This window comes from Marmota marmota, unplaced genomic scaffold (genome assembly GCF_001458135.2).
Source record: "Marmota marmota marmota unplaced genomic scaffold, marMar, whole genome shotgun sequence".
Lineage (NCBI taxonomy): Eukaryota > Metazoa > Chordata > Mammalia > Rodentia > Sciuridae > Marmota > Marmota marmota.
Window position 1 is genome coordinate 7,653,564 of NW_025999925.1, and position 64,060 is coordinate 7,717,623.

Consider the following 64,060-nt stretch of genomic DNA (forward strand, 5'->3'; position numbering starts at 1 on the left):
TGGTGGCCTCAGAGCTCGTGACTCTACCTATAAAATCCAGGCTTCACTTGGTTCAGTTCCCACTCCTATTCTAGGAGGCATCAAAATAGGAAAACAGGGCTTCTTGGAGGCCCAAACCGGTTTCCAAAGTAGGTCAGTTCATGGTTAGCAGGACCCGTAACCCTGAGTCTACCATAATATGGAGCAAGTGAAAGTGGCCTCTCAGCGCCAGTTTCCTTATCTGTAAAATGAAAGTGATATTAGGAAACACCTCTGGGGACTATTGTGAAAATAGAATAAATCCAATGTGTTAATAAAAGAGAATAAAATAATAAAAAAGAAACATCTTTGTAAATTACAAAATATTAATTCAAAATGTCTTATGTAACAATTATTTTATTCATATCCTGTGAAACTACTTGGGGGACAAGAATGGATAGGTCTAAGATCAGGGAGGAGTGCCTTAGAGGTGCCTATTGCTGTTTCTGGAGCCCTGGAACATTTATTCTGGGCATTACCAAGTTAAAAGGACTATCCAAAGCATTAGAAATCATTTTTAATTGTCTGATTTTCTTAATTTTAGAATAGTCAATTCATCCTGAAAAGCCTTCAAATAATATAGAATAATGATTATTATGTAAGTAATATAACAGTACAATGTTGAAATGTATTCAGGATGAAGTAAAATAGTCCCCATTGTCCACTCTCATCCCCACCCTGAAAAACCCCAGCAAAAACCTTGTTACAGTGTGGCACTTACCGTGGAGGGGGTTTTTAAGCAATCGCACATACCTACATGGATTCAGGGTTGTGGTTTTTTTCCTACAAAATAGAGTCAGACAATACACACTCTTTGAACTTTCTTCTTATTACTTCTTTCCGTGTCTGTATATATATAGGAACTAGTAGTCTACGACCACTACTCAATATTCATTTGCACGACTGTACCCCAAAGTATCTATGGTTAGACAGACATATTGTTATCTAGATAGATACTGCTAGAGAATATTGAAGTCAGAACCAAAATTCGTTCTTACTTTTTTATCTTTTTCTTTCTTTTCTCAGAACATTCCAAAAGCCTTTAGAAAAGAGAGAAGTGGTGGCAAACCCATGCAGAGGCAAAGGCAAAAATAAACTCAGTCCCCCACCTTGTAGGTGGCTGAGCCACGCATCACAGGATGTCCAGCCCATTGCAGTACTGGCTGACCCATTAGAACCCCAGGCCTCAATGAATTCGTGTCGAATATATAAGGGCTTTAACTTTAACTTCAGAAGTAAGAACCCAGAATAGTATCAAGATGTGATTAGAAACACAGTTCAAATGTCCAGCCTATAGGCTTCCATACATTGTGATATCTTTATTCTGATACCCACAAATCCACTCTAAATTCATCCTCCAAATCAGACAGGCTATAAAGAGACAGCTTTGCACTGGTGGCAGAATGGAGCGTCTTTCCTGTCAGTCTGCTCTAGAAGCAGAGAATTTACTGGATTTCCTTCTGGCGCCTTCTCCTTATTAAGCCAAGATAACAGAAGAGGTCTTTGGTAAGATGGAGAAAAGTGACAGTGAGCCTGATGTAAATGGGAAGATGCATCCTAATCTGTCCACTCCTCTACCCAGGGTGTGTTGAGTGTCTGTCTGCCTTATTTCAAGCCCTGTTCTAAGCAGACGGGATTCAGACCCTCAGCTCTCGGGCTTGCATTCTATAGAGGGATACAGACCAAAGCTAAAGAAATAAATTATATAGTGTATTAAAAAGATGAACGTTATGAATAAAATAGGAAAAGCTGGTGGGGAATACTGAGGTTGGGTTATTTTCTGTTTTTGACAGATAGGGTGTTCACTTCCTAGGGTTGCCTTAAAATAGAACAAACCAGGTGGCTTAAAACAACAGAAATGTATGCTCTCACGGTTCTGAAAGTTAGAAATTAGAAATCAAGGTTTCAGAAGAGCCATGCTCTCTCCAAAAATTCTAGGAGAGAATTCTTCTGTGCTGCTTCTAGTTCCTGGTGTACAGCAGTCCCAACTAGTCCTTGGCTTGTGACAGTGTAACTCCAGTCTCTGCCTCCATTATCACATGTCCTTCTCCCTATGTGTCTGTGTCTAAATTTCCCCCCTTTTATAAGGATACCAGTCAATGGATTTAGGGTTCATCCTAATCCAGCACAACCTTACATTAACTTGACTGCAAAGACCCTATTTCAAAATAAGGTCACATCCATAGGTAACCGGTGTTAGGACTTCAACGTATCTTTTGGAGGGACACATTTATTTCATAATAGTAGGTAGGACCATCTCATCAAGAGAGTGACATCTGAACAATGTCAAGGAAAGTGAAGGAACAAGTGATGCAGATATCTGGAAGAAAAGAATTCCAGGAAGAGGGATTCGCAAGTACAAAGGTTTAGAGGTGATGACAACCGGAATGTTCCAGGAGTAGCAAGCTGGCCACTGGGGCTCAGACAGTGGACAAGTGGTAGGTTGGAGAGGAAACCAGAGATACTAGGTCATATTGAGTAGGGTTTTGAGCTTAGTGACAGGATCTATGTGACTTATGTTGTCAACGGCTGCTGTGTTAAAAATAATTGAAGGGGCTGACAGTGGAAGCTGGGAGGCCCTTAACAGCGGAAAGATTTGTCTGCCTTTGGTTGTTTTTTGGAGGCACCTGGAGAAGCTGTATCTCAGTGTTCCCCTCCACTGAGGGGGAAAAACAATCAGAATGGTTCCTGAGAACTGCCGTGCTGGTCTACCCAACAGACTACAGACAAGAAGGACTGGAGAGGAAGGCCCCGGATGTCTCTCCAAAAATAGTTGACATCAATTCACTGAGATGGGAGAGAAATACAGAGCTACAATTTAAGTTCCACCAGGGTAGGATCTTTGATTCTTGTGTGTCCCAAACTCAGAGCCAAGTACCTAACACATAGTAGGCATTCAACAAATATTTGTTGACTAAGTGCCTACCTGAATGAATGAAAAGTAAAACAAACAAACAAACAAAAATCCTCTTTTTCCCTTCCTATTCCTACATTACATACTTCATACAAGTATTTTAATAGTAAGATTTTGTTTTTTGGAATGGACAATTGAACATAACTAAGACCTTACAAAGACGGATGTGTACGACAATAAATAATTCTAAAATCCATCCAAAAGCCTCCTTATTTCCAAAAAGAGTTGATTTCTCATAATGACTGAGCAAGGGAAGAATTGGTCCTGGTCATCATAGTTGGCTTCAGAGACATGTCCTTGGGGAGTGACCAGCCCAATCTTCCCAAGACTTCATGGTATGTGCCCCCGATGATTAGCAAGAGGGAGCAGGTGCAAGAATGTTGAGACAAGAAAGACAAAAATAGGAACATTAACAAATATTTTTAAGCCAATAGAAAGTAATACTTAGAGGAAATAATAGATACACTTGACTCCATTAAAAAAAATTTTTCCATGGCACAAAAGATGCCACTCGTAGAGTTGGAAAGGCAAAGCCTAAAGAGAAATCCTCACAATACAACTAAGAATTATTACTTAGATTATTTAAAGAATCTCTACAAACCTCCCCCCCCAAAAAAAAAAGAGAAGTGGAAAAAATAGACAATTTACTTAAAAGAATATACAAATTCATTTAAGAAAATATGCTCAATCTCACTGATGGTCAGAGAATGTCTAAACAAGTATTATACATACCCATCAGATGGCAACCACTAAAAAAATTTGATGCTATTTGGATTTGACCAGGGTTTGAGGAAACAGATATACTTGTAAAATCCCAGTGGAAACATAAATTAGCTCTACCATTTGTTTTAGATCTACTAAAACAAATTAAAATTCACATACCATCTGACCTAGAAACTTTGTTCCTCAGTAATCGCTCTCAAGCAGCTCTCATCCTCATACACCAGAAGGTGTGCTCTAGAAGGTCCCTGCTGGTAATGATAAAAGGCAGAAAACAATCTGAACATCCAGTAATCAGGAAAATAATGGGGATCTACTACCTACACTTTAAAATATGATGTAACATTTTAAAAGAAAAGAATTGCGAATGGGTGGATCTTCAAGATGTAAAACTGAACCAAAAAAGGAAATTTCAAAGACTGAAAATAGGGTACTAGTTATGGAGCCAAGATAGAAAGCAAAACAGGACTTTCTGGCCCCTTTGGGTGCATAGGAATATGTGCATAACAAAGATCTGGAAGAAACACACTGGCTGATAGTAGTGATTTAACTTTGGAGAGGGAGGGAGGTGACCAGACAGAATTTTACTTTTATAAGAATTTAATCACATTACTTGAATGCTCAAAAAATAAAATACTCAAAAGTACTAAATTATCAAAATTGTAAGAGATCAATACAAGAATATGAGAAAGTTTCTGTGCTTTATGAGAAGGAGTAAGTCAGTCAGAGGGTTGTCAGGTGCTCTGTGGAAGGTGGGGCCCGAGGCATGGAGGTTACTGGGAGCAAGAAGGATCAGAACTAGGGGTAGTCTGCCTCAGGATGTGTTTGGAGAACATATAAGGACCCTCCTCATTGGACTTTTCAAAAAGTGGTCACATGATTTTTCTGTGCTTATGTTTCCAAAAATACCACTGGTACATAAAACTATGAGAAAGAAAGAATAACACCTACTACTCCACTCCCAGAGACAACTGTCGTAGATATTTGAGTACACGTATGCCATGGCTGCTCCTTAGGGCCCAAGCACAGTGATGCCTCATTGTACACACTCCTAGGAACAAAATGAGCAGCCCCAGGGCTCACCTCAGCTGGGGTGCAAGCAAAGCATGTCTTCATTCCTACCCAATTAGGCTATGTCCAGAAGGAGTAGTCTGAAAATTCACAAGACTGAAGATAAAAGGGAAATGGGTACAGCTATCTTACAGACAAGGATGAAGGTTCTTTCTTTCTTTCTTTCTTCTCTTTTTTTTAAGTAGAAGAGATACCTAATTCTCAAAAGTGTACTTTACCCCATCAAAATGTGCAGCTCACATACACAGTCAGCAAAAGGCCAATCTTTAGAGCTGTTTCTCAGGAAGGAAAGAGGACAGCTTTGTGAGTGCCAGAGCATGGGATGGACCTCCTGGGCTTATTTTCAAAGTCAGTCCAAGGCTCTTGGCCAGTATGACAAGGGAGGCTGAGTTTGAAATGCTTGGATGGAAAAGCACTTTTTTTTTTCATTCCCATGAATAACTCCTGAGCTCTTTTTGGACAGATGCTTGTTAACAAGAGAGGAATTCGTGCAGTACCTTAGGAGGAGGGCTGGGCAGTTGCTGGGTACTCAGAATTGGGGCACGAACTAGAGCTGCCCGGCCAGCCTAGAGTCAGGGAAAATGTCGGCCTCACTTTCTTCCTTAGAAAGATAGAGGAATACCTGAATGGTTGTGGACCCAAGTCAGCGTGCTCAGATACGGCCACATTTCTGAGGCCTGGGTGATTGGGGTCAGGTAAGGAAGTGGCCATAGTTCACCTCATGGGTTCTATGTCAGCATAGGTGGAGAACACTGTGCCTTTTGTAAGTATCCCCATGTCCATTCTGCTTTCCATCCGACACAACCATAATGACGACTTCCAACAGTGTGGATAGGGTTGTGCCTGATTCTAGAAAGGCCAATATGAATGAGAGGCCATCCTTGGCCCCGAGAAACTTAAAAATCTAATGGCTCAAATATGAAAGGCACTGACACTAATACAAATGAAAGACACAAATGAATTATAATTCAATGTCAGGAGGGAAATAAAGGAGAAGTCTCATAGTGAACCCACCAGTTCACAAAGTGCTTTCACGTAAATATACTTACTTGGCAGAACTAGTATGGGGTACCATTAGCAGTCCGAGACTCTTGCTCCCAACCAGCCAAGCTGTTTCTTGATTTATTTCAGGGCAAATTCACTGTGTCCGTGGTGTTAACCCAACCTTCTCTACCTTCTTTCTGCTTCTTTCCTCTGCACCATGTTTTAAGTCCCACTGTTTGATTCTCTCTAAGGTACTGCACAGATTTCTGTCTTGTTAACAAGCATCTGTCCAAGAAGAGCTCAGGAGCTATTAATAGAAATGAAGAAAAGTGCTTTTCCATCCTGACTGACCACAGAGTTCCCAATGACCTTCCTTGAATGTTGGGTTAAATTATAGTGTCTGTTGATCAAGTTGGATCATATGGAAGGCAAATATACACAGAGGATTATGCATTGAGTACAGAGATATTCTACCCCTTTCCTGAGGAAGAGAACTTGCAAATGAGCCTTTTCACCATGGAGACAACTCATGACAGCTCCTCATTTTTCCCCTGCAGGTGAGAGAATGGTCAAGGGTGAGTAATTCCTGCTTGCCTCCTTCCTGGCTACATTTGGAGTCACTATACCCTGCCTGCCCCCAGCTCACCTATATTTCCCAATTTGTGTCTTCAAGTTTCAGTGGCCCTAGATAGTGCATATCCTTCAGACACCACCCCCCCCAAACAATTGCTGGGACTCAGATTATGGTGCCGTTCTGCCTCATGACCTTGGAACTGTGGCCCCAGATCAAGTGACACTTGGTGATTAAAATGACCCTTTCCATGTCTCCAGCCATGCCTGGCACCAGAAACTACATTTCAGTTCTGAGCTTCAGTCGTCTCTGTAAACCCCCAAGGACCCTCCCCTTCACTGTGAATAATTCCTGATTTCATGGTTGTCCTCACGAGAACTCAGCTTCCAATTGTCTGTGTCATAGGCTCCAATTTTAGTTTTTTTTTTTTTAATTATTTCTTCCAGAATTTGAAAACACTTTCTGGGGGATCCTCCTCCAGAGTCATATGAAATTATTAGCTGCTTGGCCCCCTTAGCCCATCAAGTCTAGTTCAGGCTGTCAGACGCAGGGACTCCACTGAAATGTTTTGGAATCACTTCCAGCCTTCTGACCTCCGAAGAAGAGCATCCAGTAGGCCATTGCACAATTGCATCCAGGGAGGCTGCAGTCCTTGATTAAAGAAAGGTGCCCTCAGACAATTAAGAATGAATAAATAAATAAATGAGTGGAAGGAAGACCAATGGAGTAGAGGAAGGGAAATAGGAGGAGGGAGGAGGAAGGAGGGGAGGGAAAAGGGGGGTCACCAGGGACTGAAATGGAGTAAATTAAATTTTATGCATGTGTGATATGTCAGAATGAACTTAATTATATATAATTATAATGCACTAATAAAAGCATTAAATAAAAGAAAGATGCCTTCAGTAGGCAAGGAAGAGTCCCCAGAACTCCTGGAGTGGTGATCATTCCTCCTTTATCCTCTCCTGCCAGCCAGTGGATAGAGACCCACTCCTGCTCACTCCTCGCCCCCCACTATCCTTTGGCACCCCTGGAGAGAGGGAAGAGTCTGCAGCCTACTTTTCGGAGATTCCACTCATGCCCCATGTCCCACTGCACATTAGAGATTATTGAACTTTAGAATTCCCTGGAAACTTGAAAGCATTTTAATTCCTTGAACTTGAAAGTATTTTAGCTAGTTGGAATCCATTTTATCTTATTGGGGGTTACAATACCCCAATTTCTTTGGGGAAACACCTTTTACCCATAGTATGTGGCTTTGGAGATGTACTCTCATCATCTTTCCTCAAGGGTGGGCATGTGGTCTAAGCCAGGCTGGTTAAAATTTGAATATTAACATGAATGAGGCAAGATGGGAGGTGAATGTAGGAGCTCCTCCCCTCTAGAGGCCTCCTCCAGCACCCTGCCCCCAAAGACCACTAGTTAAATCCTGTTAAGGATGGTGACTTCAGGCAAAAAAATTCACTCCTGCCTTCAATTTTCTCCTTGAGTAAAGGAGTGGAATTAGATCATTTGCCAGCATGCTTGGATTATAAGCAGAAAAAATTGAGTTTGGTAAGCAGAAAACTTGGTAAGTTTTGGTAAGCAGAAAACTCCTAGAACTAATAAATTAATTCAGCAAAGTAGCAGGATATAAAACACCCATAAATCAAAAGCACTTCTATATATCAATGACAAATCCTCTGAAAGGGAAACAAGGAAAACTACCCCATTTACAATAATATATATATACATACACACACACACACACACACACACACTCACACACACACATACTTAGGAATCAATTAATGAAGAGGTGAAAGACCTCTACAACAAATGCTTCAGAATGCTAAAGGAAGAAATTAAAGAAGACCTTAGAAGATGGAAAGATCTATCTTGTTCTTGGATAGGCAGAATTAATATTATCAAAATGACTATACAGCACTATATACCACTATACAGATTTAATGCAATTCCAATAAAATGACATTCCTCATAGAAATAGAAAAAGAAGTCATGAAATTTATCTGGAAAAATAAGAGACCCAGAATAACTAAAGAAATCCTTAGCAAGAAGAGTGAAGCAGGTGGCATCACTATACCAGACCTGAAACTATACTACAGAGCAACAGTAACAAAAACAGCATGGTTTTGGCACCAAAATAGACTTGTAGACCAGTGGCACAGAAAAGAGGACACAGAGACAAACCCACATAACTGAAGTTATCTTATATTAGACAAAGGTGCCAAAAGCATACATTGGAGAAAAGATAGCCTCTTCAACAAATGGTGCTGGGAAAAATGGAAATCCATATGCAAAAAAAATAAAATTAAACCCCTATCTCTCACCATGCACAAAACTTAACTCAAAGTGGATCAAGAACCTTGGAATTAAACCAGAGACACTGCGCCTAATGGAAGAAAAAGTAGGCCGAAATCTCCATCATGTTGGATTAGACCCCGACTTCCTTAATAAGTCTCCTGTAGCACAAGAATTAAAATCAAGAATCAATAAATGGGATAGATTTAAACTAAAAAGCTTCTTCTCAGCAAAAGAAACAATCAGTGAGGTGAATAGAAAGCCAACATTTTGGGAGCAAATTTTTACCACACACACATCAGGTAGAACACTAATCTCTAGGATATATAAAGAAATAAAAAATTTTAACACCAAAAAAAAAATAACTTAATAAATAGGCCAAGGAACTGAACACACACTTCTCACAAGATGATATACAATCAGTCAACAAATATATATAAAAAAGGTTCAACATCTCTAGCAATTAGAGAAATGCAAATCAAAACTACTCTAAGATTTCATCTCACTCCAGTCAGAATGGCAGCTATCAAGAATACAAACAACAATAAGTGTTGGCAAGGATGTGGGGAAAAGGGCACACTCTTACATTGCTGGTGGGACTGAAAATTGGTGCAGCCAATCTGGAAAGCAATATGGAGATTCCTTGGAAAACTTGGAATGGAACCACCATTTGACCCAGCTATCCCACTCCTTGGTCTATACTCAAAGGACTTAAAAACAGCATACTACAGGGACACAGCCATATCAATGTTTATAGCAGCACAATTCACAATAGCTAAACTGTGGAACTAACCTAGATGCCCTTCAGTTGATGAAAGGATAACGAAAATGTGGCATATATACACAATGGAATACTATTCAGCATTAAAAGAGAATAAAATAATGGCATTTGCAGGTAAATGGATGGAGTTGGAGAATATGATGCTAAGTGAAGTTAGCCAATCCCAAATAACCAAGTGCCGAATGTTTTCTTTGATATAAGGATGCTGATTCATAATGGAGTTGCAGGGGGGAGCAAGGGAGGATTAGACAAACTCTAGATAGAGGAAAGGGAAGGGAGGGGAAGGGAGGGGGCAGGGGGGTAGGAAAGAGAGTGGAATGAGACGGGCATCATTACCCTAAGTACTTACGAAGAGACGAATGGTGTGACTCTACTTTGTGTACAACTAGAGATATGAAAAATTGTGCTCTATATGTGTAATATGACTTGTAATGCATTCTGCTGCCATACATAACAAATTAGAATTTTAAAAGTGTTCAGAAAAAAATTGACTTTGGTAAGAAAAAAATATACATATATATTTTTTGGTAAATGTAAGGAAAAAAAAAAAATATATATATATATATATACTGGAGATATATATCTCCAGTAGTTCACCCTGGAAAATTAGGTGCTATGGTTGGAATGTGTTCCCAAAATTCATATGTTAATTGTATTTGGAGGAGAGACCTTTGGGAGGTGAGTATGCCTTGAGAACTCTGTCCTCAGTAATACATTAACCCATTCATGGACTGAGGGTTATCAAGGGAGTAGAGTGGCTTTGCTACAAAAGCAAGCTCCCTCTGGCATGCTTGCTCTCCCTTGGCGTGTGGTTCCCTCCCCATGTCGTGACCCAGCAGGAAAGCCCTCAGCAGAGGCTGAGAAGATGCCTGCGCCATGCTTTTAGATCTCACAGCCTCCAAAACCATGAGCCAAACAAACTTCTATTCTCTATGAATTACCCAGTCTCAAGTATTTTGTTATAGCAACCCAAAATGGACTTAGACACCAGGTTTGAAATTCAAGGGAAGACTGGACAATCCCTAATTAAGTCTTGTCAACTGGATCATCCCTGAAGCTGCCTGGTTCCTGTCCTTTTCCAAACCTGGTTCTCCAGTCTGCCCTTCAATTCTGGAGAACTGAGTCTTATCATCTCCATATCCCTCCAATTGTTCCTATCACGAATGGTCAATAAATATGTGATGAATTTGTCCTCTCAACAAACATGTGTTGCATATAAAACAGTGAACAAGTCAGCCTAATTATATGCTGGCTCCCACCCTTGTCTTGTCCCTTAAAATTGATTTTTCTTGTTTTCTACCAAGAAACTCTGGTTCCCATCTACCCCCAACTTCCTTCTGCCTCTACTCTTACACATTGCTGGCTTCCAATTTCATCAAATCACATTTTGTCAGACTTGTTTCCTATGCTTTAAAGAACTGAAGCACAGGTACACTTGTAACCTGCTAGGATGCCTTCTTGATTCCTTTCTTTTCTTTTCCTTCTCAGAAGCAATGACTTTCCTAAATTTGGTATTGATGTATTTTATGTGCAATTATTCTAGACATGGCTCAGCCCACTGAAATGACACCTTGAAGAAGCCTGATGCCTCAGCAAATAAATAAAATGTAGGCATTTATAACTGTGGTGTGGCAAGAAATTCCTGCATGACAGGCAGCACATTGGCCTCCAGCCTAAAATGGTATTAAGAGAGTGGGCCCATGGTTAAGGGGTCCTGTTGCCCATGGTTTGTTTACTCTGAGGGCTGTTGAGACCACAGAGCTTTGGGCATGTGTTCTTGAGGAGCAGTGTCCTGGGGAAAAGGCTCATTCCTCACTTCCATGCAGCTTTGGAGGTACACCAACATGGGAGTCGTCTCTGTGCTCTCTCCATCCACCAGTCTCTATAGTGGGGTCTAGTTCATGATGTCTCCTTACTCCACAACACAGCACAGTGAGTTTGCATTTCTCAAGTTTTATGTAAATAATGTTCTATTACTGTCTGTATCATTTGGCAACTTTCTTTTTTAAAAATTTTTGCTCTTTATGTTTTGAAAGTTGATAACCATTTGTCGATATATAGAAAAATGTCTGTCTTTTTTTCCCTACTGAGAATTACTCACATTTAAAATTCTGATAAACAATACTGCAGTGAATATTCTTGTCCATGTCTTTGTTAATCCATGTGTTTTTTACTCTTCTCAAACTTTCTGCTCTGTGTCCATCGGATAGGAATGTGCAATGGTGTCTCCTTGTGATTATGCATTTTTTTTTTCTAGAAAGGATCAAGCCATTGAGGTAGGAGGGTGACAGATGTTTGCTTTCAGGGATCAAATAGTAAATATTTAAGGCATATAGCCTATACTTGACCCTATCTGAGTACCAGAGAAACCAGCCAACACCCATGCATAAGCTAATGGCCATGTTCCAATAAAATGTGATTTATGAAGGGAGGCAGCAGGCTGGCAGGCCATAGTTTTCTAACCCTAATTCTAGATGGACTATCTGAAACACAAACCAACAGAAAAATAGGCAATATCCAAAGAAACAATGTACAGAAGGCATTGTCCAAATGGCCAATAAATACACACTGTACATAAAAACAGTGGTTACAGCACCTTGAGGCTGCTTTCTCCCCTTAGAATGAAGGAGATAGGCCCTCTCTGTTCTTATTTACACTGCAAATATCTAGAAACCTCCCGAGTACCCTCAGATGCCTGTGAAAAATGCTTCTCTTGCCACGAAGTAAGTGAAGGAGACAACAGCATCTGGTGAAGCCATTGATAAGGGACAGAGAAAATTTCCAGACCATTTTTCTTGAAGGTTAAATTCTGTCTTTGTGAGAGGGGAATGGGACAATGTGATAAGAGAGCAGATGTGAAGGTTTCTTTCTGCTTGGTCAGCTGTAATACGTTTCCTCTGAACACTGCTGATATCATACATTTTAAATGAGTCTGACTTCAGGAGAGTTTACCATTAGAAGAACATTCCACTGCCCCGAAGGGTGATCAGTGGGGAAACTAATAGCTGCAGAGTTTGCAAAACAATCCATCTTCCTGGGGTTAAGTTTGCAACCTGGGAAAACTCTAGGAACAGATGGTTCAGGATCTGGGTTTAACAACCTGAGAGGAACTAAATTGCTAACTGCCACAAACTAATAGAGGCTGTGGAAGAGTCCTGATTACATTGGTGCTAAAGTCAGGAAGGGACCCCAAGCACCAGGGCTCTAGCACACAGGAATATTTCACCAGTTAAGACAGTATTAATCTTGCTCTAAGCTGTCCAGAATGATTTGTAAGGTCAAACAGCTCTTAGCTGGATGACATGGTAGGTTGCCTTGGTCATATCAGACTTAGACACCTAAGATTTGAATACAGGCCATTCTCCTTCACCCAAGGAATATAATCATACATAGTCCAGAAGTCACCACTGTGGGATAGTCCCCCATCCCCTTCTGCAAGAGAGCAAACTGCTAGAAAACATCCATCTGCGAACACTGCAGCAGAAGCTAGCCTAGTGCTTCATTTCTCTTCGGATTCTTTAATTAGTCACTGTGGTCAAAATGCCCCCCGTATACATTTTCAATAAGACACCAATTAAATTCCCTGAGAAAGGTGATCGGGGGAGAACTCTAGCTCTGTCAGTGATCACTCAACAAATGTCTTCCTTAGAAAGATGTTTTGTTTTGTTTTTTTTCAAGGTGATGTGATCCAAGTTGCACCTCAACTCTCATCAGAACACCAGAATAAAGGAAGTTAAAGTGCTAGTACTAACTTGGCTCACACAGGCCCCTATCCACTCTTGACAGGTTGACAATTAGGCAACCTGAAACCAGCACTGGCATTCCCTAGAGGCGGCTAGTCATGCCTGAACAACTCCTTTCTCACTACTCACATGACTCCATGTCTGCCAGGAACCCTGCATCCCACACTGGGCAGCAATGGCCACCACACCCACCAGTGGTCTACTCGCCAAGGGATAGAGTGGTCCACTAGACCATTGGGCATCAGGGGTCCCCTGTTGACAGAGTGGGGGATGCACACCCTTACAGGTCCAGCCTGCACCCTTCCTAGTAGGCTCCTGACTCTCTGTCTCACTTTGCCGTTTGTACTAAGGTGGCACCACTTACACCCCATGTCTCACTGAGCCTTTCATGAAACAACTCAGCTTCTGTCTACAGCCTTTTTCTCTGTAAGATACGACTGCTGATACCATGGGGTTAAGACATCACATGGCCGTCTGCACTCTTTCTCCCTCATCTCCCATCTGTTCTTGAACCTACCCAGGGGCCATGTCAGAAGTTCTCCTGCAAACTACCTCATAAAAGGTGATGCCACCAGGGCTGCTACCCAGCTCAGGAGGCATTCCCAAATGTGCTGGAACATCAATTTGATCCCAAGATTAAATACCCACACCATGGAAGAAAATCAAAATAGCAAAAGCTCACTGGACTCTAGGGAAAGGTGGTCTGAAATACTAAGATGCCTAAATTTCATAATTGTAAAGAAATATGTTTCCTCATTTATTCACCAACAAATATTTATTGTGTATTTACCCTTCCAGGAAAACAGAAACATAATGATCATGCTCTTACTTCCCATGAGAAGACATGGCAGACATTACAAGTCCATCAGATTCTTGTCTGGTATCTTTCTCAAAACACTGTTTCAGGCAACAACTACCAATCGATAGAAACTGGCCTGTGAAATAAACCCAATTTGCTACTCCTGATCAATGGCACATTGATCATATTAGATCCTACAGCTCTCAAGATGATTACAGATAAGGTGCCTGTCTTTGAGCATCAGCTGAATAGCCACACATGGCACCTAACCGTCCACACAGAGTTTGAGGGAGGAGAGCCATGGTGTTCAGGGGAGACTTCACCAAGGAAGTGATATTTGCATTAAAAAATAGGAAAATATCACAGTGGGAAGGAAGAAATTAGGTGGTCCAGGCAGACAGCAACATAATCAAAGGCAAGTGAACAAGTATCCATGGTGTGTTGGGAGAGGGTTTCATGGGGGAAAGACTGAAGCACCCAAGGGAAGGTGAGAAAGGCAGGCTGGAGCCATATTTGAAAGGCTTAAGAGATGGAATGTTAATCAGAAGTCAAGGAGGAGACAACTGAAAGTTCTGAAAAGGATAGTGACTGGATTGGATCTCAGTTTCAGAAAATTGATTCTGCCATCATGATGGATAGCAGATTGTAAAGACATGTGACTAGAACCCAGGGGCCCAAATGGGAAATGAAGTTGACAGATTAGGCCAGTGGTTTTCAATGAATATTTATTGAATGAATGAATGAAGATGGCAGGGGTGAGCCAGCAAGGATTGGGCTGACCTCACCCTGCTCCAACAAAAGTGATCCTCCCTTATTTATAAACTGGATTTTCATTTAGATTTTGTTCAAAGGAAATATTCTTTTTTTAAAAAAAATTAATTATTTATTTGTTTTAAAAATAGATGATAGCAGAATACATTACAATTCTTATTACACATATACAGCATGATTTTTCATATCTCTGTTTTTATAAAAAAGTATGTTGACACCAATTCATGACTTCATACATGTACTTTGGATAATGATGTCCATCACATTCCACCATCCTTGCTAACCCCCTGCCCCCTCTCTTTCCCTCCCACCCCTCTGTCCTATCTAGAGTTCATCTATTCCTCCCATGCTCCCCCTCCCTACCCCACTATGAGTCAGCCTCCTTATATCAGAGAAAACATTCGGGATTTGTTTTTTTGGAATTGGCTAACTTCACTTAGCATTATCTTCTCCAATGCCATCCATTTACCTGCAAATGCCATTATTTTGTTCTTTTTTATTGCTGAGTATTCTTTAACAAGAAGTCTGACAGTTACACATTGGGCAGGAGGCATGAGGGCCTGAACTAAGGCAGCAAGCCTGAGACAAGAGGGACCCAAGGCAGGTTGAGAATTCCAGAGCAGAGAGCAGGTGGCAACCAACAGCAAGGGAGGAGGGGTTTGTATTGTTTTTTTTAAATTTTCACTTTCAAGAACAGAATAACACAAAGATTACCAAACAAGCTCTCCCCAATCTGTCTCAAAAACATTTGCATTTTAAATGCAAATTAATATTTAGATATTATTTTTAAAATCATATTGCTAGGTAGATTAAGGATTTCCCTATAAATTTGGTAGGAGTTTTGATTTGCTTAGTCACCCCCCCACCACAGTACACATCCCCATCCTGACTGAATTATTAGTCTCTATCTGAAATATAATACATTTCTAATTAATCCCAATTAATAAAGTTCATAAAGGGTACCCTGGGCTCACCCACTATTTGTCTCTTAAGCCATAGAAAAAAATAACAATCCAAATCAGCCCCTCCTTTGGGACATTTAAATCATCAGTCAGTGAGCCATGTGCTTTAATGCAACAATGGTCAAAGACTACTATTCTAGACTAAATGTTTGTGCTCCACCAAAAAAAATCCTTATGTTGAAAACCCAATGTGATGGTATTGGGAGGTGAGGCCTTTGGAAGATATGTGAGTCCGCTTTCTGTTACAGTCATAAAATACTTGAGACAATCAGTTTAAACAGAGAAATGGTTTCTTTTGGCTCACAGTTTCGGAGTTTTGGTCCATGGTTAGTTGATTCTGTTGCTTTGGGCCCTGTGTCAAGAAAGTACATAATGGGAGGAACACAGGGTGGAGGGAGCCCATTCACCTCATTGTCAGGAATGAAAGTGAGAGGAAGAGGAGGAGCTGGGTCCCTTTCCTTCAAGGACACACACACCCAATACCTAATTTCTTTCTATTAGACTCCACCTCTTAAATGACCCACCTCCTCCCAATAGTGCTATGGCCTAGGGACAAAGCCTTTAACACATGAGTCTCTGGGGGGATTCCAGATCCAAACTATACCAGGTAGTGATTAGGTCATGAGGGTGGAGCCCTCATGCACAGGATTAGCGCCCTTGTAAAAGGGATCCCCACAAAGCAACTGAACAGACACTTCACAGAAGAAGAAATACAATTGGTCAACAAATATATGAAAAAAAAATGTTCAACATCTCTAGCAATTAGAGAAATGCAAATTAAGACTACACTGAGATTTCATCTCACTCCATCAGAATGGAAATTATCAAGAATACAATAAATACAAGTAACAATAAATGTTATCAAGGATGTGGGGGGAAATGTACATTCATACATTGCTGGTGGGATTGCAAATTGGTGCAACCACTCTGGAAAGCAGTATGGAGATTCCTCAGAAAACTTGGAATGGAACCACCATTTGATCCAGTTATCCCACTCCTTGGCATATACCCAAAGGACTTAAAATCAGCATACTACGTGGCACAACTATATCAATGTCTATAGAAGCTCAATTCACAATAGCTAAACTGTGGAACCAACATAGGTGCCCTTCAACAGATGAATGGATAAATAAAATATGGTATACATATACAATGGAATATAACTCAGCCATAAAAAGAATGAAATTATGGCATTTGCTGGTAAATGAATGGAAATTGAGTCTATCGTGCTAAGTGAAATAATCCAGTCCTGAAAACCCAAATGCTGAATGTTCTCTCTGACATGTGGATGCTAACACACAATAGGGGGTAGGGGATAGAAGTTCATTGGATTAGACAAAGGGAAATGAAAGGAATGGAAAGGGGATGGGAATAGGAAAGACGGTAGAATGAATCTGATATAACTTTCCTCTGTTCAGCAGCAAAAAGCAAGAAAGGCATCTCCAGAGTAGATAAATCACATACATTTTGCTTTGTGTAAAATTTTCTGCACTAGAATTAAATGATCTACTTCAATTTAAACCAGTGAGACCACTGCCAGTGACCAGCACAGCCAAGGACAGAGTGTGACAGCCCCCAGAGAACACTGTTAGCAAATTCTCTGACCCTGGGGGAGAGCTCTTGCTTATTCCCTAGACCTCAAGACCCAAGCATCCAGGTAACCACAATGGAAACTGCTGTTACTCAAACAAGAGGAAGCTATGCAGTTGCCATATGAGCTGGAACTTGGAATTTGCTTTTCTAGAATAAAATAGTTCAAAATGGTGGCTTGTTACAGTTGGAACGTTCAATAGTCAGGCAATGTTGTATGTTAAACTTCTCTAAATTGACCTGGGAATTTAATCACCACTTATATCATTGTTTCTCTCTGAAGTATAATGGAATATCCAAACAGATGACTTGGAAATGAATTCTGGAGCACAGTCTGATCATATGTGGAAGGCTGCCTATACTCCTGGTCTCTTTAGGATCAACCTTCAGGGTCATCATCATTCCTAATACCAGATGCAAATATTGACCAGTGATTAAGAGGCATCTTTTCACTAATGGACTTAGAGCACTTTCTGAAAATGTGTGCTCTTGCACATGGACCTCTCCCTGGATGGTGGAAAGGGTTCAGCCGGGAGTTGGAGCCATGGGTTCTAGTTGTGAGTCTGTTGTGTGTAGCTTTGAGTCTTTGACCAGTGGGAGGTGATGTGCTACCCTTTTGAGTTCCTTCCACGGCCAGCATTCTGTGAGTCAGGATTTTATGATGAGTCGGTCTTAGATAGTGACAAGATCTTTCCATAGCTCTCTTTTCTGGTCAGAATGCAGTAAGAAGAGTCCAACTACTTTACTAGGACATCTTTATTTTTATGACTTTTCCTACCGAATGCATTGCTTTCTTTAGTTGGCTTGGGGTGAGGGGAACACAGACTTGGCTACTACGTCCACAAATGCTCTTGACAACAGGCAACGGAGGAGGTAGGAGCCAGAAGCTTGAAAGTTTCATAATTTACAGTTCCCACCAGGATTTTGACTTGATGGACCTGTCTCACCTTAATAAATTACTGAGGCTTCTCTTTCCTCTGAACCTTTCCTGGTGTCTTTGTTCCAAAACAGTACAAAGAATATGCTCTAGAAATTGGCCATCTCCCTGTTTTGAAGGTGAAAGATGGCTGGGTGTCACCCTGAAAAGGAGATCTCTCTATTAGGTGTTTCTGCGGTTCTAAGCCCACTGTGAGCTGCGCCTTTGACTTGGCAGAGGATTTCAGTGTTTGAAAAGTTATTTCTAGCCCAGCACAGCTGTTTGCCGCTGAAGTTCAACAAATGCCATCATTTCTGCAGACTCAGTCCCTAGCGCCCAGGGAAATTATGGCAACCCCATGTGTGTGACTTTGATAAGTGAACAGAGTGACCACTTGCCCGAGGTCTCACAGAAGTCACTCAATGGACATTTGGTTGTCCTCTCTCTTCTCATCTGGCATAAAGGAGACTCTGAAAGAAAAATATCCCAAACAGGCTTTTAGCCCTAGGTTCCTGCTCTGATCTTTCACTGGTGAAATCAAGGAGTCAGATGCTAATAACAACGTCCAGTTTTGGCGTTTATGGTATACCACATACTTTAAAAAACTATTATGCTCATTTACAGGTGAGAGAAAAGAGGCTTTGTAAGATCATGTAATTTGTGAACTTCATGGAAAGTAATAGGTCTAGAATATAAACCCAGGTCCACCTGGGCAAAAGGTTCATCTTATTCCACAATGGTGCACGGACTAAAACACTGAGGCAAAGAAACAAATGTGACATGGAGTTTTGTACCTGTCTTTCTTCTGAACCTCTATAAACATCCATGTGGGTGTCGGTAGCAGAAAGTGGCTGCCCATATAACTCACGTGACTGCTTGCACTTTTCCCATCCCTCTCTGCTGTCCTTGAGCAGCCATGTGATGTGATTGTAGCTTCCACAGACCTGCAGAAGTTTCTGTGTGGCATTAAGCTACTTGTGACCTCTACTAGATCTTGGGCCACCTCTCTTCCTTCTCCAGATGCTTAAAGGCTCTTGATGTCCCTAATCACCACAAGTCTCTGGCTGGAGGGGAAAGAACTCTGCCCTGTTCTTTTGTGTGTCGTTTGGCCTGGGTTTGGCAGGGGTGGGTGGGTAAGAGATGCAGAACAGTCGCGCTTCACCTGGGTCCCCTCTGGGGTTACAGTTCATGCCATTCTCCCCACTCAGCACAGGTAACCACAGATGGGACTGGACCCAAATAATTCACATGGTGGCCTGCTACACTCCGACACATGACTCTGTTTTGGTCCTGTGGCTAAGTTGACTTGTCCAGGGCTCTTTTCTCGGTTAAGGGGATATTTGTCTCCCAGGGTTACAGCTCTTCCCTGTAATTCGATGTCTTTGTATGGGAACCCACAGGCTTCTGGGCCTACAGAAATCAGGAAATGCGGCTAGAGGGGTTGGAGTAGTGTTTCCTAACAGACACTGGGTTTCCAAATCTCAGGGGGAAGCCAGGAGAGGTGTGGGGAGTGATGTGCTGGCTGGATAATATTTTGAGCTAGTTACCCATGGCCATTTTATATATTTTATTCCCATTTTTCTTCTTTTTACCCCACTCCCCATTTAAGATCATTGCAGACTCTGTGTTCTGGCCTCCCAGAAGGATTGTAGCAGGGCACAAAGCAAAGACTTGCCTTCCCACCTTTGGAACCAAAATCCTACACCATTAACAGAGAGGATTCAATTAAAAAAAAAAAAAAAAAAAGTGCCCTGAAGAAACAGGCCAGAAGAAATTTCCCCTAAATATAGAGACGGATTTGTGAGCTTCAGGATCAGGGAGCCAAGCCCCACTTCCTGGGAGAGTGACATCAGCATGACACATAGGTGGCCTTGGCAGGGATACATGGGGGTGGGGGGAGTGACTGGACCTTAGAGGGAGGCCAGGCAGGGAGGGAAAAGCTGTCTGAGAGATAGATGGTGTAGACCCGGAGGGCAAGGTGGGCCCCACCCCAGAGGCCTTGGCACTGTGTAAGCTCCAGAATTACTGGCATCAATAACCACAGGGAGGGGACCCCAGGGAAGACTGAGGTTATGCATTTTTCATTTCCTTTTATTCTTTTCTACCAGCCAGAAGAAATAAGAGCTTGGCATTAGAAAGTAAGTTGTTATAGAAAACAAAGAAAGTGATTCTTAAACCTTCTGTTTGTGGGACGGGATTCATGGCCTCGGTCACCTGCCCCCAACCCGGTGGCTTAACCCTATAAGCAGGAAAAAGGGCATGCTCTGGCCTTGGCATTTGACTAGAATTGGACCAAGAAGAAGTGGTCCTGATCACGAATGCCTTCACATTGTGCTTTCTTTTCCATTTCAATAATCATTCAACAAAACAGTTTTAAAAAGAAAGCACTGAATGAACATCAGTCGGTTTTTCCAGAGTCTAAACTTCTGAAGGAAGCCACAAAATCATCTTCAGAAAAGTTTATGAGGCTTGTGAAGCTGAGAAAACAAGTTGTCAAGAAAAGCGCTAATTAAACATTGTAGACCATTGTAGTTCCTGCCTTGTAATTGTGATGAATGGTATGGCTTTGTTTTTAAACAACACCTAATCTTTAAAATGACTCTGCAGAGAAGCCTTGCATTTTTTCCAGAATATGTCCACTGTGTATATTAAATTGACTAAATGTTCAGAAGAAGGAACACAAATCAGACCCAGGAGAGTCTGTTGCACAGAATAAGTAGGAGGGAGGAGAGATGTTACCAATACCGAAAATACACTAAAATTCTGATTAAAGTACCAGATCCAATTCTACGCAAGCCTCTCAGGAACACTCAAATGGTTGAAAATAAAATGGGAAAAAAATGATTACCCACTGGCATCAGCATCTAATTGTTTAACGAACATTCCACAGCCTGGATCCTATTACTAATGCTTCTCCTCTTCAACATACATCCACTGATGAAGGAAAGTTCTTTTTTTGGTTGCAAAGTGGCCTTAAGAAGTTGGATGCACTAAGAGATGACAAACAGGCAACATCATTTTCTTCTTGCTCACAAGTAAATTTCTGGCAGTTTTTGACAGGTCATAAACACACATGAAATGCTAAACTTAGTGGGTTGTTAGATGTTTCCTTAAAGTTGAAGAAAACACTTTTAAAATAAATTTTCCTTATGTCTACTTTTTTCCATATTCTCAACTCTGACATTCAAGTGCACTTCACCGACCAACATGTAATAACACTTGAAAACCAAATGCAGAAAACCCTCAAGAATCCACTTTATTTTTAAAGAACCCATAAGTGTCAGGCTAAGCTTACCTTAGCATTCTTGAGACAAACAAATGAAATGCTATAAATAAGATTAATTAGTGTTGACTTAATTAAGACAAATTTTCATGTCTCTTAGATATCCACAAGCAATTAGTTATGTTTGAAGTGGTTCTTGTTTTTGTCTTTTTGTTACAGCATTGACACTTGTTAGACCTTTTTGGAGAGGGTGTCATCCATCACTCTTCCTCCGGTTTCCAACTGCTCTCTGGGTACCCCTTCTCAAAGTCATCTGCAAGCTCTTCTTCCTTACCCAGTGAGGTTACTCAGGATCCCATCTGAGCATCTCTTCTTGTCTCACTGTCCACAGACTCACTATCAACCCCAACGACTTGAATTAATTCTCTGCCGAGAATGCACACAACCCTGCCTCCAGCCCAACATTTTCCCTGAGCTTTCTCGTGTCCATCCCATCTCCCTGGGTGATCCCACTCTCTATTTCTGGTCTAAGCCTTAAGTCTTGACATCTCCTTAATGCTTCTCTCTCTCTCCATCTTTGTTTTAAATTTCACTTGAACCATCCACTCGGTCACCAAGTTACTTCTGCCATCATCATTTCTCATTCAGATTTCCATTGCAATCTCTTAACTGGTACATCTCTTCTAATATGCTTCCCTCGCTGAACCCAGGGATCTTTCTAGAACTTGTCATTCTCTTGGTGAAAAGCTTTTTCAGAGTTCTGTCCTTAAGAGAAAGTCCAAATGTTAGGTAGAGGCCAACAGGGGTCTTCATGATGGAGACCACATTCCCCCCTCAGCTTAATCTTCCCAATATTTACACACCAGACTGAATGCACTGCTTATATTTTCTGCTCCCTCTGCCTAGAATAGCCTGTCCCTCTCCTTTGCTCCCTCCTGGATCTATTAAGCTTTCTTCCAGCTAGGAAGAAAGTGCAGATCACCTCCCCTGGAAGCTTTTTCTGCCTTCCACGGGCATCATAAAGGACCTCTCCTATGTTCTCCTATAGCACTTGGCACTTCCCTATGGTGGCACTCAACACACTGAATTGTAATAGCAGCTCTACTTATCAGTTTTCTCCAGTGAACGGTAAATGCCTTCCAGGAGAGCGTCTAGTTCATGATATTCCCAAGGATCAGTTCCTTCTAGATGCTCAAAAATTATTCCAAGAATGGATGAATGCAGTTACCTTTAAAACCTGTTTCTCAATTTCCTGATGCTAAGTTATGCTCAGGGAGAATCTAATTTGCCCCACTGGAGTTAGCACCCATCCCTTGTGCAGTGAACTGACCAGGGTGTAAGAGTAGGGATGGAATTTCTTAGAAAGGAGTTGAGAGGGCGGGGTGTAGAAGCAAGGGGTGGCATGCTTATTAGAATTACACAATGTTCTTTACCGAAACAATAAAACTACATTTTATTTTTTAAGACATGCATTGCACATTTTTCACTACTTCACACAGCCTCTTCCAATTAGCCCAACATGAAGGGGTAGAACTGTACTTTCCTTTTAACACATAAAATAAAAATTATACTGTCACTTCCTAGTTCCATCTACCCTTCCATTCACAAATATTATTAAGTATCTACTATGTGCATAGCTTTGCGTCAGATAGTAGAAAATAAATCAAAACCCCTGGTGTCCTGGTGCTTATTTTAAAAAACAAAAACAAATAGATCATTTTCAATTATAAAATTTAATATGGAAGAATAGTGCAATGGAAAAGAATACTGGGGGTGGGGAGAAGATTCTAGGAGTCAAGGAACGCTTCCTGGAAAGCAGAATACATCTAAGCAAAGACCTAGATTCTCTGGGAAGAATGACTGGGAGTAAAGAGTCAGAGGGATGTGGGAGGACAGAGTAGAACTGGGGGACTCTATGGATCATGATGAGAGACTCAGCTAAAGGCTAGGATGGTGGCAGCTGTGACGGAAAGAAGTAGACGGCTTCAGGACATTGATTCAGAGGTAGAACTAACTGCACCTCTGATGTACATAGGGGTGAATCAGAGGGAGGCGCCAAGCATAACAGGTTAAGCATGTTAACTTTGAAGGCAGATTATCTGAGTTTAAACCCAGTGTGACCTTGGACAGATTATTTAACATTATTGTGCCTTGGTTTCCACTTCTACAAAGAAGATGATAATAACAGTAGCCTACCTCAAAGACTACTATATGTAAAGTCACTAAATATAAAATGTCAGCACACGGCAACCAATGACAGAGGCAGGAGACGGGAAGCAAACCCCAGATCAGCAAGCTTTCCTTTATTCTGCAGCAAAGTCAACTCATCAGGCATGGGAGCTCATTTTCTGGGTATGGGAAATGCCCCCCAGGTTACAGAAAGAGTCTGGGCTTTATAGTTACAATGAGGGTGAATTAATCACTGGATACTGTGGATAGGCAGTTTGGACAGTAAGGTTAAACCTAGTTGTGCAGGTTAGAATTTTTAACTCAGGAAGGCAGTTATAAAAAGTTTTAAGCTTGTCGTCACTGGGAAAAGCTCACAAGTGGATGTTCACTGCTATCTCTGGGACCCACTGTTACCTAGAGCTTCACTATTTGCTTTTCTCCTTTAAGAGTCATCTGCAGTGGGAAAGGGTAAAAGTCCAGGGCCCAGCCTTTCAGTATTTGCCTCTTTCCTTTAGGACCCATTGTGGTTGGGAAGGTGTAAGTGTTCGCTTTTGGTGAAGATGATGAGAATGAACCTGGGAAGGAATGAAAATTTGCTTTTTATTCCCCTCAGGGCCCATTGTTAAAGTTTGGCTCATTTTCCTCCCTCCTCTCGAGCCATACTGTCCCTCCATTTTTCTTGGGAAGCTATCCAGTAGGAATATTATTTTCCATAACCCTTCATAAAACATTTCAGATATTATATACATGAAGTTTTCCTTACAAATTGAAATGGAGAGGCAAATTTCCAGGTCTCTGCTTGAGCAATGGAGTGACAAGGGTGATATTTATTGACAGAGTAAATTTTTTTAAAAAAAGGATTTGGATGAAGTAAAGATCAGAGTTAAGTCTGGGAGGGCTGCAGACCTCAGGGACACGGCTTCTTGGACAGGGGTCTGATCTCAGAAGAGACGCCTGAGCGGAGGTGTCAATCTCTGAGCCTTCAAAATATAGGCAGTATTTAAAGCCCAGGAAATGGAAAAGACAGGCAAGGGAAAGTTTGCAAAGTGAGTAAGGTGTCAAAACAGGGCCAAGGACTGACCATGAGTGATCTCAAAGCCAAGGGGAGACGCCAACAACTAGCTCATGTGCAGAGCTGTTTATACATACACATTAGACAAGGGGGAAGAGAAACGTGGCAGAATGTGGACGTATGGACGTAAGGAGTAGTGAAACAAAGAATGTCCCTTCCATTTCTGTTTTAATGGGACTTAAAAACCAAATCCCCTGTTTAGTCTCATCTTATTGAATTTGTAAGCTTCTCCTATTACTCCTTAGAGTTTCTTCATCTGAAGATTGAAAAAGAAGTCTAACAGTAGAAGCCTAGAATATTTGGAGATCAAGGTGGATGTCTGATTGTGAGGACAGAAGATGAGGCACAGTTAGATGAGAACCAGAGAATGAAATATCTTACACTGTAGGATGAGGTGCTTGGACTTGATACCAAGGAGGCACTATTAAAGGGTACCAAGCAAGGGGGAGCGTGATCATTTTGTGCTTTGGAAAGATTGCTGTTGAATGATGTGGAGACTGGGCTGGAAAGGAGAAAAACCGGAAGCTGGGAGACCAGCTGTACATCTACTGCAGTGACCCAGGAGGCAAAACTGGGCTGGGGTCAGCGGGGGGTGGGGGGCAACCATCCCAACTGGAGCAGTGACCCCGGAGAAGAACGGATGGGCGATGGGACTGACTAGCTAGAGAAAGGATATCACCAAGCCTTCTGGCTTGTTTTCTGACTGTTCTTTCCCTTTAAAACATTACATGTTTTCCTAACACACCCTTATACTTCACACAGTACCTTCAACACTTTCTAGAGTGATAACCCTTTAATTTTCAAATATGTTCTCATCCTGTCTCCTGATGAATGCACACAGTCATTAAGTAGCTCAAAGGGAGAATAAAGATGCAGATTTACTTCATGTAGGCTCAGTTCTCTGAGCCCCAGGCCTGGGTAGAGGAAAGAAATTCTATTACCTAAATTACAGAAGCTGAAATTCTCCAGAAAGTAGAAAATATACCAGTGACTGACTTGATCTCTGTATCATCTGGCTTCACTCATTATAAAAATATTAATATGCTAGGCCTTGTTTATAAAATAAGATAATGTAGCTCATCATTATGAGGGAAAGGCTGTGGTTCAAATAGCAATTTTTCTGTAAGACATCCCCTACCAACTTTATTAAACCCATCTGGGTGTCTGATAATGGGGAAGATTTCCTAATGACCTAGCAACAGTGCTTTGCACCTTGACTTGCTTCTCAGCTATACATAGATATACATAAACAAACAGGTGGCTGCTTCCTTGACAGGCACTTGAGAACCCAGGGGAAGACAGCCAGTCCTCTAGATACCTTTTCCAGGCCTGTTATGCTGCTCATAATGATCCTATTCATCATTCATTTCTTCTCACTTTTCCCAATTCCTCTCTTTCTAGTCTCTCTTGAACCTATTCTTATCAGGTTTGCACCCCAACACTACATCAAAACTGCATGCCAAGGTCCTGGATGGCCGCCATTTTGCTAAATCCAATGGTCACATCTCAGTCCTCATCACACTGTTCCATCAACTGAATTCAAGGCAGCCACCATCCTCTCTGTCTTCGTACACATTCTTCATTTAGTGTCAAGGACAATGCACTTTTGATTTTGCTCTCTCCTACTTCAACTCAACCTCCCTTGCTGGTTTTCTCCATGATGTTCAAAATGCCCCAGAGCTTACTTTGGTCCTTCTTCTGTTCTCCATAATTTCAACTAGTCTTATGGTATTAAATAACACCTTTACCTTGACAACTCTCAGTTGTCAAGGACACCAGGCTTATATTGCACTTAGGTGTCAAACTCAATGTGTCAAAAAGGGATTCCTAATCTCTCCTCAAAAGCCATTCTACTTGCCTGTGTGGTGGTGCATGCCTGTGATCCCACCTACTTGGGAGTATAAAGCAGGAGAATCACAAGTTTGAGGCCAGCCCATGGAATTTAGCAAGATTCTAAGGATATAGCTCAGTGGTAGAGCACCTCTGGTCAATCGGCCAGGAAATCTTGTTTATAGTACTGGCAAAATACAACCACCACCCAAACTGTGCTTACCACTTCCTCAGTTACCGTCCTGATCCATCTAAGCCATCTTATCTTGGGCTCTAAGTTACTGAACTCCATTTGCCTTCCTGCTCTATCTTCAGCATCTTAAATAAACCTTTTGAAAAGTAACCAATGGCATCACTTATTTACTCAAAACTTTGCAATGAATCAGAGTTAAAGCAAAGCATTACAAATTCCTGCAAGTGCTCACCTGGTCTGCTCACACCTGTGGCTCATTGGCCTAACTGCTTTCACTCTTCCCTTTGCTCACTCTGCTCCAGAAACCTTGGGGTCCTCACTGTTTTTCAGACAAGCTGTTTGTACCCTCTGTCTAGAATGTTCTTTGTCAGATATCTGGAAGGCCAGGCCCACAGTTCCTTCATGTCTTTGTCCAAATTCCATCTTCATGATGATGACAATCCTGTCAGATTTTTTTTAATATTTATTTTTTGGTGTAGATGGACACAACACAATGCCTTTATTTTTATGTGGTGCTGAGGATCAAACCTGGGTCCCGCCCGTGCTAGGTGGGCACTCTACCACTGTGCCACAACCCCAGCCCCCTGTCAGATTTAATACCACAGCTTGTGTACCCCAAACCCAGCACTCCCAGCCCTCTTAACCTGCTTTTCCTTTTTCTTTTTCCATAGCATTTATCACTTTCTACTATATTATGTGATATGTTTATTTATTATTTCATTATTAATTGTGTCCCTCTGCTGGAATCTACATATCACGAAGGATCTTTGTTATGTTCACTGATATCTCCTGAGCACCAAGAAGAGTGCCTGGAACAAAGGAAGTGCTCAGTAAATATTTGTTGAATGAATGAATTTTTTAAGTCTTCAGCCACAAGGGACTTGCGTTTACACAAGTGCTTACTAAGCATCTCCACTTGCATATTAAATAGACAAATATTCAACAGGGCAAATTGGGGACAGGTATTATAAAGTAAATATTATTGGGAACAAGTGACACATTCAGCTCCAGGCTTCTATCCTGAGCCATTAACATATCCTACAAGCTAGAACTGGGACTACAAGTGAGGTGTCTCATTTCCAGCTCATTCCTTCCATATACTCTTCACATCAGTGCTCTGGCTCAAAGGGGAACTGGCTGCAGTCAATGGTGCCCTCTCAGGATTTGTCCTTTGCTGAGAGCCATTGCCCATGTTGAGAGCCATTGCCAAGTAGGAATGACACATGGCAATTTCTTTTTGTCAGCCTACCCAATGTTGCTTAGAGGAAGGACTCTCCATATTGACCCAGGTCATTTGCAGTGACATTGCATGTAAGGTGACGTTGCTCAAGGACCAGGGCGGATCCGGGTTTAGGGCGGATCAGGGTTTAGGGCTCTCCTTGGGTTTAGGGCGTTTCCAGGTTTAAGGTGTACCCTGCTGGGAATAGGGCATATCCTGCTGCCTCAGGCGGCCTGCTCCTTGAGTTCCCATTGAGTTCTCCTGGGATTCAGAGAGAATGTGGATTTGCCCAGAACGTGTGTGTAAAGTGCCAGTGACAGTTAGAGAATAAAGAACTGCTGTTTGAATCTACAAGGCTGTGGTGGCTCGTGATTTTGTGCCCAGCCAGACTGCGGCAGTCCTTCCCAGAACAATTTGGTCCTCTTCCTCCTCATCCCCATGGTGTCCTCACTGCAACCCAACTCCTCAAGCCCTGGTAACAGGGAAAAAAAAAGTAGTGTCTCCATTTCTTAAAATATTGGAGGTTCACAAATTAAGCCAATACGACCAATAAGTCCTACTCAGCTCATTGATATCTAGAGGAAACACAAATGATCACTAGCCTATGTATAGCAGGAGAGAAGGATGAGGGGCAATAGGAAACCCGAGCAAAGGGCTGGGAGTAGAGGTCAACACAAGAGCACTAGCAGAGAAAAGATGGGCACAAATGGAATAAGCAGATCTCTTCCTGGTGAAGCCAGATTTAAAATTAGGTAGTCAGTGTAGTTAGGTAAATCGGGTCTAATATCCAGTGAAATCTAAAATGGAGGCCATGCGGAGAATGACTCAGGGAAAACACAGGACAACTCATGGAATGTTAATGAAGTCCCGAAAAGGCCCTAGGCCAAAGTCCACCTCAAAGAAATGTTAATGAACAGCCCCCAGCAAAAAGGTGCTGACTCAGAAGTCCTTCCTGACCATATTACTTCTTTGGCCCACCTGTGTCCCACCCCTCAGGCCTTCCAACCTACATTCCATCACCAAAACTATAAAAAGGGGAAACAACCGCCCTTCCACGGATTCCACCTCTTGGGTCCCCTTCTTCCTCCGGGAGAAGTCTTTTCTGCTGTCCTTTAATAAACTTCTAATTTCTACTCTGACCTTGCCTCGGCATGCTTCTTTGGTGTTATTCTTCAACATTGGGGAAGCAAGAACTCGTCACTGGTCAACAGCGGTAAGACTGGGACAGTCACCATTAGACAGAGCGTATTTTTTGCCTAAGCTGAACTTCTGGGCCCCACCAGGCTGCTGTCACTGAGGATAGCCTGGTGGACTCTGCTCCAAGCATTCTTGGAAACACCCACTGAAGAAGAAATGCTCAGGCAGGTATGTGGCCAGTGATCACCTGGAGCTTTTCGGGAGATTCTGGGCCACTTCTGCATTGTTCTCTACACTGATAAGACTCTATAACATTAAGATCTACTACAGGGAGGTTGAGCTTTTGTTTCATTAAGTACTGAGCGCTTATCATAATTAATCCTCAAGAAAAATATTTGTTGCACAGCACCAGATTGCTTCAACTTGATCAAAAAGAAAACAACATGGTAAGCATTGGGCACACAGTGGGCATTGAACAATCATTAGTTCCTGCTTCCTACTTCTCTCTTATTTTCCTCTAGTATGCTTCCAATCTCCTCCAAAACAACTATTTCCCATGTTTGTCTCTTTCATGGCATATCTGTATTTCTTCTTATTTGGCCCCAGATGTCAGATTGGCTTGCATTACTCCAGGATGAATCATTTGATTTCCTGTCCATGTTCCTAACCTTTCCAGATCCTCTTGTATCATTTCTCAGTCATTCCTGCTGTTTACAATACCTCTCAACTTGAAGCCATCTGCAAATCTCATTAACAAACCACTGACTGACTCCTTCTCCCCCGCGATCACAGGACATGTTGAATAAAACAAGGCCTGACACCAATTCTCTCTTCTCCATTTGAGGCACCACCTCTCTGGGTCATGTTAACTTACTGCCATTTTTATAAAATTTTATTATTATCACACATGTACTTCTATAGGCAAATCTAAATATGCAAATATATAAAGATCATTTTTAAATTATTCATTTTACAAGAAAATGAATGACTTCCTTTAACAAGTCACCTTTCCTAGGATATTTAAAATACTTAGCTTAAAAAAATTTACCCTACTTTTCAAGGCTTTTGAATATAGGTGTTTCATATCCTTTAGCCACTTCAGTCTAAAAGGAATCATTTCTTGGTAAATCATTGAAAATAATTCAAATACTTTCATGTTAATGGCAAGCATCTGAGAAATCTACTAGTTTTCTCACTGCTGATTCAATGACTCTTAGACTCATCTTTTCCATCTCTGTATCTTGACATACTCAAAATGTTTCCAAAGCTTGCTTATTCTTCTTTCCTCAAAAACTTTTTGAGTGTCTTCCATGTTCTAAGTGTTGTGCTAAATGCTGGGATACAATAAAGAAGAGTCTTCGCCCTTTAGCATTTCTTTGTCCAGCAAAGAGTATGAAGGGAAGTACTACTATTGATCACCTGATATATTCTGGGCCTGTAATGGGTGTTATCCTATCTATACACAACCAAAACCCATCTTAGAGCTGAGAAAGCAGGGGTTCAGAGAAGTAATTTGACTTTGATGCAGAATATGAATGGACAACTGTATTTGCCAGTTTTCTATTATTATAACAAAATACCTGAGCTAATCCTTATAAAGAGAAAAAGTTAATTTTGGCTCACAATTTTGGAGGTTTTAGTCCATAATCAGGTGACCCAATTCCTTTGGGTCTGTGGTAAGGCAGCATACCATGGCAAGAGTACATGTCAGAGTATAACTGTTTACCTCATGGCCAGGAAGCAAAAGAGTTTAAGAATATGTAACAAGGACCATTACAAGAGGAACTAACTTCAATGTCCATCACAAGGGAGTGAAATAAAACAATGCTACATGCATAAAATGATATTGCACATAGCCACTAAAAAATTAGGTAGAATATGTAATGATCTATAAGGATTTTCCAAATATTAAGTGAAAAGGCATATTACAGAACAGGATATACTATGAGCTTATAAAATATATAGCAGTGTGTGTGTGTGTGTGTGTGTATAACATAAACAACTGGAGAAATACATACCAATAACTTAACAGAGGTTATATGTAAGAGGAGGGAATGGGGCTCTTTCTACTGGTATCTTCTAAATTTTGATAATTTAAAAAAATTCAAATAAATAGAAATGTTCATACATTCAGATCTAGTTATGCCTCTGCATTGCAATAAACAGCACTGTGGACTAGGAGTCAAGAAACTTGTTCAAGATCACCAGTCATGTATTGTATCAAGCTTAGCATTTTCACTTCAATTTCATTGTCTTGCTACATCCCATTCATCTTCAACCCCAGAACCCTGATTATATCATATCTTGAGTAATGTCCTGATGACCTGTCTATTTCAGCCTCTGCTTTTTATCACAGGATTAATTACTCCCATCAAGATGGCTTGCTCCTCCAAACTCTCCAACCTGGCACTCTAACCATACGTAGCAAGCAACACTCCATTTTTTCAAAGCCTGCTGGCAGGTCGTCCCAAGTTTTCATTACACACTTCTGCTCTGTAAAACCAGATCAAGGTTTACAATGTCTTCAGCATCTCCCAACGGCACACTATTTATTGGTATTTGAATTTGGACAATTCCTAGTTGGGCAGGGACATCCCATCTGGCCATCTAAATACCTCCAGGACTTCACTATAACAAAATTACAACCACCCATTCATTTCCAAACACATCTCTCAAGTGCATAATAGAGAACTACCCTTTGATGGGCCCTGGCTAACACACCAATTTCATCTTTGTCTATTATTCTACCATCAGAGAGTTGGATTAAATTTATTGAAATTCTCATTAGGCCACATACTTCTTCGGTGATTAAATTATCTGCACATTCTGTTAACATTTATGTGTAGATATGTATACATGTATATATGACTGTATACGTTATATAGTCTTTTGGTTCAATAAAGGCAGTCTCTACAAATTTATATATACAGTCTTCATTTATTATTATTTATTGTTTTGCAAACTAGGAACTGAACTCAATGACTTATGTGTGTTAGGAAAGAACTCTCTGAGCTACAACCCTAGCCCTTTTTTAATTTTATATATATAGGTGTATTTTTTTTTTTTTCTGTATTAGTGGATTGAACCCAGAAGTGTTTTACCACTGAGCTACATTACCCAGCCCTTTTATTTTGAGACAGGGTCTTGCTAAGTTGCTCAGGCTGGCCTTGAACTTGGCAATTCCCCAGTTTGGTAGAGTCCCCCTGAACCTGAGTCCCTGGCATTATAGGGGTACACTACCATGCCCAGGTTTTTTTCTTTTTCTTCTTAACTTCTATATCAACTATATCCACCCATCCTCCACCTTTTTCTAAACCATGAAGCAGTGGTCACCCTGTGAATTGGATGTTATCTACTACATAAAATGTTAATCATGTTCATTAGATTAAAAAGGCAATTTTCCCTCTCATGGAGAAAACTGGGACAACATGTATCAAATTGGGCATAATCTGACAGTCTTCAAAGTCAGTTTGCTTTTTGCATTTCAAATAAGACTTAAATCTGTTTGGTCTTAATTATGAGGTTTGGAAAGTCTCGTCTTTCTTCTATACCAAGAGATTTCTTAACTTTTTCAAAATATGAACTCTTCAGACAATCACCTTCCCCCAACTAGGATCTAAGGAATCAATCCTTAATTGTATTTATAAATGCTAAAGCTTCCCTGTTCTTTCCACTCTCTTAAAAAGTGTAATAAATATAATAGTTTCTTTCCCACTTGGAAAAGCACAATTTTTGGAGCCTGGAGTTGGCTGCGTTAGAAATTAGCAATGTCTTTGATGATGCACAGCTGTCTTCATTTCTTAATCGCAGATGTCTAAAGCATTCCAGGAGACTGACTCATGTACCTGGAGAAAGAGACCATGACTTCTTATTCCTTCTCCTGAAGCTTTTGTCAGATCAAGAAGAGGTTAGTTTCTCCTTTATTGTACAACTAGGAACTTAACTGCAAGATTAGGAACTTAATTACCAGATGACCTGCAGTCCTGACCTTTCTTTTTGATATTTTCTTCACCACCATTTCCTGCTTTATCTCATACATTTGTGTCAAACCTAGGTGCGGCATTTGGTGATCTTACTGTCTCTCCTTTATTTTCCCCCTCCCCCTGTGGATATTCACTTAAGATACTAAAATGTCAAAACTTTAGTTTTCCTACCAATCGCTGCCATTTTATGGCAAAGGGAAAACAGAGCATTGTGTTGTAGCCTACCCTTCCCTGCAGGACCCAAATTTTGTTGTTTGTGATACTGGGGATTAAACCAGGCTCTCATGCATACTAGCCAAGCGCTCAACCACACGGCCACATTTCCAGCCCACCCAGGAATTTTTGAGCATGTAAAATAGTCCAAGAAAGCACCAAGTCTGAAGTGGGCAATTAAGAGCACCAAGTCTGAAGTTCCTTATTGAACGGTTCTTAGTTTTGTGACTCCAAATAACTGCCTCTCCTCAAAAGGATTCTATTACTCCACATCAGCAACCCTTCCTTCCTATTCTTGTATAGAAAGTAGATGATCAAATCTAACCCCCTTCCATCCAGCCAAGGACCTTTTATCTGAAACCCAATAAAATGTGTATTCCTTGGGGACAAAAGTAACAACCAAGATACAGACAGCTACTCTTGTGAGAGAAATACTTATATACCTGAACAGTTCTACTTGAAAAAGCTGTTTCACTATATGTAAATGATGCTTCAATTAAAAAAAAAAAAAATCTACTGGCTAAGACATCTGCTCATAACAGCTATAAATAATAGGATTCTCTATACCCTTAAACACTACCTCATAAACAAAGCACCAAAGATATACATATCTTCCCTTCTACCTAAAATCACATATTTTTCTTAGTGTGTCTTCCATTCAATTAAATGGAGTACCTCTGGACTGGCTGGGTGGGCAAAGTGAAAATTAAAAAAAAAACAACAAAAAACTGACAGCACTGAGGAATGAGAAAGTTATAGCCCTGAAAAGTGGTTTGAGCATTGAGGTCATACACTAATTAGAAGCTTGAGAACAGGTCTCCAACTCTACTTAGCATGGGGTGCAAACAGCACAGGTGGTTTCAATACATCCTAGAAAGAATGGATGTAAAAAGAACAATCCCAGTCCTTAGTACTATTTTCAACCACTAAAAAGTTCCTCCCAGTGAATACATTCATCTCAAGGAATAAATACTACATTAAGAATGAATAAATAGGGCTGGGGTTATGGCTCAATGGTAGAGTGCTTGCTTAGCACATGTGAGGTACCAGGTTCAATCTCCAGCACCACGCACACACACAAAACCTAAATAAAAAAAATAAAGGTATTGTTTCCATCTACAAATAAAAATATTTTTAAAAAAATTAATAAACATTCAGGTGGTTTGAGATTTTATTGAGAAAATAGCTATTTTGACATTATATCCAGTTTCTCATTTATCAGAATAAACTCTTTACAACATTGATCATCATTACCACTTCTGGGTATTTATACATCGTCTCTGAGTGAAATATATTCACACTAGCAAGGCTAGAAATATTGAAATTATGGCCAACATTGTTTATTTTAAGATCACTTATAATGAAACTATAGTAGTTGCACACTAGAACAGATGTTTAGATGTTTTCTATACAAAGATAGCTTAGTTACCCAAGAATGCAAACATATATCTCATGTCTTCTTTACTGTCAAACATCCAAAAAGCTAAACTTACAAACACCTCAAATATCCACTTCAAAATGGCCAGAAATGTGGAAAAGCATTAGCTCCTATTTTACAAAATAAAAAATTAAGTCAAAAGGGGAATAAAAGTCATCTTTACGCATTCAATGTAAAAGTTTGAATACACCCCTTCTTCTCCAAGATAAAGACTCCAGCAATGCAGGAGAAGCAGCAACAGTCCAAAGAGTAAACGGCCAGCCCAGATTTCTCTGTAGTGCATGACGTGCTGAGGACTGATTCAAACTCTGGCAAGTCATTTTTTGTGATTTCCAAGGATCTGGGATATGTAAACTAAATGATTAAAAGGCATTTCTCTGACTTTGCAAGAGGAAAACTGAAGAAACAGAACAAAGATCCAACCTCTTTTCATGTGGTTAGATGTTCACCATCACATCACAACTCAAAGCCCAAGGGCAAGCTTTTTAAAAAACACATCCAAAACATGAGCTGTATACATTGCAACAAATGAACAGAAAACCAGCCTTATGTCTCATTAGAGATCTGGTTTTATACTTTGAAATGAAATAAAACATATTTAGTTAGCTACCTCAAATTTGAAGTCCAGTGAGGTTTTAACTCTTTAGGAGTAGAATCTGCTGAAATGTAATGAAAATACGTGCAAGTGTGCTGCACACACAATCCTCATTTAGGCCATGTTTTCTGTTATAAAATAAAACTTGAAAATATTAAGCTTCCTTTGCCTTGTCATGGAAGCAACCGAATGCTTTCTTACATATATAATAAAAGCCCATTGTCTTCTTTGGCACTTTTAAAGCACACCTGGAAAAGATATGGAAAATTGTTCTGACATTACAAGTTGATTCTGTCTCGTGGATGCCTACGAAGTGATTAATTATCTGAACCACCAGTTCAGACCCCTGGACTGCTATTCCAGGCTGACTGCAACTCTAGGGGAATGGGCTGGACTGACCAGGGTCCCACATGTACCTAAATCACAACCTATCAACACCCAAAGTCACCCTGCTCTCAATTCCATAGTTAAGAAGTTCTGACCCATTTTATCACCGTCACTGGAGGGGCATCCAACATAGAAAGAAACTTCTGCAATGAAAGCAAAACATCAAAAAGACTCTTTTCCTAAGTGTATTTCTCAGAACACAAATCCCACAAAACATCTACTTCAACACAAAATCTACATTTAAATAAATTAGGGAAATGATGTATAAAATAGAGGTGCTTAATGGAAACTACAAACCTCCTCCTAAGAAATGCATGTGCAAAAGCACATGTACACAGACACGTACAGTCCCTTTGGACTATGTCTTTAGTAATAAAATAAAACTTGGAAATCTGGAAGATTGAAAAAGTAATTAGCACATCAAAAGCTCTGAAAAGCCTATAGAACTGAACTATGTCTAATAGAACATTTTCCAAACTTGTTGAGCTAGAGAATTCTCTATTCATATAACAATATATTCTGCCAAACTGCCCCTTTAGGAATTACTTTTCTGATACAATAAAACTATGTGTTTTAAAAATATTTTGATTTCAAATTAATAATAATGAGGGCATAGAAAAACTATCTTCTTGACTTTTGTTTTTTAAAAGAAACTAGCTTATTTTACTCTGATAATCTTCTATTACAACATCTTCCGTTTTACTTACAAACATCCAACTTGATGCTATCCTTCTATTATATCATACCATTGTTCAAGAATGTTAATTCTCAGGTGTGGCAGCACACCCTGTGATCCTAGCTACTTAGGAGGCTGAGGCAGGAGCATAACAAGTACAATGCCAGCCTCTGTCGCTTGGTGAGACACCATCTCAAAATAAAATTTAATAAAAGACTGGGGATGTAGCTTATTGGTAGAGTGCCTCTTAGTTCAGTCCTCAATACTGGGAAAAAAAAAAGTTAATTCTCACCAGTAATTTATGGTATACTTTTCTGGAAAAAAATAATTTTTAAATCTTCTTAAATTCCCCTACCTCAATCACAATTTTCCTAAAGTCCAGAGCTAGTAATCTGGTCTCCTAGCAATCACTATATCCCAATATAGAAACAATAGTTTGTAGGCTAAATTATTTTGCAAACCTTAAAACCAAAAGTTAAAAAAAAATCCTTACATCTCTATGATAATTAGCATTTTGAAGAGCTAATGAAACTTTAATTAAAACTTTGAGAATATTTAGAATCACTGATTTTTGATTTCATGTAAGGACAAGTGTTTCTAAAAATATGTTTACAAATATGGAAGCATTAAAAAGTAAATATAAATTCCACAGAGCTTAACAATAGCCAAAAATATTTTTTTAAAAAAGGCAAAAAATAAAAATTCTTACCGCATCCCAAATTATCTCTGTTGCTCTGCTCAGAATCTCAATTATAAAAATAACCAAACCAAGAAAGAGTCAATTGCTAACTCTCTTTGAGATTAAAACAAAAAGCACACAGACATGTCACTCCTTCATAAAAGGGTAGTCTTAGTGCATTTCTCATCACATTGTGTATCTAGACAATAAATAGAAAACGAAGAACTCCCATGTGAAGAGACTGAAGAACTACTTCAAAATATTTTATCCTCAAATGTGAACAAAGATACCACAAGAAAAAAATATATAATTAGAAACATAAAATCACATAATTTTTGACATCATAGGGAAAAGGATTTCTTGATTTTAGGTCATTATTTTTTCTCTTTTGGTAAGGCAAAGTAGATCTTTTGAGAAACATTTGTTATACACCTGAGTTTTCTTCTTTAAGCCCAAGAATGAAATCAAAATTATACTTAATTTTATTCTGTATTTATTCATCTGGAGCCAAATACTATGTTTGAAGCATAGAATCTTAAATCACAGTAGATAATAATCAATTTACTTTTAAAAAAATAAAATAATTATATACTTAGAAGATGTTGCAAAAATAGAACAGAGATAGCCCATGTCCTATCCTTAGCTTCCTGTTTATATTAAAGCACTTTTATTTTGACTTTAAAAGGGTTAAGATTATTGATAGCTTATGAAAAATTGCCCCCCCAAATCTAACAGAACAAATCAATGCATATTTTTGAAGGAAGTGCAAAACAAACTTGCAAATTCAAATATCAATTTCATCACATGAAGCTACCTGAACAAATTGGTTTTCTAAGATACCATCACTGTGACTAGTTTCTGCCTCTTCTTATTTTTTCCCAATTTTATAGACTTCCAAAAATTTTAACTTAGCTCTGTTGAAATAAGCCTTCCTGTTTCTTCATGTTAATGTATCCTACGAATATGAAATGGGCAGAAATTACAAATGGAAATAAAAATGCCTGCTTCTGTAAAATCTCTAATCCTCTAGTACTCAAAAATAATTCAAACATATCTAAATTGAAATTTGATTTGTTAATGCCAACCCTTTGTGAAATCAAAAAACAGTTTTGGAGAAATGATCATCTTCAATGTCCTTTACGGTTTCTTTGGTGTTGTTTAAGCAATCCATGTTATGGATGACTGTGAAGTTTGTTGATGGAGTGGCTTCAACATCTGGGAATTATCTAACCAATTTTTCTAATCATGTATTACTAATAAAAATAAACATAAGCATATTCCCTTTATCACATTATCCTCCACCATCACCTCCAAAATACAGTGGTTCACAGTATTTTATTTAAGGCTGCAGGCCATTTTTCCCAGCAAACTCAAACTTTATTCAAAAATATCCTGAACAGGAAGGTTCTTTATCCATTCTAAAAAATTGTTCCAAAAGTTTCCTATGTGTTTGGCTGGCCCTAAAGTATTTCATGCTCAGATATAGCTTTCTGTCATCTTGTTTGCTTATAGAAAGTTAGCTCAACTAAATAACCCAACATATAAATTCTTAATTACTAAATCATATTTTGCCTGTTAGGAAAGGTAATGGTCTGGAAGCATAATGGATTATATAAGGCCACAGGCAGTTCAAAGCAGGGATGACCAAATGGCAAACAAATCATATTTATAGTCATCCCCTCTACTAAAAAGGATAACTACTTATTATACTAAAATGACCACTTTTGATTAAAATTTAAACACATAAAACAGTACAGTACACTTCTTGGTTGAAGTCTGTGTACTGTAAGAACATGATCTTCTACATTCTCATAAATATTTAAACACATTTTTCTTCCACATACACATTAGTAATCTTATTGAAAGAACTTATTTAACCCAGCTTTACCTTTTGACTTCATCCATAGAGAAACTTCAAGTTAAATTTACCATTCAATGTTATAATCTGTTAGTGCCAATATAGTTTCTTCCTACAAATTTTTTTCAAAAAATAATTGTAACTGTCCTGTTTTACATGTGTTTTACAATTGTAAGCCACTTCTAATGCTTTTTGAAAGGTTTAATATAAATCATAATTGAAAATGACTAACCCTGACTAAAGCATAAACAGATGTCTGATTAATGTGTGAAACCACTCTTCTTCAATATACATCAATCCTAGAGAACAATAAAGTTTCATGCTCATGATTTTCAATATAAAATATTCATACATATTTCAGATTGCTCCAATCTAATAACCTCCCTTTGAAGATGAACAAAACATACACACACCTCTGTTGGAGAAGCAATGGGAAAATCGGTAGGTACTTTCCCTAAATGCTTCCAAACAGATGAATATGATTGTGAAGACTATCTTGTTTCTCATTCAGTTAAAACTTTCAAGAAAAAATATTTAAAATGACTTAAAGACTCCTGTATAAATAGCTACCTAAAGACAGAATAAATTGGGAGGATGTCGGTCAAACACAGCTGAGCTCCACTCAACTCAAATTAGCCCAGTCTCTTGACAACAAAGCTCATTTTCTTAACATATGGGTTTCTTCAGGACTTGATGATTTGCTGAGCACCATAGTAATCTTTTAAGACACTAATCAAAAACATGGTCCTATATTTAAAAACCCCAGAAGTGGTTTTAGGACAACAGAAGCACCTCAACCACTAAAATAAGCAAATTTCTATTATAAGTAAAATTACCACACAGCAAATCCTGGAACAGTTCAGCAACCAATAAATAGAAAATAGTCTTAAAAAGCTGCTATTTCTGATTATTCCTTTGGATCCTTCAACTATAGTTAAAATATATGGAAAATAATTGGTTGTCAGAAAGCTCGTGACTACATGATATGCTTCTTATGAAAGAATACTGGCCTGAGTTAAGAATGAACAACTCAGACCAGATGCACAGTGGGTATTTCTATTACCTGGGCCTTGGGCTCCTCCTGAGTAGTGTCTAACAATTGGGCAAGTTTCATTAAGATTTCATAGCCTAACATAAAACAATGACCAACACATTTAGATCTCCTGGAATCAATACAGGAATGAGACAATTAAAGATGTGCTACAAATAAGCAGGTCTAAAGCTGCCATATCCACCCAGCAACTCAAAGAGCCCTTGCTAACCTACACTGAACATAGGAGCAAATACTAATGTTATATTGAAGTGCATATCATCAGATTATATCTAACCACCTTTAATATTTATATATGTGGTACTAAACCCTCAGAAGATTAGACTTATGAGAGCATAGTTTAAAAGCACATTCCTCATTGCTTTTTAAAGTTAAATACAGGCTTTTCTGTTGAAGTAATTTATATTTTTCATACTTCCTAAAATAGGCATAGGATTTCTAAACTGAAGAAAAAAGTCTCAAAGAGCCACATATTATGTACTCAGACAAGTCAAAGAAGTAATTAAGTTAGTAAATTGAATAAGTTAACTTGAATAAATTAAAAATGCACATTCAGAACAAAATTGTAGTTTTGGTCAGCAACATGTGAACCAAAAGCAAAAATCTGCCAAGGTTAAGGCAGGTTTTTTTTAATATACAGTACAATGTGTTCCCCCCCACACCCACAAAGTTCATTAAGCATTCACCTTTATTTAAAATGCAATGCCAAGCTAGAATACAAGCTTACTAATTAAAAATATATATATAGATGTCATAGAAGTCTCCTTCTGTTTTATAGTCTTCCTTTTACCTAGAAATGTTATTTCCCTTTTGCCTTCACACAGTGGATATAAGAGATTACCAAAACAATCATGACTTTAACCACAAAGCATGACCACTGTCAGGGTGATAGCCTTTGTAAGGAATTACTTTCTTCTTCAGCTGGAGTTAATTTAAGTGTTGGCAGTTTCCGAGGAGGAAGCTGAGGGCTTTGGCGAAGATTGTCATCCATCTGTAGAAGGTACAAAAGATACAACTAAGGCTGTGGCACCACTTACGTGGACTGTGCCCTCCCCATCCAAACTACAGACTTGAAGAACACAGAACCATATGTTTCCTGGACCGCTAGAGAAACCTTTATTTTAACAAATAATCTCTCAAGAATTCTAAATGTCATACCTCAAATACCAGTTGACTCAGTATCTGTAAAAAGCAACATGGCTCATCCTTGATACCATCACAAAATTATAGTAATTCTACAAAATGAATATTCTACTGAACTCAACCATAGCAAGACTTAGTTTAAGAAGTCTTCTAACAGTACAAGTCATATACTAAGTGCCATGGTTTATAAAGTATATTCATGTACAATATCATATTTGATCTTCCTAACACACTGTGAAGAAGAAAAGGCAGACATCATCCTTCTGTGTTTTACAGATTAGAAAAATGAGGCTTGGAAAGGCTAAGTGGTTTTGTCCAGTTCACAAAGCTAGTATCACAGCTGAAACTTGAACCCAGGTCTTCCAATTACAACACAATTGTTTTTTCAACTCTACATTTTTGCCTGACAGCAACCTGTACTGCACTCAAAAAGAACAGTTCTTTTAAGTTGAGTATGTAGTTCAGGGAAGCTAGGAAAAGGGGCCCAAAGGAGGTCAAATTCCTCAGATCCAATCCAGAGGTCTTCCAAATATTGGATCAGTCCTAAGTCTGCCTTTGAGAAACAAATTAATATGGAGCATATTTATAACCAAGAACTCCAAACTTATCCAAGAGAAAGCATATTAGTACTCCTGAAACACTAATATATGGATTACTGAGAATTCAGTCAGACATCAAAAACTATCTTTAATCAGACCACCCCACAAGGTACAAGATTCAGGTTCTGGTGCTGAGTTTACTATCAGTTGAACTTCATAAGAGACCTGAAAGCAGCTGCCTTCAAAACCACAAAACCAACAGAAAATAGCATCCTTCCACCAACTTCATAGGGAAACTATTCTAGAATTTTACAAGATGCAGACTATTCAAACTCTCCCTTATCTTCTCAAGATGCTTAAAAAACAAAAATTTTGGCAGAGGTACACAGGTTTGTAGGAGAAGAAAGAAAATAAAAGTTCAACTTTTTAAGTTTTCCAGTGAAAAAAATATTACTAGTGAATTTTTAGATCAATTATGTTAAGATGTCTTTTCTTTCTTGCAAGAACTAGTTCCTCAAGCATGATTTATTTTTAAGCTCTAGATTTTCTGTCCAAATTGTGGACAGTGGCAGCTAACAGGGTTTGTTGTCCTGTCATTCTGTAGCAACCAGTGAATCAGATATAAATGGGTGGGCAGCAAAGGGAGGGGAATGCCGGACTACAATGGGTTAGAAAACTTTCATAAATTGGTGATGATCCAAGATGACTATGTACAACGTGGTGATGGGCCTCCTGATTTTACCGTCTGCACATGCAGGTATTTCATAGGTCCCTTTTCATGTCTGTCCTGAGTTCACCACACAGAAATAGAAACTCCACTGGATAGCCTTCATCTAGTAGACAGTGATCTTTCCTTTATCCCCACTTAACACTTCATCTATTTGCTCTCATGAGATTTACTGAATTGTGCAAAGAATTGAGTCAGACTTGGCTTTAACTTCAAATACACCAAAACTTCAATAATAATAGCACTTGTTATTTTACTATCCAGTTTTATTCACTTCTCAAATTACAACACACAAAATACTACAAAAAGAAATAGAAGGTCATCCCAGAGAATGACAGTGATAAATCTAATTGCTACTACTCCAGTAATAGACATAATCTCATCCATGAGCTAGGCAGTGACTACTGGGGGTAACTACAAAGCTCATGCTGAAGTCTTTTTCCAGGGTTCAAGTGCGCTCTCAATTTTTTGCCAGCCAAATGACCTCGGGCAAGCAACATAAGCTACTCTCAAAGCTTCAGTATCCTCATCTGTAAAATGGGGACAATAACAGTATCTGCACAAAGAATCTACTGTGAGTTTTAAAATCAGAAGTTTCTCAAAAGAATATACACAAATGGTCAACAAATGGTGCTTGTAATATGGAAAAAAAATGTTCAACATTTCTAGCAATCAGGGAAACACAGATCAAAACAACACTAAGATTTCATTATACTCCAGACAGAATGTTAATTATCAAGAACACAAATAATAAATGCTAACAAGGATGTGGGGAAAAGGTACACTGACATGCTGTTGGTGAAACTGCAAGTTAGTACAACCACTCTGGAAAGCAGTGGAACCACCATATGACCCAGTTATCCCACTCCTTGGTATTTATCCAAAAAAACTAAAATCAGCATCTATAGTGATGCAGCCACTTCAATGTTTGTAGCAGCACAATTCACAATAGTCAAATTATAAAATCAACCAGATGTCCGTCAAAAGATCAAGAAAATGTAGTCTATACACACAATGAAGTTCTACTCCATCATAAAGAAGAATGAAAAAATGGCATTTGCCAGTAAGTGAACAGAAATGGAGAAAATCATGCTAAGTGAAATAAGCTGGACTCCAAAAATCAAGGGTCAAATATTTTCTCCCATATGTGCAAGCTAGAACAAAATAAAGGAAAGAGATGGTGTGGGGTGGGAGCAGATATCATAAATATATTGGGAAGATCAGTGAAGCAAGAGGAAAAGGAGGGAGGAAGGAAGGCAAAGGGGACAAAATACGGAATAATTTAACAAAATCATGCTATATGCATATATAAATGTAGCAAAGAGAATTTCATATACATATGTACACAAGAAAGTACCAATCAAAAATAAATAAATAAAGGAGTGAAAAAAAATCAGTAAAGGAGGGAGACTAAAGGAAGGAAGGAAGGAAAAGTTGGGATGGGAGGGGAAAGAAACTGTTCAACATATTTTAAGGTACCATGTTTAGGCCTCTCTTTCTTAAATTTAAAAATGGCATTCATCTTCAAAGTTCTTCAAAGTTTCTTAAATTTAAAAATGGCATTCATCTTCAAAGTTCTACAAAGTATAATCTTTGTACTTAGAAAAAAATGCACATAAACACAGAGAAGATGCCAAATTCTCACAATTCCATCCACAATAACTGTGTCATCCTCACCCTTTTTTATTAATAAATGCCTATATCTGTGGTTACAAAAATAAGTCATGATTAGTACATGATGGTAGATGAAAAAGAGATAAACCATTCTATGCTTATGGTATCATGGTATTTGTTAGACTCTGGAAACTGTTAGCCAGTGTTATGAGGCCTTAGTGTCCTTGAAAAAATGAAGTATTATTTATTCACAAAAGAAAAAAGTGAGTTCATCAGACACTTGGGGAAAAAATGTGCAACCTTCGCGTACTTTTCCAATTAGAATCACTCTTGAAGTTTACATTGCTGGTTCTCTCCCTTACCTGTTTTTCAATATCTCTTTCACAAAATGAATACCTCAAAGAGGGAAAATATATACTCTGGTGAAACACTGTAGACTACATTCAAAACAGAGAAGGACAAGAAGGAGAAAAACTAACACAGATCATGTGCAAGAAAGAAAAAGACATCATGGTGCTTGTAATAAGAAAATATATGTACTAGTCCAGGTGAATATAATCCTCAGGACAGAGAAAGGCAGACAAACAAGCAAGAACTGCTTTTGGTTTTGTTTCTTTTTTAAAGTCAAGCTTTTGGGTCTTCTAGCTTGATATGTACAAATTGTGTGGTAAAAATAAACATAATACTGTTATCTGATCTTTCCCCATAGTAAACAGGCCACTATAGGCTCTAAAACACTGTATTATATACAATTTTAGTAAAAGTATATTTAAACAGTTTTCTACAAACTCTTTAAAAAATTTCAAGGGTAAAGTTAATGTATCACCCAAATTACAACATTGACCACAGAATGGAAAATACTAAACAACTGTAAAATAATCATCGAAGTAAACTTGACCTTTTCAATCAAATTGGATTCCTTATTTACAAGTTGTGTGAGTTTCTGCAGATTTGCATCTACTGTTTCTTGTCCAGCTGGAGAGATGCCTATGAACCAGGGCAGAAATCAGAGAAAAGACAGGAAATTTTGAAAGCCTTTAAAGCAGTTTATATTAAAAGAATTTTGAATCTACCCACCCTCCCAAGTGCCTCACCCTCCAAAAATAAAAGACAAAGAGAAAAATCATTCTAGATTCAAAAGCAAAGTTAGGAAGAATAGTAATGCTCCAAACCAAACCCTCAACAAAGGAACTAAAATTTCTCCACATAGAAGACACTGTGAGCCAAGTGATATGCAGCCAGCCACAGCAGTAATTAGTAAAAGCACAGCAGTCCATATTTCCTTTTGAAATTTAAGTTGTACCTTTTCTTCACCCTTTCAAATAGATCTTTGGTCAAAACTATTTGGAAAGCTTTCTGAATCACTGACTTCCAAATAGCTGCTCACAAGGCACCCAAAATATTTAAAGGGCCTTTAAAAACTACAGCTTTCTGGGATCAGTCCGTAGGTGATTCTAATGTAATAAGTCTAGAAGAGGATACGACTTTTATTTGTTGTTAGGCAGGTTTGCTAACCACTGCTTCAAAGTAACAAGGTTGAATGTTAGTTAGCTTCAAGACTCTCAACCACTAATCCCACCCTAGGTACAAAGCACATCAAAAATAAACTTCCACCTATGCCATCTGTCTTTATAACTTTTACTTCTTAAAAGGGCGATTTCAGCCAGCTCTCCCAATATAAATTTAGTATCACAATCACTTAAGCACAAGGCCCCACACTCAAAAGAATTGAATCTTAAGTGACAGGTTCCCTCTACTTACTATACCTCCAATTTGATGCAATGATTTTTCAAGTACTGGAATCATGGGAGTGCACCTCACCAAAATCAATCTGCTATTAATTTCTGTTCACACAGGAAAATGCTAGAAGCAGGTAAAAATCATTTAAAGTAATTGAGCATTTGCATTAGAATAAATACTATTTTTTTAAGCAGGGACTTAATACTTGTCATTTAATTTTCCAGAATAAAATTATCCACTTCAAAGGGTAACATTTAAAGAGACAAGAAATATATGAAATCCTGAGGAATACAAAATAAATGCCTATTTCTCTATTTTGTGAAGGAAATGAAATTGGGAAAATGCTACTTCTTGAAGTGTGTAAACCAGTATTTATAGACAATGTACACTTTTTTTATTAAAATAAGAATAAAGTTTTGCTTATGTATCCCCAGGAGAATATGTCCATACTCTATGCAAACAAATATTAGATGAAGAAGAAACAGCTTACCTCCAAGACTAAGCCTAAAGTAACTGTTTAGGATATCATCACAAAAGCGACACAGGTTGGACAGCTGTTTCAGATGTTCTTGTAACTGAACTTTAGGAAACCGTACTTTGTAAAGAGGTGCAAGAAAACCAAACACATAGGCATCCAAGGTAGAAGGCCTAAAAAATACATAAGAAAATATTAATTGGGATTGTGTTTAAAATTTTTTCAAATATTTGACAAGTATGATGTATACAATATTGTTTTAAAAACCTCTACTACCAATTTTAGTTTATTAAGATGATACAACAAGAATTTTGCCCTTTACATAGATTTTTAAATACTCCATTTTATTTAGAAGAAAATAAACTTGTAAATTACAGATATTTTTACTCACAAGTGTTAAATAGACAGGAGATAGGGTGGGAACAATTGTTTATGTTTTACATTCACTTATATAGCATATTAAGCCAATGTTTGATTACTACTGATAAAAAAAAGTTTTCTGTAATAAAAACCCATTAAAATCTCTCTTTTTTAAAAGTGACTCATATTTGGAGGGAATAAGGAGACTTGCTCTAAATAACTGCTCTCTGACCATATATACACAAAATGTCAATATTTCTAAGGGCATGTACTCACGTATCTCCAAAGAAAAACTGAGATGTTCCCAATCTGTTTGACAGAAGATTTAGGCACTCCTTGGCATCTCTGTATATCTAATAAAAATGAAATTAGATCTCAAAAGTAGAAATGATGCTCTGAAACTGCTCTTGAGACAGCATCTCTAGGTAAGACCCTCTATGTTCTCTCTCCTACCCCTTCCCTGGGGATCCCTCACTTCGAGAATAAACCAGACCATACCTGAGCTTCTACTTCTTGGACACGGTAGAGGGGAGGCTCTCCTTTTGTCAGGAGAATTCTATTCAATGCCCCTCTGGACATCCTTCCAGGTAGAATCAAACTCAAGGGAAAAGGAATTCGTGAAGCAAACCATGGCTTTGTTACAGTAAAGTAATTGTCACTCTCAACCCAGAATGTGTGAAGCTGCAAAAGGAGAAAACATTCCAATGATGTCCTTTTACAAGAAAGATAAATCAATCATATGTGAGTTTTTCATAAATATCTATTAAATGACTTCATACCAGTTAGAATGACTCAAGATAAAACAAAATTTTTAATGTGTGTGTTTCTGCTAATATCCCAAGAACCGGGAACAAGGCCTAGCATATAGTAAGTGCTCAGTAAGTATGTGCTGAATGATGAATTACAGTTCAACCAATTCTATGCATGGAACAAAAAGTTTCATCTCCCACAAAGAATTTTCACTTCCAAAATGACATAATCTTTCATTTTGATGTATCATATACTTGTTTAATAAGAAAGAATTAATATTAAAACAAATGAAATTCCGTTAAGTCCTTTTCATTGTTTTCCTTCTAAACAAACTGAAAATATTTTCAATTAAGCCACCAAAACACTGTAATATTCGTGAATGCTCACCACAGCAGGGAGAAGCTTCTCTTCAAGGAGAGCAATATAAGCCAGTGTATCTGCCCCTTGCTTTGCTGACAGTTCATAATCAGCATTATATTTCTATTAAAAAATAAAACCAAAGAACCTCAGAAGTTAAAGAACATCCCAAGGATGGCTAAACAAATTAGGATTCCTACTTTTTCCTCATAAGTGGCAAACATGATATTAAAAGGGAAAAAGAAATATTAACACAGTAAAACTGTTGCTTAATGCATATAAGGTTCTCAGCACTATATCATGAAAACTGTAAACAAATAGTTATGATTTTATATATTAATATTATTTCAATACTTGTTAATGACCTAGTTCAGAACATAGAAGTTAAACAAAAGTGAGTATTATTAACAAAAAGAAAAAAAAAATCCACTTGGTTTAATTTTTCCCCATGAAAAAAGATAGGAAATCTTCAAATTTAGAAAAAAACTGTATTAACTCAGACTTTTTTTAAAAGTATTGGCAAACCCAATTATAAACTTCTGCACTTATATAAATCTTCACGTTTAAACATTTTGGATACATTACTTAAATATTTATATGTTCAAACATTTAGTTATATTGTTTAATTAAACATTTAACTGTTACTATTTGATAAGTGCTTTAAGAAATAAACAATTGCAGCCAGGGTTATAGCTCAGCGGTAGAACACTTGCTTCACACATGTGAGGCACTGGGTTCGATCCTCAGAACCACATAAAAATAAATAAATAAATAAAGATATTGGGTCCATCTTAAAAAAAAATCTTAAAAAACAAAAAAGCAATAAACAATTGCTATTTGGTGGAAACTCAGATATTATATCCAGCTTAAAATGTGTAGCAACTATGTGACTAAACTGTGTAATTGTGAAAACACCCAAATTGAATTTTCTTATATATAAATTTCAATAAAATCCAGCAAAGTATATGAAAATATTTACTGTCTAGCACCATGGCACCTGTGGCCCGTAAACCCAGGCACTAGGGAAGCTACAGCAGGAGGATGGCAAGTTCCAGGCCAGTCTGGGCAACATAGAGAGACCCTATTTTAAAATACAAAAAAATTTAAAAGGGCTAGGAATATAGTGGTAAAGCAACCCTGGGTTCAATCCCTGATACACAAAGAAAGAAAATATATAATTCCTAGACAGATTAAAAAGAAAAGAAAGAAAATATATATTGTCTGGACATCACCATATGATTTTCAAATTACAGTAAAGCTCATGGTTGACAGCAGTGATTCTCAAGTTTATTTTTTGTTAAATCCCAGGTATCACCAATTATATAATCAATTGCAAAAAAAGAACTCTACACTTTACAATGTTTCTTTTTGCTGTAGTTTAAGTAACACCCAGGAATCTATAATCTTCTTCAAAAAGAACCACCCACCTGTTTTCTTAAAAAGTTTAGTATTTTTGCCGGCTGAGAAACAGTGTTGTCTTCAGTTGTCAAAACTGGCACATCACCTACAATTCAAAAAAAGTTTACATACAAAAAACCATTGTTTTCTTTTGACTAGATTCCAATACCCTAATAGCTACACTAATTGCACATTTACAGGGGGTGGGGTGGAATTAGTAAGTACGCCTTAGTTTTTTGCAATTTCACAAAAAGCAGTTCTAAAGAACATTTTCATTTCTCATAATTTCCACTGATTTGGCTTGCACTTCGAGTTATTACTCAGAATGATCAAACCATAAGCAACACACTGCCAAGGTCATGGTAAGAATAAACTAAACCCCCAAGGAACTCTAGGACCATATGCTTCATGACATTAAATGAAAGGGAAAAAAAAATTTTTTTAAGGGAGAAAGGGTTGTCTAAAAGTTTACACTGTACCTCTTGAACCTCTCCAGGTGTTATCTATGAAATTGACTTTCAAGGGTGCACCAGAAAATTTGGCATAAGCCTGAAATAGAGTTTGCAATAAAACATTTTAGACTGAGGACGTAATGCAAATCTGCACAGCAGCTTTACTCCACAGTCCCGTCCCCCAAGGCAGAAGGCGCCTGCTTGACACAGAGGCCGAGTCCCTCCCAGTGATCTCAAGTCCGGGACGCGCGCGCCAGCCACCCGGCATTCGCGAACCTTGTTCCCCAAAAGGTCCCGGGGATGCGGAGCGCAGCAGGCTTTCACGGCACGGCCCAGACAGCTTTGCAAAGCTAAGAAAACTCGCAGCCAAGCAGGAAGCCATGATGCTCCCGCCGGGCCACCGCGGGGTCACAAGGCCAGTTTGTGACTTGTCCACCGAAGTGAGCCCAAAGCAAGTGCAGTGAGCAGCGCCCGGGCCCGCCACGATCCCGCAGCGCCGCAGAGAACCGCGTCAGGCTGGCCTCTCGCCTCTGGCCCCGCCCCTGCTTCCCGCGCCCTGGCCCGCGAGGCGGCCTCACCATCACCACCAGGGACTCGCTGTGGACGGAGGGGAGCCCCCAGCCGCCTCCCCAGCAACTGAGCTCCAAGGGGGCCGCCATCTTGCCGGGGCCGACCTTTACCACCCGGAAGTACTCTTGTCGCCCACTTTCCGGCACGTGGAGACGCGGGGGCGGGACGAGGGACGGGAGGGACAATTTGGGGTACTAGAAAAAGGCGGAGAGGACCCCTGGAGAAGTAAAAGCCCACTTGGCAGCTCGGTGTGAGGGTGGAGCCTCCTGGGTCTTCAGTCAAACAGAGTCAGCATTTATTCCTCAAGAAATAATGATGGCTGCTGTGGGCCAAACCTGTGGACAGTACTGTGCTGGGCTGAAGAGTGTTTAAAGTGGTGACAGGGGGAAGGAACTCGGCACACGATAAGGACTTTGTTCAGTCCTTCCCCACATATATTGGGCCTCTGCCTGTCTTTTCATCCTCAGTCTCAGTTGTCATCCTTATATCCCAACTTCCTTAAAAGCAATCCTATTTTGAAATTTAACAGGTGAATTCTGCCTGCCTTCAGTGGTACCCCTTCCATCGGGAATATCATTCTTCTCTCTTAAACTGATCCCTCAAAAATGAGCTTGACTTTCACGATCCTTGGGAAGTCTTTACACAGGAACTTCTTTGGGGTTCCAACAACTGCTTGTCTATACTTGAATTGTAACTTGTAGCCATACTACTGATGTTTTGCTTTCCACTGTTAGAAGCTCTTTGAGGACATAGCAGCGTCTTGTTTATTTACAAGGGCTGGCTTCGTAGGTGTGGGACCAGTGGAGTTACACAAGGCCCTGTGCTGAGAAGGTTTCTCAGTTAGCTAATCCTGTACTGTCACTGTGGGCCGACTGGGCATGGACTAAATATTTCTTGAACATTAAACCTGAAAAATTCTCAGAAAAATCATTAAAAAGAAAAGGTAGGCAGTGAAAATACCAGTGATCCAGGTATACTTACTGGCTTTTAGAGTCAGGACTTGGGGGCTGGGTTTTTCTTTTAAATAGTCTTTCTGAGATATCCTCCTATTATGCCTGTGAATTCTCTCCTTTCCTGTGTCCCAGGACACAGTGTAGTTTGGTCTCGTTAAACAACTGAAAGCTTGAAATCTCTGCAAGTCTTCATAAAGTTACTATTCAAAAAAAAATTTGCTAGGCATTCCCTTACTATAGCCATCTAAATTAGAGTGCCAATCTGCTCACGACTCTTTTTCATGTTCCAAAAGCGAAAGTTCTCAGAAGTGAAAACAAAAAGATGTGTCAAAGATATGAATCCATTAGAATAACACTTTATAAGTGGGAAATCCTTAGGATATGTACAGTTAAAATTAAATAATTATAACACATTTATTGAGCATATACTATGTCCCAGACACCACAAGGCTGTGGGAGAATACAGAGATATATAAGGTCTGAAATCTTCCTCAGAAGTTTATATTTATATAAAGAAAACATACAGCTAGGTGTAACAAGCCAATTTGTCATGAGTAAGTTTAGAGGTATAAATAAAATACTACAGAAACACAAAGGAAGGACAGAGCACCCTGTATAGGATCAGTGGAGTCTGTCTTCTCAATCTGCATTATCAAGTGGGTAACACAACTTTCAGATTTGGGTAATAAAACCTTTCTGTTTTGAGGATTAAAATCCCAAGCCATAAAGCTCAGAGGTTGCATACTACATTCAGGCATTTAAAATAATCACCCACAGAGAAGTGGATTCCCTGAATTGTGTTTGTAGTGAGGGGGTGGGGGAAGTGGTTGATGAACACGCTTTGTGGACACATAATGTAATTACTCAGTTTGGCCTTCTCCCTTACTGCTGATTTTACATATGACAATTTCATTTGCATTAAAGAGAAATTAAATCTCTTCTCTTAGTGTTGAATTGAGACAGAGAATAGCATTTCATTGCATTTGATGAGAGAATCCTTACACACAGGTTTATTTGTGCCTAGTTAATAGCAATCTTTTATTGCTGTAATTCCTCTTGAGAGTCTATATCTGCTAGATTGAATTTAAAAACCCTGGCATAGCTGATTGCACAACCAGGCTGAATACTGTTCCAGAGAACCACACAGAAAGCTGAAACCCACAGAAATTATGCCTGGTATTGGTATTTGGCTCCTGAGCCTTTTCCTGGCTGCTAAGGAGTATTGTTGAGAGTTCATCAAAATCATAATTTCAGATTCTTACCAGGAAGGATATTATCTGCAAAACATTCAAGGATGTGTGGGATGGCCTGAATCACAGTTTTATAATGAATATTCCAGACAATGTTTTCCCTGAAAAAGAAATCTTATTTTTCAAAAGATGAACATTAAAATGGTCCAGTGGTGGTCATCTGAACTCCAGGGACCTGACCTTGTCATCCATTCCTGTATCTCCTGGGTTTCTTAACTTGGGAATCCTAGCGCAGGTTCTGTTAGTATTTTTTTTTTTCTTTTCTGGATGATTAAGAATCTGTAAAATGGACTGTTGGCAAAAATGCAAGGTTTGTGACAAGTGATCATGCAGTATGTTCCCTTATGGAAAAGTTAAACTGAAGAGACCTGAATGTCTCTTACAACTTTAAGGGTCTATAATTCAGTCCATGTTCATGTGTAGAAATCTTTAGTGAGGAAAAACCCAAGTACTGAATAGGAATCACGAGAGCTGTGTTTTTGACCTGGCCTCTAAATTAGCCATATGTTTTGAGCCAATCATTTTACCTTGATTCCTCACTCTCTTTTCACTTATAAAGTGAAAGTTCTTTAACCTCTGAGGTGCTCTCATTCTATGTTTAATAAACACTTAGTAATAGCTGACATTCAGGGAGCAATTTTTACATGCCCCAAATTGTCTTAAGTATCTGACAACACTCAGTTGACTTCCTAATGGCTCTATGATGCAGATACTGTTGTTTTCTCTTATTTTCAAGGAAAGACAATGAGGCACAAAAACATTAATTAACCTTCCCAAAGTCACACAGTCAGTAGGTGAGAGTCAGAATTTGAACCCAGGCAATCTGCCTTCAGAGGTCATACTCTTTCTCAATCAGTGTCAGTAGTGCTTCATGTAGTCTCCTGAGAAATCCACTTTAAAAAGCCTAGTTTCACAGATAGTGGAAGTACCAATAACATGATATAACTGTCTTTACTTCTTTGGCACATTTATTTAGCATTAAGCTGGTAAACAAATTCATTAAGCAACTTCTGTATGCCTAACACATGGCAAGCCTGTCAGGGAATAAAAATTATATGAAATGAGGACTATATATTTGGGACAACTAGGAAGTACTATCTTGCCAAGAAAATTACAAGTCTAACTTGGTTTTAGACAAAGACTTCAATGTCCTGCAATGCTTAAGCAAGGCCTAATGAAAGAAGTAGGTTGCTAGTTGGCCTTGGATCACAAGCATGTTGGATTTCGATTAGCACAGGGCAAGGTGGGCCACACAGGCTACACTACCTGAGTGAAAGCAAAGAAATGGTAATCACTATGGCAAGGAATCTGAAGAAAAGCAAATAAATGCTGGATACGGGTCAGAAGGAGTGTTGATTGACTAAGCGAACCAGAATTGAAAAAACATGGAGATATGTAGTTTTAAGGAAAAAGAAGAGTGAAAGTCTAAGCACAACATTAATGGATTCCCAGAGTCAAAGATGGCAGGTGGAATACTATTGTTTCATGGTCACCATAAGAGGGTGAGTTGTATGAACCCATAAAAATGATATCAAATAAAGCAAAACTGTGGTAGAAAAAGAAGCAAGGAAATTCTGCTGAATCTCATTAGAAGAAGGTCACTTGGCACACTTGCACTGAGCAATTTTCATAGAGGAAGTTGATAGAAATTAAATTGCAAAGGGTTATTAGAGAAAGGGGTATAAAGAGCCCAAGATATAAAATCACAAAGAATATGATGGGTGGCGACAGGACAGAAAACAGATAGGAGTAGAAGATTCAAGATAGAGTTTTTGAAAGAGACGACAGTGAATCTACATATAGATGAAGACAAAATTGGAAATTACTGAGCAAAAGCTTGAAATTCTAGAGGGAAAAAGGATGGGATCATAGGAAAAGTGAAATCCTAAGAGTTGAGAGGCTTGATAAGTGGGGTTGTCCTTGAAAATGAGAGACATATTTTCTTTCTGACACTGGGGGAAGTTTCAAGGGGAATATGGGATGCTGAGTGGGCTCAAATCAGCTACCTTAATATTTTTTCTATTGCATCAGAAAATAATTCAAAGGAGCCTGAGAGGAAGAGATTGGGGCTTAAAAAGAAAGAGATCAATTAAGAGAATATACCAGGGAATTAGTTAACAGTGAATGGAAGCACTGCTGACAGTGCTAAAACTCAAATATAAATTAGGATAAAAGAGCTAAGTCAAGTAAGAGTCACAGGCAGGCTAATAATGAGGTGCCTTCAAACAGATATCATTTAAATATTAATTTGATTTTTTTAAATGAAAATGAGATTGGCTTCAGAATGTAACAAGATCAATTTGCATTTCACCAATTACATTAGAAGTCTTATGTGGATACCTGCGTTTTAGTAACCCTTAAATTTTGGCCCTGAAAATGATGGTGAGAAAAGGGATGGGACCATAGGAACTGAAAGAGGATGGGATCTATAGCTTTGGCATGATGGATTCAGCCACCCCTGAGTCTAACCGCATTTTTACAGTCATGTGGCTCTCCTCAAAGGCACTTTGTTGCCTAAAAGGATAAATAAGGATTTGGGTTTATTCATTCATTTGGAAGCTATGTTAAGGCTATAAGACAGTGCAAGGGATTCATTTTCCTCCCATAGCATAGTGAAGTTGCTGTCTGTCTTTTGTATTAAAAAGAGTTAAATATAAAAAAAGTAATATTATCATGGAACATGTGCTCAATTTATGTTGAGAAAATTGGATAGTTATACTTAAAAATTGAGGAGGATAATAGATTCTAAATAAAAATAAGTTTTATACACATAACTGAAAGTAGTAAAACATATACCAGCATGCTATGGTGAGATTTATATGTATATTGCAATTCTGAGAGCAACCATTAAGAAAACTATAAAAGGAACATATTCATAAACACCAAATAAATAGAATTTTTTTAAAAATGTTTAAGTAGCCCATAAGAAGGTACATACGAGAAAGAAACAGAGAGATGAATAGACCAAATCACAAAATAAACTCAAACTCTAAAATATCAATAATTACTCTAAATATAAATAGTCTAAATATATCAATTAAAAGATAAAGATGGGAAGAATGGATTAAAGGCAAGCCAAATATTCTGTCTATAAGAAATTTACTTCCAACTAATGACATAGTAGGTTAAACATAAAAGGAAGAAAAAAAAGTTACATGATGCAAATATTGATCAGAAAATAAAGTAGAAGGGGTTCCATTAATATTGGATGAAGTAGACTTCAGAGCAATGATAGTTTCTAGGGACAAGCAGGACATTACATAATGATGAATGGATCAATCCACAAAGAAGACATAGTAATCCTGAATGTGTGCACCAAACATGAGTCTTCAAAACCATGAAGCAAAAACTGATAGAAGTGACAGAAGGAATAGATAAATACTACATAATCATAGTCACATCCTGTACTCAGCAACTGATGGAACTCCTAGACAGAAAATAAGCAAAGCTATAAAGGAATTAAACAACTGGATCTAATTGACATTTATAAAATACTCCACCCAACAACAGCAGAACACACATTCTTTCCAAGAGCCTATGTAGCCAAGAGCTACATTCCCTAAGGTAGGCTATGCTGAGTCATAAAGCAAACTTCAACAAAAATTGTAATGGAATCTTATAGAATATATTCTTGTATCTTACTGGAATCAAACTAGAAACCAATAATAGAAAAACAAGAATAAAAATTCCAAGCACCTGGAAACTAAAAAAAAAAAACCCACACACTCCTAAATAATCAATGTGTCAAAGAGGAAGCCTCAGAGAAAAAGGAAAATATACAACTGAGTGATAGTGAAAATACAATATCCTATTAAGAGAATGAAAAGCTAAGCCATAGCCAAGACTGGTGTCACATGCCTATAATCCCAAAGATTGGTCTCAAAATTAAAAATGCAAAGGACTACGGGATGTGACTCAGTAGTTAAGCACTCCTGGGTTCAATCCTCAGTACCAAGAAAAAGAAAAGACATAGATTGGGAGAAAAAAAATGGAAAATATCTATCAAAGCATTATGTCCCAAATACACAAAAGAACTCTTCAAGCTCAACAAGTGTGTTATTAGCTTTCTATTACTATAACAAAATACCTGAGATAATCAGCTTTAAAAAAGGAAAGGTTTATTTTGCTTCATAGATTTGTAGGTTTCTGTTCATGCTCAACAGTGACCTGTTGCTTTGGGGCTGTGGCAAGGCTGCATATCCTGGCAGGGAGTGCATATTGGAACAACTTACTAACCTCATGGCAGCTGGAAAGCACAGAGCAAAATAAAGAGGACCAAGGTTCCAAGGGCACACCTTCAGGTGACTGAAAAACTTCCAGTGAGAGCCCCCTCATAAAGGTGTTCTATTACCTCCTAAAATAGTGCCAGGGGCTGAGGACCAAGACTTTAACACATGGGCCTTTGGGGAACCCTGAACCAAAGCACAGCAACAAGAAAGCAAACATCAAAATTCATATATATATATATATATATATATATATGAAAGCAAACAACCCAATTTAAATATAAGAAAAACATATGAAGAGACACTTCACCATACAGTTGAAAATAAGGTTAGGAAAATAGTCTAAATATCATTTGTCATTAGAGGGTTACAAATTAAACAACGAGATATAACTACACACATATTAAAATGGTTAGGGGCTGGAGATGTGGCTCAAGTGGTAGAGCGCTTGCCTAGCATGCACGAGGCACTGGGTTCGATTCTCAGCACCACATAAAAATAAAATAAAGATATTGCGTCTACGTTAAAAAAAAACTAAAAAATAAATATTTAAAATGGTTAAAATCCCAAAGCTGGCAACACCAACTGCTTGGAGCAAAAGGGACTCCAGTCATTGCTGCTGGGAATGTAAAACTTTGCCAGACAACTTGACAGTTTCTTTCAAAGCTAAACATTGTCTTATTAAATGTTGAAGGTTGAATTGTTTCTCCCAAAAAAGATATGAGCTGCTAAAAACATGGATGTGGCTGTGTCCTTGTAGTATGCTGACTTTAAGTCCTTTGAGTATAAACCAAGGAGCGGGATCGCTGGACAAATGGTGGTTCTATTCCAAGTTTTTTGAAGAATTCCATACCACTTTCCATAATGGTTGAACCAATTTGCAATTCCCCACATCCTTGCCAACATTTAGTGTTGCTTGTATGGAACCAACCAAGGTGTCCTTCAAGAGCTGAATGGATAAAGAAAATGTGGTATATATATATACAGAGGAATGTTACTCAGCCTTAAAGAAGAATGAAATTATGGCATTTGCTGGTAAATGGATGGAGCGGGAGAATATCATGCTAAGCAAAATTAGCCAATCCCCCCAAAACGAAAGGCCAAATGTTTCCTCTGATATTTGGATGCTAATTCACAAGGTGGTCAGGGAGGTGGGAGGCTGGCTAGGGAAGAATAGAGTTGCTTTGGATTAGGTAGAGGAGAATGAAGAGAGGGAAGGGATATTGGGGTAGGAAGTATAGTAGAATGAATCGGATATTATTACCCTTTATACATATATGACCATGACTGTTGTGATTCTACATCATGTACAGCCAGAAGAATTAAAAACTATATTTCATTTATGTATAATGTGTCAAAGTGCATTCTACTGTCATGTATAACTAATTAAAACAACAACAACAAAAAAGATATCATGAAATCCTAACCACACTGCCTGTGAATGTAACCCCACTTATGTGGTCAAGTCAAGATGAGATCATACTGGATTCGAATTGGCCCTAATACAATGAATATGTCCCTAAGAAAAAGGAAACATAGACAATGAGATAGACAATGACTGGTGACCAACACCAGAAGCTAGGTAAATTATCTTTCCTACAGCCTTCAGAGGGAGCAAAACTCTGCTGACAACTTGATTTTAGATTTCCAGATTCCAGAACTCCAAGAGAATAAATTTCTTTTATTTTAAGCCATCCTGTTTGTGGTGATTCATTACAGAAGCCCAAACAAATACAGCCTACAGTTTAGCAGTTGTTCTCATAGGCATTTACCCAATGATTTGGAAGACTGATGTCTTCATCAGCAAGACCATACTATGGAAGTGCTTTCCCAGAATGATGCTGAGACTTGCATGGATGACCATATGGTCTCCAGAATCAATAACAATGAATGAAGGTGGATGTCCTGGAGAAAGGATGCTCTCCAGGTCATGATCTCAGCACTGGATGAGCTTCCTTCCTCCTTCTAAATCAACCTTGGAAATCACTCGAATCTTCATTTTGACCCTACAAATCATTTGGCATTCTCCATTTTGGCTGATGAAACATTTCAGAGTTCTCTTTAAGGACAAAAAGCAATGTGTAAAAATGCATGAATTAGTCAAATTTAATAAAGGGAAAAACATTAAATTAATATGACTCATCTTTTTATGGTGACAATTGAAAAGTTATAGATATGTTCCTATTTTTTAAAGGTATTTTTAAAATTAAAATACAAAATGATCTTAGCTATTTCTAGAACTTTTCATTACATGATATACATAAGGTTTTTAAAATTTTTTATTTATTCTAATTTCTTATATTTGATAGCAGAACACAATTCAATTCATATTACACAAATAGAGCACAATTTTCCATGTCTCTGGTTGCACACAAAGTAGAGTCACACCATTCATGTTTTCAAACATGTGCTTAAGGTAATGATGTCCATCTCATTCCACCATCTTTTCTACCCCATGCCCCCTCCCTTCCCCTCCCTCCCCTTTGCCCTATCTAAAGTTCGTCTGTTCCTCCCATGCTCCCCCCATCCCCATTATGAATCAGCATCCTTATATCAGAGAAGACATTTGGCATTTGGTTTTGGGGGATTGTCTTAATTCACTTTGCCTTTTATTCTACAACTCCATCCATTTACCTGCAAATGTCATGATTTTATTCTCTTTTAATGCTGAGTAATATTCCATTCTGTATATATACCACAGTTTCTTTATCCATTCATCTACTGAGGGGTATCTAAGTTGGAGTCACAATTTAACTATTGTGAATTGTGCTGCTATTAACATTGATGTGGCTGTGTCCCTGTAGTATGCTGTTTTTAAGTCTTTTGGGTATATGCCAAGGAATGGGATAGCTGGTCAAATGGTGGTTCCATTCCCAGTTTTGCAAGAAATCTCCATATTGCTTTCCAGATTGGTTGCACCAATTTGTAGTCCCACCAGTGATATAAGAGTGTGCCCTTTTCCCCACATCCTCACCAACACTTATTGTTGTCCGTAATCTTAATAGCTGCCATTCTGACTGGAGTGAGATGAAATCTTAGAGTAGTTTTGGTTTGCACTTCTCAACTTGCTAGGGATGTTTAACATTTTTTCATATATTTGTTGATTGATTATATAGCACTTCTGAGAAGTATGTGTTCAGTTCGTTGGCCCATTTATTAAGTTATTTTTTTGGTGTTAAGATTTTTGAGTACTTTATATATCCTAGACATTAGTGCTCTATCTGATGTATGTGTGGTAAAAATTTGCTCCCATTCTGTAGGCTCTCTATTCACTTCACTGGTTGTTTCTTTTGCTGAGAAGAAGCTTTTTAGTTTGAATCCATCCCATTTATTGATTCTTGATTTTAATTCTTGCCCTACAAGAGTCTTATTAAGGAAGTTGGGGCCTAATCCGACATGATAGAGATTTGGGCCTACTTTTTCATACATAAGCTTTTCAGGGAAGTATAATACTTTTCAGATTAATCCAGATTAATTGCCTGTCATTGTAGTGAAGAACAAATAAGTCCTGCCTTGTGAGATTCTGCATCTTAAAATCTGGATAAGGAAAGGCCCATAATTGGGGGGTTATTTATTAAAAAATTATTTTAAGTAGCAAATTCTCCTAGCATTTAAAAATAGTGTATATTAAAAATCTGTACATAATCATATCAGTTGTATAAAATAAGATATATCTGCTCTGATATCTCACTTTATAGGACCTCTTCATTAAATGTCAGTTATTACTCACATCAGTGATCTAAATATCATATAGGAGATTAAAAGAAATCAGTGTGCATTTTTAATATGAAAGTACCTAAAGAGGAGAAAAGAACAGAATTCAATGGGATTAAAATTGTGCCCAGGATAGCTTTACACCTGTGTATTACTAACAGGTCTTGAAACCTTCTTGCATCCTGTATTCATCAACATCCTAAGGCAATGACATCAAAATCAAGTTAAGAAGAATACAGTGTAGGTATAGGAGAGAATGGCCTATGTGTTAAATTTTTGACAAAATACCTCTATGTAAATACATTTGAATCACTATTAATTTGTATTAACTGTGTTTACTCAGACCATAAGGTTGTTAACACATAAAGTTTGCACTCAGGCCTGTAATTCTAGCTACTCAGGAGGCTGACGCAGGAAAATGTTCAAAATTTCAAAAAAAGTTCAAGGTCAGCGTGGTTTATTGAGACCTGTCTCAAAATAAAAATTTAAAAAGGGTTTCAGATATAGGTCAGGGAGCTTGGGGCTGAAGCATTGTCAAGAAGACATCCTGGAAAAAGTGCATCAGGGGAAGAGTTTCAAGCATAACAACTCAAGTAAAGACAAGGAACAGAGAGGTAATATGCTTGGACTGAGAATTACTTAATTAAACATTTTAAGAGGGTAAAGTGAGCAGTTGAAATGATGAGAAATAAGACTACAGATGATCAAAGGCCTATGTAGTCGCACTAAAGAATTTGGACCTGGAGACACCCAGAGTAAATATCTTGTTTCAAAAAGTGACTATGTGAGGATTTTTATTCAGTTCTGTTTGTCTCCAAAGTTTATACTTTTTTACACTAAGCCATATCTACTTCAGAGACATTCTTTTTTTTCTATTTTATAGTTATGCTGCTACATTGTATTCATTCTCTCATGGGTGAGCATTAAGGTTATTTTCCTTTTCTTCACTAATTCAATCAACACTATAGTAAACATTATTACATCTAACTCCAGGTGCCTAGGTTCAAATGTTCTCTAGGATATGTGCTTAATAAATGAAATGGTAGTGCAGTAAGTATACAATATTTTAGAACATTATTTAGAAAAACCAGAATTATATCCCTACTGTCTATACTCTTTGAACTTAGAATCTATCAATTAGACATTTTTTATTCCTATAATCATACATACATCCTATTTTTTGTTAACTCTTATCAATAATAGGATAGCAAAATTACAATCTTATAATACTGGGCTCACGTTTGGAGGGCAGTCCACACCAGCAGTCTGGTTTTGGGGGTATTTAGTCAGTGCCTTCATTAGCTGCCTAGCAGAAATGTGAATCTGGACCAGACCACCTCAAGGACATCTCTGCCAAGGCACATCTGCTGAGCCTGATGGGAGCAGAGGTCTCTCCCAGTCCTGGCATTGGTGACTGACATGCCCTCGGTGGATGTCAGGGGAGGCCTAGTTGCTACAGATGACTCTTCAGCCCCCAAACCATTAGCATCTCCCAAAGAGGAAAAGGGGACCAGGGACCAGGCCCTCTGCCTTGTTACAATCATGCTGCCTTAGAAAGGTTGGGAAGCCCCCTCTTGATGACTGCATGCTGCATCCTAATGTGAATGGCATTCAGATTTTTCACCAGATTATTCAAGTAGAAAGGTTGCAGAGAAAGTCAACTGTAATCACTCAGTGCAGAGCAGAGAGCATTTTATATTCAAGAATAAATTGTCTGAGTAGTAAATGTCACTGGGGTGAGTCCTATAACTGGAAAGAGGAGAGGAACATTGGACAGTTGAGGAAACTCCAGAAGAAGGTGGGGTGGAGGGGGGAGAGAAAAGGAATCCTGAGAACAAAAGAGCATTAAATTTATACAAATTCAGAAAAAGACTTCTGAACAAAATAATGATGCTGGGAAGCTTAATTAGTGTGTCCCTATAGCAGAAAGTGGGAGGGGGAACTATAATTTCAAGGAAAGTTCATTGGAAAAATTCCATTTTGTCTTTCTCTATAAAAATGTAGCTGGGTATAGTGGTATACACCTATAATCCCAGCAGCTCAGGAGGCTGAGGCAGGAGGATCACAAGCTCAAAGCCAGCCTCAGCAAGTTGGTGAGGCCCTAAGCAACTTAACGAGCCTCTGTCTAAAAATAAAAAAAGGGCTAGAGATGTGCCTCAGTGGTTGAGTGCCTCTGGGTTCAATCCCTAGTGCCAAAATATTTTTTTAAAGTAATTGGATGCCATAATTCATATTATAAAAACAGGAAATAGGGGGCTGGGGCTGTAGCTCAGTGGTAAAGCGCTTGCCTCACATGTGTGAGGCACCGGGTTCAATCCTCAGCACCACATAAAAATAAAGAAAGATACTGTGTGTTCATCTAATATATATAGAGAGAGGAAATATATTCAACAAGAACAAATTCATTTTCTTGAAGTTCCATATTATATGGTATATTACAGGTGAACAGGTGGCAAGTTATGTCCTGTGGTTAAATCCTGGGATGGAGAAAGAAGATGGGTGTGGATGGTATCAGGAGAGAGATATAGAAAGGGCTTCAACAATTTGCAATAATTAATTTCTTAGCTGAGTAGAAGAATGACTCCTTGTTGTATTATTCCTTATACCTTTATGTTATGCCTAAACATTATAAACATTTCATTACTTTAAAAAAGAGAATCAGATATACAGGTAATATTTAGGAAAGGAGAAGGGGAACAAGAAAGAATTCAGAGAAGCAGAGGATGAGCGGAAGGAAAGACATAAGAAGGAAGAGAACAGAGAAGAGATTGTTTTGAACCTGGCTAGAGGTCACACCATGCTGTTTGCTAGGGCTGAGGGCCCTACAGGTTATTGCCTGCCCTGACTGAATGCTTAGAGCTCTCTCAGTATTTCCCACCAACCATGAGGCTCAAGCAGCTGCCCATGACACTCTTATTCCTACAACCCGCTACAGAACAGCTTTAGCTAATTTTAAACAGTTCTTCCAAAGGAAAAAAGGAAAGAAGGGGCAACAACTGCAATTCTCTTAAGAGGAAAAGGAAGGGAAAAACAACAACAACAACAACAACAATTATACATGTATGAATGAATCTGAAACAGCTCTAAACTACTCCCCTTTGGGGACAGAAGCAGATGTTTTAGCCAAGTTCAAAATGAAATTGCACATCCCTTCAGACCCTTCTCTGCCATCCCTGTATAATTTACTATAATTTACATGCAAGTTGTCTGCATAGTTAATCTTCCTCTATAGCATCTGGTATTTATCATCAGAAACAGATTGGTGAGAGTTCTGGAGAAGCTCTTCATATATTGTGGATTTGAAACATTCCTCTCCACGTCTGCTTCTTTAAAAGTTGAAGTGCAGCTGAGTACAGGGAAATATGCAGTCATAAGTCGGGAGGAGTCATTCATGCTTGCAGGCTTCCCAATGCAACCTAGATGAATCCGCCAGTGAGGGGAAAATAAAGGGCACTAAATTTTACAGCTGAAAGGACTCTAAAAATCTTCTAGTCTGCTTCCTTGGTTTTTCATATGTGCCAGGTAGCTTTCGCAAGGAAACTGAACCATGAGCCATGATGGCCAAGTTGAAACTGCAAGCTAAGTTTTCATAAATGTCACTCAGGATTGCATTAAGATTTTGGTTTTTGCCCAAATGAAAAAAAAATAGAAAAATTTTAGATTATCCATTTAAGAGTGGTTTTGAGGATTCATGCATTGGAAGCTTAATTCTGATGCAGTGGGATGGGGAAGTGGGGCCTAGGGGAGGTGTGAGGGTTATGGGGTGGAGATCTCATGAATGGAATGACATGATTGTCTTAGAGAAGGGTTGCTACTCAAGACCCAGTGGTTGTACATTGAGTCTGTCCCTCATGCCCTATATTTTTCTAAAGAGAGAGACAGAGAGAGAGAGAGAGAGAGAGAGAGAGAGAGAGAGAGAGAGAGAGAGAGA

General features: G+C 38.8%; 1 protein-coding gene across 5 annotated transcripts; it reads right to left on the bottom strand.

Moving 5' to 3' along the window:
- Positions 1–34,330: 34,330 nt before the first annotated feature.
- Mtx3 (metaxin 3) lies at positions 34,331–50,124 on the bottom strand. Of its 5 annotated transcripts, XR_007346413.1 has the most exons (10): positions 49,995–50,124; positions 49,444–49,513; positions 48,994–49,070; positions 47,597–47,689; positions 46,958–47,140; positions 46,736–46,812; positions 46,115–46,272; positions 45,651–45,747; positions 44,783–44,871; positions 40,800–40,852 (listed from the first exon to the last, which is right to left on the bottom strand). XR_007346413.1 is itself a non-coding variant. In XM_015497845.2 (9 exons), exons 1-9 carry the CDS (start codon positions 50,073–50,075, stop codon positions 40,742–40,744), a joined length of 939 nt encoding a protein of 312 aa, XP_015353331.1. In that variant the 5' UTR covers positions 50,076–50,124; the 3' UTR covers positions 34,331–40,741. The 5 variants fall into 5 exon arrangements, 4 of the variants coding, with proteins under 4 accessions (XP_015353331.1, XP_048656153.1, XP_015353330.1 ...); XM_015497845.2 differs by lacking the exon at positions 45,651–45,747 and having other exon boundaries at positions 34,331–40,852; XM_048800196.1 differs by lacking the exons at positions 45,651–45,747; positions 47,597–47,689 and having other exon boundaries at positions 34,331–40,852.
- Between the last annotated feature and the right edge of the window lie 13,936 nt (positions 50,125–64,060).

Coding starts and splice junctions, on each gene's coding strand:
- Mtx3 (XM_015497845.2), bottom strand. CDS start 50,075: ATGGCGGCCCCCTTGGAGCTCAGTTGCTGGGGAGGCGGCTGGGGGCTC. Junction 47,690..48,993: donor TAAACTTTTTAAGAAAACAG/GTGGGTGGTTCT, acceptor ATTTTTTAATAG/AAATATAATGCTGATTATGA. Junction 44,872..46,114: donor CTTTAGGCTTAGTCTTGGAG/GTAAGCTGTTTC, acceptor CCTGGTTCATAG/GCATCTCTCCAGCTGGACAA.